General features: G+C 51.9%; 1 protein-coding gene across 3 annotated transcripts; it reads left to right on the top strand.

The window, feature by feature from the left end:
• The first annotated feature begins 7,383 nt into the window (after positions 1–7,383).
• NXNL2 (nucleoredoxin like 2) lies at positions 7,384–47,673 on the top strand. 3 transcript variants are annotated; one of them, XR_011531372.1, is made up of 4 exons: positions 7,478–7,612; positions 7,746–8,065; positions 44,421–46,655; positions 46,764–47,673. XR_011531372.1 is itself a non-coding variant. In XM_070589826.1 (3 exons), exons 2-3 carry the CDS (start codon positions 7,764–7,766, stop codon positions 14,889–14,891), a joined length of 471 nt encoding a protein of 156 aa, XP_070445927.1. In that variant the 5' UTR covers positions 7,384–7,508; positions 7,746–7,763; the 3' UTR covers positions 14,892–15,310. The 3 variants fall into 3 exon arrangements, 2 of the variants coding, with proteins under 2 accessions (XP_070445927.1, XP_070445926.1); XM_070589826.1 differs by lacking the exons at positions 44,421–46,655; positions 46,764–47,673 and adding an exon at positions 14,723–15,310 and having other exon boundaries at positions 7,384–7,508; XM_070589825.1 differs by lacking the exons at positions 44,421–46,655; positions 46,764–47,673 and adding an exon at positions 14,723–15,310 and having other exon boundaries at positions 7,402–7,612.
• The last annotated feature ends 13,275 nt before the right edge of the window (positions 47,674–60,948 follow it).

Genomic DNA, 60,948 nt, shown 5'->3' with positions numbered 1-60,948 from the left:
CAGGGGCTCTCTTAGGGACGTGGGGCACATGACACCCTCTGTTAACAGGCATATTTTGGGCAAAAGGAAAACTACTCACGTTCCTCACGTTCGTGACTGACGAGTTGACAGTTTCAGGTGGGCTGTGAGAGTGAGGGGTGGGGGAGAATGAGGCGGACGGGAGAGAGGAGGGCCTGGTGTGATAAACAGCCTGCAGGTCCCCGAGGTAAGAATAAACCACAGATCTCTGATAACAAATCGGAGTGAGCTCAGTGCCCCGAGAGTTAGAACACAAAATCCAGCTATTATCATAGGCCTTTGTCAAGAGCTTCAGTAAACACACCAAAACCAAGAGACAAAGTTTCAGAACGAAGGGGGCGGTTCCACTGGCACCCCACCCTCCCTCGTGGAGTAGAAAACGTGCAGAGATGCTGGATGAAACACGATAGTTAAGAGTACACAGCTGGGTTCGTGGGAAAGGCAGCGAGATGCCCGGGGGCCAGAACGACAGACTGGAAGCCGGGCACGAGCTCAGGGACTGGACCCGGGGCTGCACAGAGACAGGCTGGAGCCCCCAGGACGGGTCAGCATTCACGGGGCAGAGCGTGGGGCCTGGGTCTGTGCAGCCTGAGAACTGGGAGGAAGACGGCTTTGCAAAGCCAAGACACCGGCTGGGTTTTTCTCTCGGCAAAAGATGAATTGAAATAACCCCATCTGCCTGCCCAGGGGTGTGTCCCCGGCCAGGCCTCTGGTGGGCGGGGAGACAGCACAGCCACGTCTGGTGCCTCCCCTGACTTGGGAGTCTGAACCTACACCAGAAGTGGGGGGAGGGTTAAGGAGAGGCTGGCGTAGGACACTGCGCATTTGGTGCACCGAGCCCAAGAGAGAGAGAGCCAGCCTCGTCCTCAACACGACGTCCACAGGACTCCCAGTGCCAATGGCCTCACCCCAAACTCGCCAGGACGTGCTCTGCCGTGGAGGAGTGTCAGGAGGTGTGAGAAAGGAGAATTTAGAAGGGGAACAGTCTGAATGAGACCCTAAACCATCATCGTCGTCGTTGCTAATATTTACATAGGGCTGGGAGGTTCCAGGCAGCGCTCCGAGCACTTTATATAAAAGCATGTTTAAGACGATCAAACAGATGGGACAAGACACCATTAGGAAGAGTGCTCAGATTGGAAGGAAAAAATAGAACTTCTGGACGTGGAAATATAGTCATTGAAATAAAAAGTCAAATGAAAGTGTTCAGTAGCAGGTCAGACGTCTGAGGAGAGATTTAATGAACTGGAAGGCGGATCTGAGAAATTTCCCAAAATGCCCCAGGGGGAGATAAACAGATGGAAATAAGAAAATAAGAGGGAATGTGGAACAAGAAGATCCAACATACATCTCATGGTGGTTTTGAAAGAAGAGGTTAGAGAACATGGGTCTGAGGTGCTATTCTCCGAGTCAATGCTGGGAATCTTCTAGAACTGGTGACAGATTAATCCTTAGGTTGATGAAGCACGATTAGACCCAAACAGCTATCCCACTGGGGATCAAAATGTCGGTTTCAAGAGAGAAGACCTTTAAAAATCTTTACTTTTTAAAAAAACTTTCCCACCCAGCTGAAATGAAAACTGTAAAGTGCTCTCAGTCATCTCTTCCGCCCCCTCTCCTCCTTCCGCCAGCTCTGAGGTTGCAGCCCCTCGTTCTCGACGAGCAGAGCCACGGAAGCTCCTGTGGAAACCCTGTTCCCCTTGGAGCCGCTCCCACTGACCACCTTTCTCACCACATTGCGCGGGTTTGAGTGTGTGCGGGGGCGGGCTGGTCGGAAAAGGGAAAGTGGGGACCTCATGAGAGGAAGAATGTCCTGCGATGCTTTCTGACAGCGGGCAGTCTGAGGTCATCCTGCCCCTCCAAGGACCATGGGACTCCCTTTTCCCACCAGACTCCGAGAAGCGCTCTCTGTGCGTGTGCAGCGATGGCGTTGGCTGCAGGGGCCGCAGAGTCAGGCCTGTTCCAACAGTGGATGGCACCCTCCCTTCTCAGTGTGCCGGGAGGAGAAGGACGAGGATGCGGGACACCTCGAGGGGCCTGGACCGCACTGTGGGCATAGAGGAACTCCCCCTGCCCCTGCCAGGAGTCCCTGGGCCAGGAGGGCATCAGGAGGCCTCCCTCCTGGGGTGGGGGCGGCAGGAGGCCTGAGGCCGGCCTTGGGTGGGGTTACAGAGGTGTTTACCTTAAGATAGCTCGTTAAGCTGCATATTTGTTTTGTGTGGTTTCTGAATCAATCTCTCTTTTTTCTTTTTTTTAGTAAAAGCTTAAAGAAACACATGCATGAGACAGAAAAAAGCCATGGAGGGGCTGCAGAAGATACTGGAAGTGACATGTCTATCGTGGGCTGCCAGATGCTCTGCCCCACATGTCAGAGGTCTGGGGTCGGTTCAGGCTGAAAAGATTTTACAGGAAAAGCAGCTGCCTTTGTCTCTGACCTCGTTAATCAAGGCTTGAAGACGATTTTCCTTCCTGGCGGAGGCCGGCAGCTTCCGGCTGTAATTGCGGTGTGCCTCGTGGTGACGAGAAGCTGTGTGCGCCCAGTCACTTCACGGTGCCTTGTTCTCCGGGCGCGAGCCCCTCGAGGTCTCTGACGTCGGCCTCCGGGGAGGACTCGCTCGCTAATCCCCTCTCCTGGGAGCACACCTTCCAGCAGAGGGAGAAGCTGATGAGACAGGGCTGCTTCAAGAATGCTGAAAGCCAGGCCTGGGCTTACATCCTTCCAGCCCTGCCCCAGCTGGCCGACTCTTTGCTGAGTAACCAGCAAGCTTGCGGCCCAGCTGTCTCCCTCCCTCCCTGTCCCAGAAAGGAGTTACCGCAGCCAATGGAAGTAGACACGTCAAAGAAAGAGCCCAGGAAATTTGAAAGAGAGAATCAGAGTGGGGAGGCTGGGCTGGTGCGTAGGCTGACTCTGAGCCCCGGGCCCTGGGGAAGGGCCCTCCCTGGAGGGGCTCCTGAAGCCGTGGGGGCTCAGGCTCATTGGACTCTCCATCGTGCCGTGAATCAGTGTGGGGACCCTCAGTGCCAGGTCGCTCAGCTTGAGGCACCCTTGCCCCTGTGCAGTCACAGCAGCTTTCGCTTTGTCTTTCCTCTGCGCTGAGCCCTCCCCTAATCCTCTTTAGATTACAGGTATCTGGAAATAGAAAGACCAAGAATCCCGAGTCGTTGGGGGATGGGCAGCATCCTTGGTGAGCAGCACCGCCCGAGGGGACAGCAGAGGGAGGCACAGGTGTCTGGCAGGTGTGTGCTGGGGTTGGGCCCATGGGGTCTGACTCCTGGGCTCAGACCCTGGCTCCCCCTAGCCGGACCCAGGACTTTGGGGGGTTACTCAGCCTCCCTGTATCTCCGTTTTCCATTCTGAGAAATGGAGAAATCCACAGTTGCTCCAAAAGGGCCGCTTTGCAGAGCAGGAATCACGTCAGGTGGAGACGAGGGCCTCTGGCTTCAGCCGGGCCTGGGAAATGTGTCGGAAGCCCAGAGAGTCAGCCTCGTCATGATGACGTCTGAATGATGAAGTGGTCTTAAAGTGATCAATAGTGTCTGTTCCTGCTGTATGGTCTAACCTGGCATAATCATCTACAAGATAGTCCCCGATTCCTGAACAGCACGCACATAAGGGCCTAGGTGGGGTGGGCACAGCAGACACCCAGGGCCCTCCCTGCAGTGGCAGGTGAAGACGACACAGAGAATGGCGCGGCCTTGGAATAGGAGGCATGGTCAGCCTCACTCTTGCCCCTCTTTCTTCAGTTTCCTCAGTGGAACGTGTGGAGTCTGTGTGGTGCGTTTTGGTTGAAGGGTGTGGAGAAGTTCCGGCCTTAGGCAGATCTGCAGTTTGAAAAGGGAGGAGGGCTTTAACAGCCTGTTCAGATCCTTGTGGCTATTCCTCTCTGATACCATGCCAACACTTGACAAGTGGTGGTTTCTTCAAGGTTACTTGCAGTGTGGAATCTGAAATCCTAACAATGAACTTTTTGTCCTGTTACATTAAAATCAATCAGAACGTCTTGCACGTTCAGATTTTTTTTATCTGTGCATGGTTTTGTAACACTGTGCACTGGCCATTTGGAAAACATTAGTTCACTGAATTAAGCAGAACTTCCAAATGTCGACCCAGTTATTATACAACATGAAACATGTCACATTTGTTAATATCACCACCAAGCTCTCAAGAGAAGTCTTTAAGTATTGGGAAATTTTTGAGCTCATGGTCTGGGTATAAGCTTTTCAAATTTTTATTTTATTTTATTTTTTTTGGTGAGGGAGATTGGCCCTGAGCTAACATCCGTGCCCATCTTCCTCTATTTTATACATGGGACGCCTACCACAGCATGGCTTGGTAAGCAGTGTGTAGGTTCGCGCCCAAGAACCAAACCTGCAAATTCTGGGCCACCAAAGCAGAGGGTGAGAACTTAACCACTACGCCACCAGGCTGGCCCCTCAACATTTTAGTGTTTGCTTGAAAAATTGCATGGCTTCACAGGCAAGAAGTAATATCAGTGTTTTTCTCTTGAATTGACAGCCTTGATTTATTCATTTCTGAGAAAATGTCTGCCAGAGACCCACGTCTAAATGTTCATAATTTGTCTGCCAGTTGTTCTTTCAAGAAGAAATGATGTTCCATGAAAAAGTGGCTAGTTCAGCTTGCAACTCAAACAGTTGCACAAGTGCTTTTCCTCCAGAAAGCCCCCGCTTTTGGGTGCGCAGCAGAGGGCCTTATGCAAACTTCCGTTTTGTTGCACAGAAGATGGAGAAGCCTTGCAGCCAAGGTTTGAGAGTTAATAAAATTCATCACTCTGACAGCGCCGTCACAAACATTCCTAAATGGAATGGGCTTTGCTCCTGTGAATGCACGTAAGTGGAGCACACAGCCACTGCGAAGCATCATCTGGTGCCCCGGCTTGATTCAGGTCGTCCCTGTGGTTTTAGCCACAGCTGCTTTTGCACAGCAGGGAGAATGTCCACACAGTGAAGAAGGCAAATTCCATCATGGTGTTATTATGAAAACATAATACATAAAACATAATAATTTCGACCCTGCAAGCCATCTGAAAGGATCTTGGGTCACCCAGGGTTCTGCAGAATACTTTGAAAACTGCTGAAACAGGGGTTTCTTTTTCTTGTAAGCTCTCTGGAGACAGGTAATTGCTGATTTGGGTTCTGTGGCTCAGTGATGTGAGAGGTTGAGGCAGAGATCTCAGAAATTCTCTTGGCCTTTTCCTCAGTCTCAAGATGGTTGCAGAAGCGCCAGGCGTCACATCCTCACTTAGCATTCAAAGTCAGGAAGAGGGGCAGCACCAGGCAGGGGTTTTTCTTATTCCTTTTGTATCAGGGAGACAAAGATCATTCCAGAAAGAGTCGGAAAGGAAACGTGGAGGTGCGAGGCAGGGAGAATGGGGTTAGCAGCACGAAGCCACAGAACCTGAACAAGGAAAGCACTTCTGGGCTTCATCATTTCTCATTTTTAATAAAACCAAAGTCTACATTTCTGATTTCACCATTTCTTTGTTCAAAGAGAGGAGCTACACAACATATTATTCCGTTCCTACAATACTTTGTGGGCCTTTTTTGAGGACTAACAAGACATAAAATAGGTAACTCACCTAACATGACACCCTGCACATAGCACTGAATAAACACTGTCATCGTGACACAGACCAGGCGTCCAGGGCCCTCCACAAACTGGCACAGTCCCGCCTGCTCTGGGATCTGCATCCACGCTCCTGAGAAACGTCCACTGCAGCTGGACCGAGATGCCATCCCCTCTCCCCAGCCCAAGGAGCCCTCCCCCGCCCCCCCTCCTTGGCCGCTCTCCTGTGAGGTCTCCCAGCTCTGCTCCGTGAAGGAACTGTCCTCAGCCTTGAGTTAGGGGCTGAATTGTGTGCCCCCAGCAAAGATGTGCTGGCATCTTGACCCCAAAACCTCTGAAGGTGACCTTATTTGGAAATGGGGTCATTGCTGATGTAGTTAGCTAATGCGACTGGAAGGGCCCCGGGAAGCCCCTTGAAGACTGGCTGAGCACGCTGGTGAGTCGTGGAGCTAGTGAACAAGCTGATCTGTGCCAGTGTGCACGGCCGTGCACGCGCTCGAGGGCTCTTGAGGGCCAGGTCTCCTCCTTACACACACGTACTCCCTCCGAGCCCCGCAGGAGCAGGGTCTCTGGGTGGGAGGGGTGCCTGCCCGCTGCTCTCCCCAGGATCTCCCCCTAGAGGGCTGCCCGGTCCCCTGGGTGGGCTGCTCTCCCAGGAATGGGCGCCCCCTCCCCCCCGGAGTATTAAGGAATGTTCTCTCCTTGGCTTGCTGTTGTGATAAAAGAAAAAAGGCCAAAGGGATCAAAGTACAGTCTTGATGGTATTTAGAGTTTACCTACATTCCATTCGTCTTGTTTCCGAGATTTAACAAAAGCCAGGGACCGCCCCATGCAAGATTTATACTGCTCACAGCCCCTCTCAGCTTTGTTCTCAGGTCCTCCTATAAATTCCCCTAGTCTTCCTGGAGTCAGCGAGGCGCGGTCGGCAGGGCGCTTGGGCGCAGAGGGTGCGGTGCGCCCAGCCCGGCTCAGCCTGGCTCAGCCCGGCGCCGGGGCTGGCAGCGCGCATCCGCGCGTCCGCGTCTGTCCCGGCGAAGCTGAGAGCCACAGGGCGGCCGGGAAGGCTGCCTGTCCCCCGCCCGCGACCCCGCCTTCGCCGCCCACCCCACGGCGCTTCCCTCCCTTCTCTCCAGGGCGCCAACGCTGTGCTTTCCTCGTTTACCTCGAGTTTTCTGGTTCCAGTGGAACGTAAGACCCGCGAGGCAGGGAGCGGCCGGGACTCGGCGCGAGGGGAGTACGGGCAGCTCCCAGGGCCGGCGGGACCCCGTCCTCATTTACATGCCGGATATTTTGTTCATCATGAACTTTTGGGCATTAATTTTGAATTTTTAAAATATGGCATTAGAATACTATTTATCCTGATCCTTGAGTGTTTTGGCTCTCCCCTGAATTTTGCGCCCCAAGCGAGTGCCTTCCCCTCCCGGGTAGGGAGCTGGAACTATTTTTCTCGCTGCCGTATTCCCAGGGCCTCCGGCAGTGCCTAGCTCATTAACACCCTGGTTCTCCAGAAAAAAGTCTTTAAGAACCGCCTCCGGTTTCTTCCAGGAGTCCGGGACCCTCCCAGCCAGGGCGCAGGGGGTCAGAGCAAACCCCGGAAAGAATGCGGCCCAGGGCTCCCTACCAGCCGTCCCTGTCCCCTCCGGGCCCAACCGCCCTGACCCTCCCGGGGCCGCAGGACACCTGTGGCAGGCAGGGCGGGGCGGGGCGGGGCGGGGCGGGGCGGAGCGCGGGGCGGCGGAGAGCGCGGGCGGGGGCCCTGGCGAGGCGCGGTGGGCGGGGCGCAGAGAGCGCGGGGCGTGGGGAGGGCGCAGCCGGGAGAGCCCGGGGGAAGGGGCCGGGCTGGCTCCGCTCCCCGGCGGCGGGTGCTGCGCTGTCGTCGCCGCCGCATCTGAGGTCGCCTGAGCCTGTGAGTGTCTCCCCCGCAGTGCGGACGCCCCTGCCCCAGCCGCAGGCTGAGGCCCGCGCGCTCTGCGGTGCTAAGGGAGACCAGACACCGCCGCCCGCCTGCAGGTGACCATCCACCTGCGCTCGCCACCGCCCCCGTGTCCCTGCGCCTGCGCTCACCCCCTCCTTCCCTGCAGGTAACTGTCCTCCACAGGTGTCCCTGCGCGCCCGCGCTCACCGCTGCCGCCTTTCCCCGCAGGTGTCCTCGCGCCCGGCCATGGTGGACGTGCTGGGCGGGCGGCGCCTGGTGACCCGCGACGGCGCGTGGGTGGAGGCCGAGGCGGCGCTGCAGAACAAGGTGGTGGCGCTGTACTTCGCCGCGGGCCGGTGCGCGCCCAGCCGTGACTTCACGCCGCTGCTCTGCGACTTCTACGCGGAGCTGGTGGGCGCGGCGCGGCCGCCTGCGCCCTTCGAGGTGGTCTTCGTGTCGGCCGACGGCAGCGCGCGGGAGATGTGGGCCTTCATGCGCGAGCTGCACGGCGCCTGGCTGGCGCTGCCCTTCCACGACCCCTACCGGCAGTGAGTGGGCCGGGCTGGGGCTGCGGCGCGTCGCCGAGTCTCCGCGCCTCCCCCGCGGTCTCGAGCTCCTTGGTGCCCCCACCCCACCGTTCCGGCCTCTCTCGGGTACATCAGTCTCTGCCTCAGCTTCCCAGGGAGGCTCTGGCAGAGGGCACGGGGATCCGCATCCCCAGGGGGGCCTGGCGAGCCTGGATCCGGGTCCACCTTGTCTCTGCCGTCGTGCGTCTGGGGCCCCGGGAATCTGCATTCCTAAAGAGCGCCGGTGATGCTGATGCTGCGGTCTGCAGACGCTACTCTGGGAAACGCAGCCTGGTGCCCCCACCCACGCACAGGGAAGACCCGGCGGGTGTGCAGAGTGGAGAGGGAGACGCGGGAGGCCCCCGGCCGGTGACACAGCAGCAGTGCAGGGCTGGGGCGATGTGGGGGGCTGGGTGCCATGTGCTGGGCCGGCGATGCGCGGGGCTGGGGTCATGTACGGGGCGGTGGGCGATGTGCCGGGCTGGGGTCCTGTGCGGGGCTGGGGCCGTGTGCGGGGCTGGGCGAGATGCGGAGCTGGGGCGATGCGGGGGGCCGGGGTTGATGTGGGGGGCCGGGGGCCATGTGCGGGGCCGGGGCAGGATCTCCAGGCCGAGGAGCCCGTGCTGGCCGCGTCGCAGTCTCATTCTCCTCGCGGTGACCGGAGTCTCTGGACTGTGAAGGCGCCTGCTGCTCCTGTAGGAAGAAACAGGTTACTGGACTCATGGACGGCGTGTGTCGGGCGACCAAAACCCTTGCTCTCTAAAGAGATCTCGCCCGCCCTTGCTTTAGAAAAGATGTGAGGTGGGGGACCCTCAGCTCTGTTGGATTTCGGAGTTTGAGGAAGAACTAGAAAGTGACCCTAGCGCTTCACTGGCTGTGGCCAGGGGCCCGGGGAGGGGGGGAGGGAGGACGCGGAGGGGGAGGTAGGATATGGGGGCTGAGAGGAGAGGAGGGGGCAGGAGGGAAGATGTGCAGGTGGGAGAGGGAGAGCATCAGGGGGAAGAGAGAGAAGGGGGGGGGGGGGAGAAGACCGGGAAAGTCTTATTGGTGATAAATCTGAAGACTCTGATTTACTTGGCAAAAGGATTCTTTCTAGCCTCTTGTCTCCTGGTGGTTGTAACATGCATTTTGATTTGCTTAGCACTCACGTTATACACAGCTTTTGAAAGAATGCACTTAGCTCCGAAAGTGGCAGAGTGGCCGTGTTGGTAATTAGGCGAGAGCTCAGGCCCTGGGCAGAGCCGCCCCTGGGATTCACTGGTGGGGTGACCGCAGCCTTGTGTCTAATTGCCGAGAATCACGCGCATCACACCCGTGTGGGGACTGCGCTGATACGTGGACTGGAGCCACGTCCAAGGTTGTGTCCACCACTTGGTGTCTGTTGCCCCATTTCACAGATGTGCCACTGAGGCGCAGAGGCTGGGGCTCCTGGCTCAGAATCCATCTTTCTGTTCCGGCTGCTCCCTCTGGGGACCGTGGTGCAGCCTCGTCGGGGAGGGCCTTGCGGGGTGCCCTCTGCTCCCGGATTATCTGCTCAAAGCCCCTGAGTCCGCCGCAGCCACTGAGCTGCTCAGGGGCCCAGGCAGCCTGGTCTGGAAGGAATCCAGCGTGGTTTTCTCCTGGGAGAGTTAGCTCCTGTCCCTACCCCTGTCCGTACTGAACCTCGTTAGCCCTGTCATTGCTATTTGTGAGTTAGGAAAGGGGATTCTGTGGGACCACTTGGAGCTATGGCCTAATTCTGCTTCTCCCAGCCCGGATTTCTGGAACCAGATCTTGAAGCAGAACGGAACCGGCCTCCACCAAGGAAAGCTGAAGAGGGTAGGATGCATCTGGCGCCTTCTGGGAGATTCGGGATGCATGCAGGACACAGCACTCTGCCTGGGCCGGGGAGGGCGGGCCAGGACAGGAGCCCCGTGGGCCCCCTGGGGCTGTCGTGGTGAGGGGCCCCGGCTGTCTCCCCTCAGTGGCCAGAACGCGTCCTCCGCCATCCTCTGGGCCACGCTAATCCCCCCAAGGCTCTTGAGGAGGAGCGATGGCTGCAGAGCCCCCACGGGGTTGCCCCGGGCGTGGCTGGAGGCAGGACCGACCTGCAGCCCATGCACCTGTGGGAAGAACATGCCTAGAGCCGCCCATGTCCTCAGTGTCCCGCAGACGTGGCTTTCCAGTGCGGCCACACGGAACCCGGAGACAGTCCCCACTCCAGACAAAGAAGAAGTGATTCCTGCCATCCCCACAACTCGAGGCCATTGCACTGGGGACCGACCTTCTCGGCCTGAATGAGAGGCAGCACAGAGGAGGGGCCGTCCTGCCTGACTACCTTCCCCTGTTATGGCCCAGAACCAAGCAACAGCTCCTGGCTTTGCCAGTGGGACCCTGGGTGTGCGCGTGCATGAGAGACCTGCGGGGTGGTGATGTTACGTGTGACTTCAAAACACCAGCACCCACTCGGGCTCTGGAACCTGGGCAGACCCCAAGGAGACCTGGAGTGGACCCTGCCCATTCCTGCCTGCTCTGGCCCCACCACTGCCCCCGGCCATGGCCAGGCAGATGGAGCACCTTGATTTCCAGGCCAGCAGGGTTGGGTTGGATGGAAGAGACAACTCGCCTTGGCCTCATTTCTTGGGTCAGAGCGGCACCATCAGAGCCATGGACTCAGTGGGTGGAGTCGGTGCCTCCGCCAGGCCTCTGACTGCCCTCTCCAGCCTGTGGTCCAGCTCCTCCTGGGCCTGCTGACTCAGCACGCCCCCTAACCACGGAATCTGCTGAGTCTGCGGCTCTCCAGTCTTCTCTTTCTCTACTCATTGCTGCTCTGCTCCCTTCCTGGAGGTCCTGGACCATTAGAATATTCAAATGGGTCCCCTGGCGTTGGTGTTCCCATCTAATGTACTCTCCTTCTTGCACCAGCCTTGTCTTGGGTCCCGGTGAGCCTACCCCGGCTCTCCAGGGGCTCCTGGTTCCTGTTGCCCACAGGGCTCCATCCATGTCTTCTCCTGCCCTCAAGCATTTGACCTCACTCATCTCCCACCCCAGCCCTTTCCACCTGTGTTCTGGCCCAAGTGGACTACTGACCACTGAGTTCCAGAATACTCCACACACTTTCCCACCTCCAAAGGTCGTATACATGCTGCATCTCCTCAACCCTGGAGCCCCCACTTCTCTGCCTGGCAGCCCCTCCTTCTCTGTGCCCCTAGGAACTCTGGGAGCATGTCTGGCCGGGAGGGCCTGTCCCCTGCAAGCCCAACGTACCCCTGTGTTAGGAGTGTGTGTTTGGGGGTCTCTTCAGCCCCTAAGCTGAATTGTCCAGTGCTTGGTGCCTGCAGGGCACTTGTTTGATGGTCGGTTGGAGCAAGTAGAGAGATTTGCTTGGTAACAGTCTGCCCAGAGCCGAGGTGGAAAGAGACTGGAGCCAGAAGTTGCCGTGGCAACCCAGAAGCGGCTGTGCCAGGGACGAGAACGCGCTGCATTAGGCGAAGGGAGGGAGCGAACACTGCAACAACCCCCAGCACCGGGGACAGGGAGGAGCTGGGCCCTCCAGTTTCCCTGAAATGGTTAAGATGCTCAGTTATCACGACTTCCTTCTGCCCAGCAACGAGGCTCTCTCCTTTCCAAGGCCTGGTCTGCTCTCTCTGGACCCAGTGCCCAGAGGGATGGAGATGACTACAGGGGAGGGGGGTGGTTCTGTGCCTCTCCCATGTGGCTCCAAGGTTACGGCTGTCCCCAGGCAGAGGCTGCCATGGTGGCGATTTGCGGGCCCACAGCAGGTGACTCTTTGAAGCTGGAGCAACCCAGTGTCTATCCCACACTTCCTTGCTCCTCAGAGCCCACCTTGCCTCTCATCCCCCTAAGTGTGTCAGAGCTTGATTTAATGTTGCAAGCGATTAAAACCACAGCAACCAAAGCTTAAACAATAAAGGTTATTGATCAGCTTAACTGAAACACTCAGAGGTCAGGAGCTGGTCTCGAGGGAGGCAGGAAGCCCCTGAGGACACAGTTTCATGGCTGTGCCTTCTGCCATGTCTGCTTCATGCTCAGGCTGCAGCCAGTGGCCACTGGCAAATCCAGTCTCTCCTCATGGTGGCAGAGCAGCTGCTGTGTCTCAGGCTGCACATCCTCACACCTTCTTCTTTCCCAGCACACAGGCAAGCGCTCCATGGTTCTGAGTCTGCTAGTTTTCCATTCCTGTGCTGGTTAGTGTAGCCAAGGGCCAGGGGTTATGCTGACTGGGCACTTGGCCCAGCTGGAATTGGGGGTGGGTCTGCCCCACCAAGAAGAATAGCCAGCAATTACTCAGTACTTATTATGCGCCAAGCCCTTAGCTAAGCTGTACATGTATTAGTCATTTCATCCTCACAACAGGTCTGGGAGGTGGGGCCCTGGACCAGCATCAGCCACAGTGCCTGGGACTTATCAGGTTGTAGATGCTAAGTCAGGACCCGGGGGCTGGGGAAAGTGTGTGAGGGCCTCCAGGAGATCCCTCACCACTGTCCAAGCCCTCCAGGGCCTCCTCCTCCTGGGGGGTAAAGCCCCAGTGGACCACCCCTCCCTTTCTTACACACCCCCAACCTCCCCCCCCGCCCCCAGCCACAGTGAGGGCTCTGTGGTAGCCCAAGGCCACGCTGCCAGACAGGGGCGTCAGGCCCGGGCAGCGCAGGCTGTGTGGGTAGCTGTCAGGGTGGCTTCTCTTGTCTGCATGTCTTGTTTCATGCCTCTGGAGGAAGCTGGTTTCTTAGCTGTTTCAGGGGCTGTGCAGGATTCTTACAACACCAGGCAGGATGTCTCCTGACTCGTCTTTTTCCCCCCGCCTGGTTCCTAGACCTGCGTGGCCTCTTGGTGACAGTTTGTCCCCTTGGTCTGCAGTCGGCGTGGATTTGGGTCTCACTGCGGGACTGTCAGTCCTACAAATGCAGTGTCAGCAGAGCTGTCACTCTTGTGTCCTTTTCACTGTGGACGAGCATTTTCATGTACAAGTTGATCTATTTTTTCCTGCCCACGTGAGTAGGTGGTGGACACTGCGTGGACCGGCTTCCGTGAGCCGCAAGAGTGGCGGCCGTGTGCAGTGTTTCCTTAGGGGACGGGCCGTCCCTGTGGTTGTCGCAGGTTCTAGGAGTGATGGTGGCCGTCTGTCGTGTCCCTGGGTGCGGGTCGCGTCGGCGGTGGCCAGCATGTGGGCCGCCCGGCCCCTGAGCTGCCCGCTCTTCCCTCGTCGTCGCTCCGTCTCCCTGGAGCTCTGCTGTGTCCCTCTTTCCCAGGAACGGGTTTGGTTTTGTGGCTCACCCCGTGTTGCTTCATTTCCTGTCTCCGTGATTTCTGTCCTGAATCTTTTGCCTTCTTTCCGCTTGCCTCGTGTTTGCTGCATCACTGTTTCTCAGCTTCCTGGATTAGAGGCAGAGCTGGTCCACGGGGAGGCCTTTCAGGTTCCGATACGCGTGTTTGGACCACGACTTCCTGACGTGCCTCCCCGTAGCCACAGCCGGGTGCGTGGTGTGTGCCACGTTCCTCTGCTTTAATGAGTTTGTCATCTGCACCGTTACTTCACACCTAACATATGGCTCTTCGGTTTTTAAATTCATTCCAAAAGATTATTTCTTACTGGTTTCCAGCGCCATTGCCTTATGGTCGGATTGAGTGGCCTGTGTCCGAGCGGTGGTTTGAGATTTAGTAGGACCCCTTTGTGACCGAGCACACGGCTGGTGCTGTCCCTGTCTCATGGACGGGCCAACACGAGGCGGATTCTCTTTGTGGTGTAGGGGCCGCATGGCTCTCCTGAGCCAGGATTTGTCTTTGCCGCGAGGCCGGGAGACTGCGATGGCGGCGTCACGGGAGACTTGGTGACAGGAGGGTCTCGAGAGCATTTTCCTTCCACTCAGGTTCATGATCCAGAGGCTGACAGTGAGGACAGCAGGTCACTGATGCCCGAGGCCCTGGCGGGCTGGCCGCGGGCTCTCTTCAGCCGTGCTGTCGCGGGGAAGGTGGCAGGGACTGCACCCGAGAAGGTGGCGCTCCTCTCCCTAAGGGGACATGAGCCGTTTTGTGAAAGGTCACTCACGGGGTCACAAGTGACGGGGAAAGCAGCCATGAAACGTTTCATCCATAGCGTCAGTCAGCGTGTCCTTGAATCTGTGGTGCACAAAGTCTATAAGGCTTTGTGTTTATCTAGAAAGCACGGAATTTCAACTTCTCCCATTATACACACCCGCTATTTTTCAACATCTTGAAACATAGGAGGGGTAAATTTACTGGGTTGTCTGTGGGTTTAGAATTGCACCGTACGATACGATAGCCACCAGCCACCTGTGGCTACTTAGATTTAAATTAAAATTAACTGAAACAAAGACTCGGTTCCTCAGGCCCACCAGCCACGGTTCAAGCGCTCGGGGGTCACATGTGGCTGTGGCTGTGGCATCAGGCAGACGGGTGCAGAACAGTCCGTCCCTGCACACACTCTCTGGGGCGGCTCTGGCTTAGGACCGATGGCCGCGAGGAGAAAGGAGGCACAGAGGGGCCCCCAGGGAGGAGGGCGCCAAGGGCTGAGGTGCAGGCTCTGCAGGCGCAGCTGGCCCCGGGGGCCCTGGTCCCCTCCGATGAGTGGCAGCCCGCCTGTCCAGTGCTGACCCTTGGCCCGCCCTCTTCTCTCTGCAGCGAGCTGAGGACCAGGTACCACATCACGGTCACCCCCAGGCTCGTGGTCCTGAAACCGAGCGGTGAGATCATCACTGACAAAGGGCGCAAGCAGATCCGGGAGCAGGGGCTGGCCTGCTTCCAGAACTGGGTGGAGGCAGCTGACGTCTTTCAGAATTTCTCTGGCTGAACTGGGGGATCTCCAGGGACCTGGAAAGGTGTGCATCGCACTGGCAGCCACAGCAGGGTCTCAAGAGAAGAGGAGCGTGCCCAGGTTACCTCTCTGTTGGTGCTGGTTCAGTTTATTTCCGAGCAGAAGCCCTCAGCTCTGGCAGAAAGAAAATGCTGCCCAGGCAGTGGGGCCCTCCCCGTGGCCTTGTTGGTGGTCATTTTTGTTATTCTTGGCGTAGCTTTCTCCCCATGGACTTAAGTATGGTCACATTGAGCTGTTGAAAATCTATGCAAAACATGTATTTATACAGGCTCTTCAGGTAAAATAGTATAGTATTGATACATTTTTTGGAGATCTATTTATTTTAATGAGATGCTTTTATTACTGAAGCTTGCAGAATCTATATCTTTTAATAAACAGGCCTGTTTCCCTCTGGAGCCTGCTGAGGTCCTTCTTGCTCGTTGAAAACCAGGCACCCTTATAAGGAAGTGAAGCACTCGAGACGTACTGTCCTCAAACACCTTGTTCTTTTTTTCAAAGGGGCTAGTTTTTAATTGTGAGTCTTCTTGGGATTTTTTTCTTCTCTTTGTTTTCTTTTCTCACACTTCTTTTTTTTTTTTCTGCTGAGGAAGATTCCGTCTGAGCTAACATCTGTTGCTGATCTTCCTCTATTTTGTATGTGGGGCACTGGCACAGCCTGGCCACGGACGAGTGGTGTAGGTCTGTGCCTGGGAACTGAACCTAGGCTGCCAAAGCAGAGTGTGCCAGACTTAACCACTAGGTCATGGGGCCAGCCCTCACACTTATTTATTTATTTATTTGTGTTGAAGAAGATTGGCCCTGAGCTAACATCTGTGCCCATCTTCCTCTATTTTGTATGTGGGATGCTGCCACAGCATGGCTTGATGAGCAGTGTGTATGTCTGCACCTGGGATCCAAACCCGCAAACCCCTGGCTGCCCAAGTGGAGTGCATGAACTTAACCACTAGGCCATGGGGTCAGCCTGCCTCACGTTTATTTTTAATAGCATCATAATATCTTGGAAAGAAATGAAAATTCCAAGGCTATATATTTGTGTCTTCAATGTCAAACCTCCATATTTCCTAAAAGAAGCTGATCCATCGGGTAAACAGAAGCCCACACGTAATCTTTGCTAATAGCAAGAGGACTGTTTGCGCTTGCAGGTGCCAGCCTCAGGCCTCTTCCCTCGCTGGCCGGCCTGCCCCCCACGGCCAGTCTCCTCACTCCTTTCCGTCTTCATTCTGATCTGGACGATTGGCATCATGGAATACTGGACACCCACCTCCAGCCCAGTGCCCATCTACTGACTCGCCCGGCTCGCTGGGTCCGGCAGCTGGGAATCTGGAGCAACACTGTCGCTTGTAGGACCCAGGAATCCATGCATTCCGGTCTGCAGAGCCGTGCGGGCAGCATGCAAGGCCCCCGGGTTGCTCTGGGAAACCTGGGATGTGACAGTTGAGTCCTCCAGGGTGAGACCACGTTGTCGGCTTAATTAGAGCGGGACCGGGGCCTCTGCGGCTCAGTCACTCTGTCCGCCGCCGGCTCCTCTAGGAGTCGAGTTCTCTCCACGGGAGACTGAGACCCAGCATCATCGGAGGCCACGGTTGACTAAAGACGTGTTTGATGGAGCTGAACCGGTCATTATCTGCCCCAGAAATAAAGCATGTAGGAAGGCAGTTTTCTTCCCCAAAGCAGAGAGGGCATATTCATTTAATTATGGTATTTTCTTCCAGCTTTATTGAGGTACAACTGACACATAACCTTGTGTGAGTTTAAGGTGTGCGGCTCGATGATCTGACAGACTTAGAGATCGTGCACCCATCAGCACCGTAGCTTAGCTCCCGCCTCCATCCCGTCACATCATTACCGTTTCTTTTTTTGTGGTGAGAACATTTAAGATCTAATTATGGTATTTTAAATCACGCATTGTTGGCAGGGATGGGCATCTCTTGCAGGTGGAATGTCCACAAACCGTGTGTGTGTGTGTGTGTGTGACCCACAACCACAGACTTCTTAAAAAGTGGAGCTGTGTCCCTCCTGGTACACATGCCACATGGGAGCCCCGGACCGTGCTGACCCCATGGGCTGGGGCGCCCCACTGCAGGCTGGGGGCTGTGTGGGATCATGTGGCACTGCTACACCCCACCTGAAACCCACCTGACCCCACTGCCCTGGGGCACAGTCCCTCCTCCAAAACACAAGGCCCACGGGCAGTAGTTAAAAAGGAGCTCCCCCTGGCACCTGCATCCGTGAGAAATGACTGGGGAGGTCCGGGCCGCACGCCAGGGCTCCGCAGCCAGATCACCTGCCCTCCAGGGTCTCCCTCCGGCATCTGCCGTCCACTCCCCCAGGCAGCCCGCTCGGCTTTGTCCCTGTCCCCGCCCCTCGCTCTCGATTCCTCATCACAGAGCTGCTGTGGCTCCTTGTCCTGATGCTGCATCTCCTCCCGGGGAGCTGGGCTGGCCACAGGCTTCCTTGTGGCTGAGGAGGCGGCAGTTCACCGGGTAAAGAGGACATTCTTTATCTGCTCCGGGGCGACAGTGGGAAGGCTGGCTCGGGACCTCGCAGACCAGGTCTCCTTCCTCTGTCACATAGGAGATCTTTCGTTACTCCAGGCAAATAGGATCCCCGGGGTGAAGGCCTGTGGTTTGGGGTCAGCATTCTCAGTGATTGGGTGTAAATCATTTCTCTTCCCCATTTTCTTACTTTCCTATTTTCTTTCTGAAGCAGGAAGGTCATTATCTTTATCTTCCTTTCCTTACACACGTGTCTTGATGATTTTATTAGTTATGAATAACCATGTTTGGTTTAGGGGAGAAGTGCATCATATTAATGCAAGGTTGTGGATATTCATTCATTCATTCACTAGTCCAGTGTCTGGTGCCTTTCGAGCATCTGGGCTGGCAGACGTTAAACATGACAGCATCACGGTCTGTGAGGGGGCTGGGGAGGGAGCACGGGGACCTCAGGCAGGGTCGGGGCTCGGTGGTGAGGGCGGCGGATGGAGCTGGAGGACTTGCAAGGACACCTGCTCACCTGAGGCCTTTCTCAGATCTTAATCACCATCTCAGCAGCCCTTCCCCGGAGCGCGGGTCTGAGGCTGTCCCCAGGGGTGGCGTTATTTCTCCATGTTGATAACGACCGTCTGCTGGGAGTTGGACCACAGAATGTCTCTGCGTTGAGGGAAGACACTTAAGAGTGTCTCTGTGCTGCAGAGCCCCGGCTCTGATGGAGGGCGAGTCCGCCCAGTGCCCGGGCCCGGCCCCGCCAGCACACTTTGCTCTGCAATCTTTTCCTGGAACAGCTTCACGAGCCTCCTGCGCGTGGCCGGCCTGCCTCACGTGGGGCTCATGAGTGGCTTTCCTGGAAGGATCAATATAACCGACTGGCTCAAAGAAAGCCCCAGGTTGACAGGACAAAAGGGGATGGGGTGGGGATTTTCGTGTTCCATGGAGCAGGTTTTATGGGAAAGAGGTTTGTGAGGCTTCCAGATCACAGGAGGAGAGAGGCAGCATTTTTAGCTGCGGCCGACATCTTTGCTGACTTGTCTGGAAGTGTCCCTGACGAGGCCCCTCTTTTGTCCCTGGTCTCCTGGCTTTGGAAGAGAACCAGGAAACCGCAGACTCGGGTGGCTCCCTTCCGGGTAGGCATCAGAGCCACCTCCGGAGTTCCTTTGGGGACGTTCAGGCCCTGGAGGCCACGTGTCAGGATCTCCGGGCGCTTACGCCCTGAGGATGGTGTTAGGGTGACATTGATTAAACAGACACACACACGTAAACGAAGCACCTTTGCTGTCAGAGTTCATCCTGATTTGCAGAATCAACGGCCTTGAAACATTCTTCCTCCTTCCCCACCATCGGGGCAGTGGCGCCTGCCAGGATCCCGGAGGAGCGTCGGCCTTGTCCCCAAACAGCCCCCGACCGGCCACGGTCACGGATGCGCCCCCAACCCTCACCCTACCCAGGGGCCACGGCGAAAACCAGAAAACAAACTCAGCAGGGTCCCCTTGCGCTAAAGAACCCGAGTCAGGAGGAGAGCGCGATTTACGGGAGGGGCACTTCATCCTCCTGCTTCATGATCCCTCCCGGCCAGGACACCCTTCTGTGGCTTGTCCATCCTCGCCTCATCTGCAGACGCCGTCTGAGGACTTGGTCAGTGGGAAGACGCTTGTGCCTCCTCCTCCTGCCAGGGCCCCCAGGACTTCGGTCCACAGGGGAGGAGACAGGCCCCTCTGGCCCCAGGTGGCAGGTCACTCAGTGCTCACAGGGCCCCCGTCCCCACCTTCAGCCTCTTGGCACCTGCACCAGTCGGCTGAGACTGTGTGAGAAAGCAGCACACAGGGAGCAGGTTAGACGACACAAATCTATTCTCTCCCAGCCCTGGAGGCTGGACGTCTGAGCTGCGGGTGCAGGCAGAGCTGGTTCCCCGTGAGGCCTCCCTTCTTGGTGTGTAGATGCCGTCTCCTCCCTGTGTCCTTACACGGTCGTCCCTCTGTGCGTGTCTCTCTCCTGATCTCCTTTTCTTATGCCGACCCCAGTCCTGTTGGATTGGGGCCCCTATGTGTGACCTCATTTAACCCAATGCCCTCTGTAAAAGCCGCGTCTCCAAACACAGTCACATGCTGAGGTCCTGTGGCCAGGGCTTCAACATAGGGATTTCAGGGACAGGAGACCCGACTCAGCCCACAGCGCCCAACACTCACTCCCCAAAGGGCCCCACGCTGGGCAGACAGACGCCTGCTCACACATAACACACCCCGAGTTCCAGCAAACCCAGACACCCAGAAACGGCCCAGGAATGAGGAGGGGGCCAGCCAGCCTTTCAGAGGCCTCTTTCCCTTCCAGGCCACCCGCTCTCCTGCCCTGCCCGCTCGAGGGGGCCTCTGGGGTACGGGACAGGGAGCACAGGGCCTCTGCTCCAGGCTGGACTGGCAGACATTGCGGCCTGCAGGCAACACGGCGAGTGCGTGGACGCCACCAGGACCAACAGCCGCTCCCTGGAGGCGGGAGGCTAACTTTAGGCTAACCCAAGATGCTGGGCTCTGAGGAGACCCCAGAGAGGCGGCCGTCCGGGGGGTCCTGCCCTGAGACAGGGAGCTTCACCACCTCCCAGGCTCGGTCCTCTGGGACTAGCCGCCTCCACTGCTTGCCCCTCCAACAACAACGACAGCAATAGTAGTAACTGCAGAGGGCTCGCTGGTACCCAAGCCTGTTCACTGGGTGTCCCATCCCTCTTGGTGTGTGGCAGGCTGGGCGGGCAGTGCTGGCAGCAGTTCCTGGCCAACCTGAAGCAGCGGTCCACACTCTGCAAGGGGGGAGGCTCCCAGATGGCTCGCTGCCTCCTGGGCTCGCTGACCGGCCACTTCCACGCCCCAGGCTGAGCAAAGCCATCGGGTGGCAGGATGGGCCAGCCCTTGAGAAGGTGAGGGTTTGACTCAGATGGGACTCTGGGTGCAGTGTTTCAGGCTCAGGGGTCTCCAACACCTTCTCAGATTAACTCAGCGAAGCTGGGTGGCCCTCCCGGGGTGGCACAGCCCTTACCTTTCTGCAGGTCCTTAGAGGGAGGTGGGGACACCTGCCTTAGGGCCATCGTCCCCAGAAGAAGGCCGGGGCTGGCAGAAAGCCTGTGCAGAGAGGGAGCCTGCAGCTCGCTCAGCAGTCACTGCAGGGCTCCCTGTCTTTCGTCACCAGGACTCTGACTGCAGAGCTGCACACAGCAGTTTAAAGCATTTCCAGGGAATTCTGGCCTCAACGAGGATGTTTTTAAAAGGCCGCTCACCTTCTGCATGACAGCCCCCCCCTGGACCAGCCACACGCCTCCGTCTGCCAGCTCTGACGTGCTGCCCAGCGGCCTGTCTTCACCATGGAGATGAACCCTGGGTGCCATCCACACTCCACCTGCCACCGGCTCCTGCCGGCTGAGGGGCTGACTGCTGTGGCGTTGGCTGGAAAGGCCCTGAGGCTGTGGACGTGGGGCCCTGGGTCATGCAGAGCACTGGGGGCGGGAGCAGGGCTGTGGGCTGAGAGCACGATTTCCTTTCCAGGTTACAAAGTCTCAGGCTGCCTCCAGACTCAATCCCAAAGTACAGGTGATAAACAGCACTTTTATGACTCCGGTTTACATAAAAAGTGAATATTTCTGTGACGGGACTGATGGGCAAGTGACTAAGAGAGAAGACAGCTGCAGTGGCCAAAACCATCGCTGGGCTCCTCCCCACATTGTCCACGGAGCTCCCACAGGTGACAGGAATGGACAGTGGGGAATGTGCAAAAGGCATGAACAGGTGCGTTTCAGAACCGGGGACCCAGCGGGCTCACAGGCCGTGAGGAGACGTCCTCGCAGAGGAGATGTTGCTTATTGGCCAAATATTAAAATACACACAGACTGAGGTCTCCCCACGTGTGGGGCCTGGGTCAGAATACAGAGATAGACCGGCCTGCCCTGCTCGCGGCTCTGCACACCGATGTGCGCACGCACACACACAGGTGCACGGCAGCGCCCTGTCCTGACCTCTGTAGCCTATATTTCTCCCTTCACCGTGTCTATTACTGATTTCTTCCTGTTTGTACATTGAGAGCTTCTCCCGTCTTGCCACTGCTCAGGCCTGAAGACTAGGCGCCATCTCTAATTCCCGCTTTTCCCTGGCATCCCACACCTGGCTCCTCAGGGCTCCCATCTCCAACCGCCCACCCCTCCTGTGTCCACCACCAGCCCTTCCTCCAGACCCCTGCTTCTCATCAGACGGTCACTGTCGTTCCCTGGCCAGGCTCCTGGCATCCACTCCTGACCTCCTAGGATGTGTGGTCTACACAGCAACTGGAACGATCCTTTGGATGTTGAAATCTGATCGTGTTGTTTCCCTGCCTTTCAAGGCCTTGAACTAAAGTCCAAGCGCTCCCTGTGACCGCCCGCGGCTCTCCGTTTCTCTGCACTCGCTCGCTCCACCCTCCTGCCCCTCTCCCTGGAGGGGCCCTCTCCATCTCTCTGCAGCACTCACCCTTCAAACGACTCTTTTCTGCCCAAACGGCTCCCCAGAGACGTCTTCCCTGACCTGCTACACAAATGGTACCCGGCTCCTTATTGTGCTTGACTTTCATCAAAGCCTTTCTCTGAGGTCATCAATCCATCTTGTCTAGCTGTCTTTCTTTCTTTCTTCCTTTTTCTTTTGCTGAGGAAGACTGCCCCTGAGCTAACATCCGTGCCCATCTTCCTCTGCTTTCTATGTGGGACGCCTACCACAGCATGGCTTGCCAAGAGATGCCATGTCCACACCCGGGATCCGAACCGGCGAACCCCGGGCTGCCGAAGCCGAGCGTGCACAATTAACCACTGTGTCACCAGGCCGGCCCCTCTAGCTGTCTTTCTGTCTATTGTCTGTCTAGCTATTATCTAACTAGCTAGCTATCATCTCTCTCTCTCTCTCTCTGTCTATTATCTGTCTATCATCTAGCTATCTATCATCTATTGTATCTATCATTCTAGCTATAGATCATCTAATCTATCCATCTATCTGTCTATCTATCATCTTTCTCCCCAGCCAGAATGTAAGCTCCTTGAGAGCAGAAATTCCATTCGTCTGGTTTGTGGGACTGCTACATAGTGGATACTCCCTATCTGTTGATGTACTGATTTCTTGTTAGTGTCTACTGAGCACGCTCACGTGTGGGCACACTCTGTCTATCCAGTCCTGCGTCGATGGACTTCACGCTAGTCTTTCATTAGCTAGTAACACTAGCTTGTTTAACTTCACTGCTAACAGCCCTGCCGCGGGTGTCCTCGTACATGTGGCCTCCAGCACTTCTGTTGGAATGTAATGAACTTGTTATGAATTGGTAAAGAATAAAAAGGTAACCCGTGTTCATGTTTCTGACTGGCTATTGTCCCGTCACGATTTAGGAAATGACCCGTCTTTCGCCCGTGGTGTTAGTAAGGGGTTGGCCTGTGACTTAAAAACACAGGCTTCTCTTGTCCAGGTGACAGTCCAGGGGCGGTCCCAAGGCTGCGCACACTGCTCGCTCCACCCGGCGCTCTCCTCCCTCAGGCAGGGCGTGCGGCCCGCGAGGCACCACGCTCGGAGCTCCAGGTGGCCTGGCTCCTGGGACCCTGAGCACCTGTGTCTCCTGACATTGCCTCGCCTGGCCCAGCCCTGCCCCAGGTGTTGTCCCTTCCTGTGAGACCCCAGATCACTGCCATGCCTGTGCCAGGCCAGAGGAACCTGGAGAAATGACTTGTTGGTAAGTCAGAGATGACCCAGGGCCTGGAGATGCACACCAGGCACGTGTGGGTATTTGGGCACCTGAAATACGGCTAGTGCGACTCAGCAACTGAGTTTTTAGTGATGCTTAATTTTAATTAATTTACGTTTACGTTTAAGTGACTGCATGTGGGTCATGGCTACTGCATGGGACCACACAGGAGAATTCACACGCGGGATTCTGCCTCCGTCTCCCTGGCCCAGACTCAAGTCACGTGCTGCGCCTGAGTGTGAGAGCGCCCGGCTGTTGTCTCCACGGGGACAGCGGGCGCCAGATCTGCAAGCAGCCAGGAGGCTGCTGCTGGAAAGGGACGCCGGGCCCGGGGGTGGTCAGCAGTGGGGCCACGGCCGCGTGTTTCTGCCCACATTTCTATCTATTTGTGTCTCCTCCTGGTCTCTCCAGGTGGCACACTTGTCGGTTTGTCACATCGTACTGTTCTAATTTCTGCATCGTTATAATGTGTCTTAACTTCTGGTAGAGCCGCTTCTTCCCTTGTTTGCATTCCTAGTTTTCAGAATGTTTAAACTCATATTTTCAGAGTTTTCTTGGGTTTTCTCATTTATTTAGTTTTTCCACGACGAGCTAAGCATCAGTGTCTCGTTCAGAAGGGAAACCTGTTGCTTTCACGTGGCTCCACATTTTATTTAGAACAGGGTTGGCGAGAACCGACTCCTCCGTGTCAGAGCTTCTGTCCCGCCCTGGGGCCTGGTGGCCTTTACTCAAGTCCGCGTCGGCCTCTGGCGCGGTTTTAGTTTCTCCGCACAGCCCTGTGTGGTCTTGCTCCTTTGCGCATGTGCTTGTTGCTGTCACCTTTGTAAAGAGAACGCTCTTCCTTATTTGTTCCCCCTCAAGCTGGTTTTTATTTATATGTAGAAAGGAGGCTCCCTCAGCGCGTGGATTGTCACCAGCCACCTTACGTGTTACAGTGGCTCTTCCACGACGTTGCATTTCCTGGGCACGCGTGGCACCAGCTTCCCGCAGTGATGGCTGTGTGTGCTTCTCTTCACTGTTGTCCTCTCTGTGTTCTTCTCTCACCGTAAAGCAACGTTTAGTAATAGCAGAGAATAAGGAGAATGTTTCTGGTGTTTAACTATCAAGCTTGATACTTATTTTTGGTTTAAGATACGCTTTTTATCTTAAGAAAATATCCACTTACTAACTGTTCTTAAAATTTAATCAGGAATTGATCTGAATTTTTAAAAATGCCATTTTAGCTCCTCTGCAAATAATTATGTGGTTTTTCTTCTTTGACTTATTAATGTGGTGAATTATGTGAATAGATGCCCTAATTTGAAGTATTCTTGCATTCCTTAGGGATAAATCCTGCTTGGCCATGGTTCATTATTATTTCAATCAGCTTTAGAATTAAATTTGCTAATATTTTACTGAGGCTGTTTGCCACAAGTTTCATCTACAAGATTGCTCGTTTTGTGCTATTTTTTTCAGTCAGTCCTTTTGTGCACAGGTCTCACCGTGCACGGTGACGTGCCCCCGCGGGATGTCGACTTCTGCAGGGGCCAGGCCCTGGTGCCTGCTGGGACATCGTCCTCTCACCAGCCTCGTGTGCACTGGGTGGCTTTTCACTGGTTGGAACTCTTGGTTTTACGCTTTCAAAGCTGTGTGTTTTTCTTTTGGCGAACAGAGAGCGGGACGCGCTGCTGGGGGTTGGATGCTCCGTCTAGACGGAAGCTCTGCGGCGCCTTCCTTCACGGCCTGCCTCTCCTCTGCTCCTCCTTCTGTGAGATGGAGACGTCATCGCCTCCTCATGAGGCTGTGGGATTAAATGTATTACTCATATGCAGACTTCTAAGAACGGCGCCAGGCACACAGTAAACACTATTATGAGTGTTTGCTATTGTTAGGGTTAATGCTGTTATTCATTAGCGCCAGAGAATGCCAGGTTTAACTGGAGGAAGCCGTTCCTGGCTCGATGCCTCCCAACGTCAGAGCTGGAGCTGGAGCTTGTGGGAAGGAGGCCCCGCTGGAGACAGGAGCTCGGAGACCTGGCCTGGGGGTGGGAAAGTCTCAGGGGCCGCTGTGCTGGCCTGCAGGCTCGGAACCATGCTCGCTTTTTTTTTTTTTTTTGAGGAAGATTAGCCCTGAGCTAACTACTGCCAATCCTCCTCTTTTTGCTGAGGAAGACTGGCCCTGAGCTAACATCTGTGCCCATCTTCCTCTACTTTATACGTGGGTCGCCTACCACAGCATGGCTTTTGCCAAGTGGTGCCATGTCCTCACCCGGGATCCGAACTGGTGAACTCTGGGCCACTGAGAAGTGGAACCGTGTGCACTTAACTGCTGTGCCACCAGGCCGGCCTGGAGCCGTGCTCTCTTGCTGGCTGAAGCCCTCTCTCTTGTCCGCCGCCAGGGGCTGTCATCTGCCTCGCTAGCCTGGGTGCAAGTGCAGGTAAGCGGGCCCTGCTGCTCGATGCAGCGGTTGCCATGGCAGAGCTGCTGTTTCCAAGCAAGGGTAGGATTAACCTGGCATCTAACTCCTTGGTCAGTGGATTTAGTCCCGTCCTGTGTACTCATCAAGGGCTTTGCTCTGTCAGATGGAGTCTCGGAGCCTCGAGCATGAAGGGATGTCCCAACCAATAAACTGCTGCCCCTCCAAGAGTCGAGGTGCAGGCCACAGACGTCCCCCAGAATCGCCCCTGCACAGCCACACGAGGGAAGGTCAAATCTGTCCAGAGGGAAGCCTCCTCCCCATCACAGGACACTCGGCAGGAGTTGAAGCGGGTGGTGAGAGCTTGGTCACAGAGCACCTGGCTTGGAACCCTGGCCACGTGGCCCGTGTTCGACTCTGCCTTACAGACTCATATGGTCACCCGGTGGATGGATAAGGTGAGTAGATGTCTGGAGTCTGGGGGACGTGATGTGTGTGCCCAACGAGGGAGGGTCCTCCCATCTGAGTGGCCTGTAGAGACGGTTCCTGAAAAAGGAGTGGGTGAGACGTTCACAGAGGGGCCTGAGGGACAGAGACAGGACAGGGAGCAGACACCACCCTATTCGCTCCTGGAGCCAATGATGATAGGAATGTGGAGGCAAGAAATGACCCAAGGGGTCAGTGGAATCTCACCACGAGTGAAGTGGGTGTCAGGCCAGATGAGTGCGGCCAACGCCAGGCCGGGGTTCAGGTGGAGGGCGGGGCATGGGGCTGAGGCCCGAGGATCCTGAGTGGATCCGCGAGGAAAGGCAAACTAGTAAAAAAAGAGCAAAAGACACAGTCCTTGGCTATTGTTGTATATAATAGCTCAAATGAAAGTAAGAGATGGGCCAAGCTCCTCTGTGACCAGTGGGAACCACAGCCTCCCGTCTCACAGCCCCACTGAAGGATGTGTTGGGGATCCCGATTCTGGCCCGACCAAAATGGCAGCCTCGGGTCTCAGAGCCATTTCCAAAGGAAAACGGTGTGTCAGAGCAGCAGAGGACCACGAAGCCTGGACTGCGGGCCCAAGTAATGGGGACAGATGGAGGGCAGCATCCTGGGACTTGTGCCAGCCGAGTGGGAATCCTAACTAGTTACTAAGAAATGGGGCAATAATTGAGCATCAGAACAAAGGTCCTTGTGCAGCACTCCCAGAGGCTGAGGGGACCAAGGGCGTCCCTCCTGCCCCTCGACATCTGAGGCCCGCAGCCCCTCTGCTGGTGTCACTCTAGCTTGGGGGAATTTGGAAAGGTTTGAGCCAAAGTTGGCAACAGGACTTGCCCTGCATTCGCCGGGGTGATGGTCCCACAATCAAATCAAGAGAAAGATTGACGGGGGGGCCAGTGTCCCTTGGCTGGTCCCTGCTGGGGACACAAAGCTGTGCGCATGTGAGTATGAAATGTCAGAGGTGGGGGCCGGCCCGTGGCCAAGTGCTTAAGTCCATGTGCTCTTCTTGGGCGGCCCAGGGTTTTGCCAAGCTCTGATCCTGGGCACGGACATAGCACCACTCATCGTCAGGCCATGCTGGGGTGGCGTCCCACGTAGCAGAACCAGAAGGACCTACAACTAGAATATACAACCGTGTACTGGGGGGCTTTGGAGAAAAAGAAAATAAAAGAGGAAGGTTGGCCACGGCTGTTAGCTCAGGGCCCATCTCTTAAAAAAAAAAAAATAAATGTCAGGAGTGGAGAGTTTCTGGGACTCTGAGACACGGAGCCCTGTGACCTGTGGAACCAAACCTACTGGTGGGGTCCCAGCAGAGGCCACCATCACACGGAGAGGCCACAGGAACGCACGGGTCCTAAGGCGGAAGTCTGGATGAAAACTGGAACGTTTCACCAGGCTTTCTGTGAAGAAGTTGCGTCTCCCTCTCTGACTGTTTTCTGGGATGTTGTCTGTCTGGGGACACTGCCCCTGCCTGTTATTGTAAAACCAAAGCCTGAGGGTGAAGCCCTGAAGGGTGGGCCACAGGGGCCGCTGGGGGAAGGTGGAAGTTTGGACAAACCCGGCGTGTCTGCACGGGCTGCATGTGGAGTGGCTGGGTCGTTTTGGCTCGGTTGTGTGGTGGCCGGATATTTCCTCTCCTGAGCTTCGTGAAGCGGAAGGCAGCGGCATCTGTCCTTCAGGCCACATTGATTGGACACGTCGATGGGAACCGGTAAGACTGCCGGAGCCCTCGGAGCTGGAGCGTTGGTGTGGACGAATTCTGCACAGCCACAGCCTGTGTGGGGCGGAGCCGGGGCTTATGACAGAAGCCTGAGCGCCACCCAGCGACATCCAGTGGGACTTGGACTGAAGGCTTCCATGGGAGGGGCAACGACCAGCTTGCTATCTGACGTTAACTGAAACGGCCCTTATGACCGAAGGACGACATAAAATCATCCTGAAATGACACAGCCGTGACGTCTTGGGTCATGTCAGAGAAACGCTCCAGTAGAGGTCAGTGCCCAGGAGAGCTCCACACTAGAGCGGAAAGGGTGTGTAGAGGATGGCGCCCCGGTGGGCGGGTGGGGGATGCAGAGAGATACTTGGCACCTTCAGAAGCAGGTCGGGAAGCTCCCAGACTCGGAAAGTGGGGTGGTGGCTGCCAAGGCTGGGGAAGGAGAAACGGGGAGTTGTTGCTTCACGGGTGTGAAAAGGTTCTGGAGAGCTGTTTCATGACATAAACACAAGTATACTTACTACTGAAATGTTCACACAAAGTGGTGAAGATGGTAAATTTTGTGTTTGGAGTATTTTACCACAATGAAAAGAGCAAAAGATCTGTATAGACATTTCTCCAAGGAAGATACCCAAACGGTCAAGAAGCACACGAAAAGATGCTCAACGTGGTTAGTCATCAGGGAAATGCAGATCAGAACCACAGCGAGAGCCCTTCCCAGCCCCTGGGCGCGGTATAGAGAGGGCTGACAGCAAGCGATGGGAGGGGGCCCGAGCCTTCACACTGCTGCTGGAGCGTAAGATGGGGCAGCCGCCTTGTAAAGCCGGCTCAGAGTGTCTGTAGAAAGTTAGTGCAGACGCACCATGTGGTCCAGCAATTCCACTTACATATACGCCCAGGAGAACTGAAAACATACGTCTATGGAAAAACTTGTGCACGAATGTTCATGGCAGGATTATTCGTAAGAACCAGACAGTGGAAACAGCCCAGGTGCCCATCAGCCAGTGAACGGATAAGCAGAATGCGGTCTACACGTACCTTAGAATATTATTCCACTATGAAAAGGGTGGAAATTCAAGGTGGATGAACCTCAGCAAAAGGAGCTGGTCCCACAAGACCATGTATTGTATGATTCGGTTTATATGAAAATGTTTAGAACGGGACCTCTGCAGAGGCGGAGATAAAGTGGGTTGTTAGGACTTGGGGTGGGGGGGAAGACTATGGGAAACGGGGAGTGAGTGCCCGTGGATGCAAGCTTTCTTCTTGGGGTGACAAATGGTCTAAAATTAGATTGTGGGGCTCTGAGAATACACTAAAAACCAATGATTCGGACACTGGAATGGGTGAATCATATGGTATGTGAATTATATCTCAATAAAGCTGCTAAAAAATAAAACCAAACTAAAAAACACCCCAGAGACATCATTACCATACATCTGCTCTGCTGGAGATGGAGGGGATGAGACCGCTGAGCTCTCCATCTGCAAGACTGACGGCCCACGGGAGGCGGCGTCACCCAGGAAGAAGCAAGGGAGGCCGCCGGGGCTGCTGTGTTGAATGTCATAGAGGAAGGGCTCGGGTGTGAGGTGGAGGTCTGGGCGGTGGCTTCCTTACACAGTTATTCCGGGCGGGGTCCCCAGAAGAGCAGTTTTCAGCTGATCAGAATGGGGACAGGAGCCAGCCTGGCAGGAGTGTTTTCTGGGCTTCCAGGAGTTCCCGAAAGGCTGCGTGAGCTGCTCCGTGTTCTGGAAACAGGGGTGGGGGATCCTGGAGGGCCGGTGGTCTGACTCAGATGACTATCAAGGCCGTCCTGAGGACAAGACCCTGGGGACAGAGATCTATCTCATTGTCATGCTGATGCGGTATACATTGTTTATAATCATTCCTTCTTGATAATTCCTTAATTGATTTTTAAACCATGTTTTTGAGCTTAAAAAAGATTATCACAAGATGTGAAGTTCCCCCTTTATTCTCGTGAACTGGGTGAGAGAAGGTGCAGAAGAGCCTGGACAGTGGGGCGTGAGCCCCCGCAGGGCCTGCAGCAGCCGCCCCATCTCCTTGCCGTGGACTGGGCCCTCCTGAGCTCGGCCTGGAGGGGGTGGGGGCTGGAATGCACGGGGGTCTCTGCACTCTTTTACACCTGCTTCAACACCTGCTTTTCCTTTGCCATTTTGAGGCTCCTGTCAGATCTCACTGAAGCTCCAGGAGTGCCCCCGGTCCCCCTGGGAGGATGCTGTCCCACTCCGGTCTCCTTGGATGGGAGGGACCCCCCCAGCACTGGGAAAACAGGTGGAGCTCTAGTCTCCGTAGGACTGTGGGGCGGCCTCTGCTCCCTCCTTGACCTTGTGGGCACAGGAACCCGAGCCCCAGAGCCTCCTCAGGCCACCCTGCCACACCCCCGCCAGGATGTCTCCAGGGACCACCTGCTCTTGACTTGCAAGTGCTGCAGCAAAGAGGGATCAGCGGTGCTCCACGTGGTGGTAGGTAGGGGGTCCCAGCTTCTAGTGCTGGAATGTGTCCCGGTCTAGACCTGAGCCCCAGGCCAGGCTTGTGGCCGATGGTCATGGGCACTGGGTGAGGGAGGGGCCTCACGATGCTGGGGGAGGCCTGGGCGGCCTGGGCGGCCTGGGGCAGGGGGTGACAGAGACAAGGAGGACGGACCCAGAGGAGTGTGAGGGGAAGAACAGGGAGAGGAGAGGGGCGAGAGGAGAAAGGAAGGGGGGAGAGGAAGGGAGGGGAGGAGACAGGGGAGGAGAGGGGAGAGGGGCGGAAGGAAAAGGAGAGGAGGAGAGAGGGGAGTGGGGGGAAGGGGAGGGGAGGCGGGGATTCACGTGGAGGAACAGCTGCCCCAGGAGAGGCGTGCCTGTGCCTGTCGAGCGGGGACACAGTGTGAGGCTGAAGCGCATGGGCTTCTGAGCCGTTCCTGGCATCAGGACGAGGAGTCCACTCCCGGTTCTTTCCCTGTGTGCTTGTTTCTGCTGTTGATGGCTTTCCCTCACGCTTCGTGGCTTTCTGCAGCCTTGAGGCCTAAGCTTGGGTTTAAAATAAGATGCGGCCTGAACGCAGCCCTTGTAAGAACACTGTGTGCTTCTGCGGAGAAATGTGGGTTCCCGCTCTGAGAGTGTGGGGACCTGGGTGCTGGGGGAGCCTCTCATGTTCCGGCCTGGGGATGAAGCTGTCATCCTCGTGCACAGGGACAGGGGTGTGCAGGCGCCCGGTCGCTTCCTGTGGTGCAGGGGCTCCAGCCCAGGTGGGTGGGCAGAAGTTCTGCTTCTCCCACCCCGAAAGCCCAGAGGCCAGGATGGGGTGGGAGTGTTTGGGGCGCCTCCCTGGCAGGGGTGCAGATGGCCCCACACAGACCTGGGGTCATGGCAGCCTGCTGAATGTGAGCAGGACCTAGGGGAACCCTGGTGGCCCTGAGGGCAGTACTGGGCTCAGCAGCAAGAGCCCATGTCTGAGCCTCAGGCACCCCCACTTGACCACCACCGTGAATCCGGTCCTCACTGAGCCCCCATCCGGGTTCAGCCTGGTCTTCACAACCTGGGGGGAACGCGGAGAAATTGGTAAAGCCATAGGAAATGACTGAGAGTTTGGGACATGCTGGCCATGAAGAAAGTTAGGGGGCAGAATGGTGGAGCACACCAGAGAGGTCCCCCGGGAAGGCACGGGGCAGGTGCCTCATTTACAAGAGGAAGTGGGATTCAGCTATGACAAAAACAACGGACCTGGCAGCGGGGCAAGGAGCCAGCCCGGCTAGGGGAAGGGCTCCTGGACCCCAGGACCAGGAGGGCCTGGCGCCGCCGACTCAGGTGCCATCCCTCCCTGGGCGGGTCTGTAGGTCCACCGCCCCGCCCTGGATCTTCCTAGCTGGAGAATGTGTGAATGTGAAAAATGTGGCACACATGATGCAAAAAAATGGACCTTACAGACCTGGCCTCTTTCTTTTTATTAATACAATTGGTTTGGTCATAAAAGTCATTTATTAATTATAGGAAATTTGGAAAACAAAAACAGGACAGAAAGAATAAAAACGGCCTGCGGTCTCCCCACTCGGAGCCTGCGGGCCGGAATGCGCGTTTCCCCTCGGGCGGCTCCGAGGATGCTGCGGGCGGGCCTGCGGCGTGTCCACACCGCCCCCTCGCGGCCACCCGCGCCCGCCGCCCCGCCGCCAGAGCCGCCGCTTCGGGGCCGAACTTGAGATCCGCGGGGGAGCCGACTCGCGGGGCGAAGGAGCCCAGCCGAGCCGGGAGCTCCAGCGAGGGGCCGCCCAGCCGTCGGGGCGGCCGGGCCACAGCGGTGGGCGGGCGGAGGGGCCGCCGGCCAGAGCCGGCCCTGCAGGCGGCGGGTGGGCGGTCCGAGTCCCCGTCGTGGCGGTGACAGCCACCTCGCTCCTGCCCGGAACTCGGGAAGGATGATGGGACCCGGGGACCGAAGACGGGATTTCCTGCTAAGAGGGGGCGAGAGGGAACATCCAAGTTTGGGGCGTGTTGGCAAATGTGACATATTTGTCCCGACCAGAAGGCGAAGCCGGGGGAACAGACGGAGGGTCCCTCTCCTCCTTCCACCCCGCTGATGCTGCCTTTCCCTGGCCAGCACTCCAACGCCTCAGGGTGTCTCTGGCCTTTCCCGGCTCTTCCTCAGATGAGACAAGCTCGACGTGCCCCGTTCCCTCTCTCCCCCCTCCCCTTCCCTTCCTCCCCTTCCACTTCCCCTCCTCCGCCTCCTTGTCCTCGGCTTCTCCTCCTTTTTTCTTCTTGTTGAATTTTGAAGAGACTTTATTTTTATTTTATTTTATTTTTTTTTAAAGATTTTATTTTTTTCCTTTTTCTCCCCAAAGCTCCCCCGGTACATAGTTGTGTATTCGTTGTGGGTTCTTCTAGTTGTGGCATGTGGGACGCTGCCTCAGCGTGGTTTGATGAGCAGTGCCATGTCCGCGCCCAGGATTCGAACTAACGAAACACTGGGCCGCCTGCAGCGGAGCGCGCGAACTTAACCACTCGGCCACGGGGCCAGCCCCGAGAGACTTTATTTTTTACCTTTTTATTTTGGGACGACTTTGGACTTAAAGTTGCAAAATCAGTGCGGAGAATCCCCATCTGCTCCCCCAGTGTCCGTGTCTACACAGTGAGGATGGTCAGACCGGAACTGCCCCAGGCAGCGCTGTGGAGGACCCACCCACCTTACCCAGGTTCCCCCTGGCTCCGCTGAGGCTCCCTCGGGGCCAGGAGCCCGCCAGTCTCACAGGTTGCATTTAGCTGTCATGTGTCCTTGGTCTCTTTTAGTCTAGAATATTCCTCTGCCTTTCTTTGTCTTTCAAACCTTTAGACTTTTGAAAAGTAATGGCCAGGATTTGTCACATGTCCCTCAATTTGGGTTCCTCTGATGTTTTCTCACAATTAAATTTAGGTTATGGGGCCAGCTGGGTGGCACAGCAGTTAAGTGCGCACGTTCCACTTTGGTGGCTTGGGGTTCGCACGTTCAGATCCCAGGTGCGGACGTGGCACCACTTGGCAAAAGCCATGCTGTGGTAGGCGTCCCACATATAAAGTAGAGGAAGATGGGCATGGATGTTAGCTCAGGGCCAGTCTTCCTCAGCAAAAAGAGGAGGATTGGCAGTAGTTAGCTCAGGGCTAATCTTCCTCAAAAAAAAAAAAAAATTAGGTTATACATTTTTGGCGAGAATACCGTAAAAGCAATATGGTGTCTTCCTCAGTGTGTCATACCTCGAGTCCCCTAATGTCAGGATGTCACCTCACTGGTGTTGTTGTTGACTGGGTCGCCTGGTAAGGTGGGTCCGCCAGGCTTCTCCTCTGTAAGCTTGTTATCTTCCCCTCTTATGAGTGCATGTTAATGTAACCCTGCGAACCCAGTGAAACGGCCGGGCCTCATCCCGTCCAGGCTCACTATGTATGTCCCTCTCACATCCCGCCCTTCCCGAGTCACGGGGTAAGATGCTCATAAAGGCAGGCAGTGGACCCAGTGGTGTCTTGAGAAGGGCAGCCACACATGCTCGCCCTGGGATAGGTCAGGCTGTGGTCGCTGGAATGCCAATGTGAAGCTTGTCACTTCCACGATGTGCCCACGCCCCCCTGCCCAGCCCTAATCCAGTCACCATAAAAGGACAGACAGCTAATTTTCCCTGGCCTCATCCCAAGACCAGGGCACTGTGTTCCCAAAGGCTAACTTGGCTCAAATCTCTTTGCCTACTAGGGTGATTTTTCTGCTGCTCTGGTGGAATTGCCATTTTCAGTAGCTGAGAGAAATTCGGAATTTGTTTCCCTCAGTGGGAATTACCACAGTGAGGTGCATGGTTACTGGAAGCTGTTATTTTTCCATTGTGTGGATCCTTGAACAAATGACCGTAATTCATCTTTTAAAAGGATTAGTCTTTTTCTACAGGATGCGATCCATGGAGCAGCTAGATATCTAGATATAGATATCTCTTGTCCGTCTTAATTCTGTGTCTTTACAGCTTTGAGGCAGAACACAAATGCACAAGGAGCCGAGCCAGCAGCAAGCGACTGCAGCTCCAGCAGGGAGATTTATTACTGCTGGGCAAGTGAATCATAGCGGGCCTCCTGGGCCACGTGGACTCTGAGCCTGTGACCTCAGTCAATCAGATCAGGCTAAATATACACTCAGAGCATGGACAGAGGCCACCAGCTGCCACCTGGGTTTTTAGTGTCTTCTTCAGAAAGCGGTGAATTCTTCCTGGCATGCAGCTTCCTTCACACAAAGCTGAGGGGTCATCTTTGCTGATTCCTGGAGGGAAGCTCAAACTGCTGTGAAAATACATCCCCAGGTGTATTTGGATTGACAGAATTTTAGGAAAAAATTCTATTATCTTCTTAGAAAAAGCTCCCCCTCCCCCAAAACCCCATAACATGCCACCCTTCATAGGATTATCATCCATGATTATTCTGATGACCGGAGGCATGAACGGTGACTCATCTTACTGATATTTCTCTACGTTCCCAGGGGAGTTTGTGCAATCTTTCTGGAAAAAAAGACCCTCTCAGACCTGTGATGTTCATCAGAATATCAGAGAGGTTCAGGGTTGATAACCTGGCTGGAACTACCCCCCACCCCCCTCGCCTCCAGCCACCCCCAGCCCCACCTTGGAAGAAGGCCACATAAATCCCCAGGACGGCTGAAGACCCACCCAGCTAGTCAGGCCCTTCAGCCCTCTTGTGTCCCTCCGCTCTTGAACCGGCTCTGCTCCGGGGAAATGCTTTCTCACACCTAACAGAGTCGCTCGTGCTGACAGTTGCGTGTTGTTCTTTGCTCTGTTTAATGCGCAGCTTTAGAACCACAGGGCGCTAGTGGGGGAAGTTTGCTTTGCGCCCAGCCTGCTAATTTAACAGGGCAGAAGGGTGGGCGTCCCCAGGGAGACCAGAGGCCTGGGCTGCTGCCCCTGGGAGCATTTCTCTTCCACCCTATGGGCTTTGCGGAAGATATATTGAAATCTCTCCATAGCCTCCATGTTTCAAGTTGAGATGATCCTTTAGCCTTTCCCAATAAATATAATTTTCCAAACGCTAGGTATTTTCTTGATATTTTCTCCCAGCTCTGTGTACAGATAGAATCGTGGGGTACTGTGCTGGTCTCAGAGCAAGCAGCAGGCTCTGCTATTACTGTCTGGGAGAGTGTCCTCATCCTTAATAGTCCGTTAATCAAATGAAACATCGCCAACACAGTCCGTCTGTCAAGGACCTTGGAGCCGTGGAGGAGATAGTGATATGCTTAGCGGTGGACTGAAGCTGGGTGTGAGGTATGGGACGTGTGTGAGTGTTGGGGGAAGTTGTGGCACAAGGAAGGATGTCATTATGTCTGTGGGGTTTTAAGGGAAATTTTACAAAAAGTAGGGTGTTTTAGCTGGCTCTGGAAGTAGGGGCCATCTGGCAGAGAAGTGGAACAACTCACTTTTAGTCTTCAGTGTTCAGCAATGTTTAAGCACTGAAATAATGCTTTTGCTATTTTTTTTTTTGTGTGTGTGTGTCTGTGTGCACTTGTGTCCATGTGCATGTGCATGTCTTGAATGACATTATTTAGAGTAACAAGACCACATTAATTTCGGAAAGATCATGGTTGCAATGTGGAGAATGAATTGGAGGGCTTAGTAATTTGATAAGGGGTTAGTATGCAAAATGTATAAAGAACTTATACAACTCAATAGCGAAAAAGAAAACAATCTGAGGGCTAGCCCAGTGGCATAGCAGTTAGGTTCCCATGCTCCACTTCAGCGGCCTGGCATTTGCCAGTTTGGATCCCGGGTGTGGACCTATTCACCACTTGTCAAGCCATGCTGTGGCCAGCGTCCCACATATAAAGTAGAGGAAGATTGCATGGATGTTGGCTCAGGGCCAATCTTCCTCAGCAAAAAAAGCCCAAAACAAAAAAACCCAATCTGATTAAAAAATGGGCAGAGGATCTGAATAGACTTTTTTCCAAAGAAGACATACAGATGACCAACAGACACATGAAAAGATGCTCAATGTCACTAATCGTCTGGGGAATGCAAATCAAAATCGCAGTGTGTTGTGACCTCACATGCGTTAGGATGGCATTATCAAAAAGACAAGAAATAAGTGTTGGTGAGGGTGTAAACTATTTGTAGGAATGTAAATTGGTGCAGCCACTGTGGAAAATAGTGTGGAGGTTCCTTAAAAAATTAAAAATAGAATTACCATATGATCCAGCACTCCCGCTGCTGGGTATAGAGCCAAAGGAAATGAAATCAGAATCTTGAGGACATGACCTGCGCTCCCAGGCTCATCGAAGCTTTATTCACCGTAGCCAAGGTACGGGAACAACCTAAGTGTCCATCCATCGATGAATGGATGTAATATATATATATATACACACAAGGCAATATAATTTAACCATAAAAAGAAGGAAATTCCGCCATTTGTGAAAACGTGGATGAACCTGGAGGACGTTACGCTAAGTGAAGTTAGCCGGACAAATACAGAAAGATGGACGCTGTCTGATCTCACTTATAGGTGGAATCTAAAAAAGCCAAACACGTAGAATCGGAGAATAGCACCACGCTGTTCTGTGCCAGTCTCAGCCTATCGATAACTAATGTTGTGGCTGGACTGGCCTTGTGGTTCTTGCTATGAGTACAAGACTCTCTTCAGCAATAACCATCAGGAAACTTTGAAAGAGACAGGGTTTGTCACTCACCCGTCCTGGAAGTACATGGCGTGCCTGGGAACCACAGGGAGGTCGCAGAGGGGAGAGAGAGAGAACGCACGGGGGCCTGGGGCTCTGCTTTAAGTGGGGTCAGGGGTGGGCTCCTGGGTTTTCATGGGCTCACTCTTTATTGGTGAATTTAAAATATAACAGTGGGAATTTAAAGTTCAGAAAGAGAAAAAAAAGCAGTCCAAATGGTCAGCTATCAAAATCAACCAAGATCTCCGAAACAAAGGAGGCTTGGTGTTGGGGGAGGGGCTGGCTTTTTATCTAGTCGTGTGGCCAGCCATGTGTCTATTGAGGTAGCCATCTTGGAAGTGGATGTTTCTTTGAAGTGGACGCCTTGGCAATCAAAGCTTAAGTCAGGCACTTGCATGACAAAAAAGAAAAACCACTGTCAGGGCTTACACTACACAGGGTTATTAGGGATGGGGGCGCATATGGGGGTGGTGCGGGTGGGTGATAAGGGTTTGGTCAAAGAGCTTGGTCAAAGTTATAAGATGAATAGGTTTTAGGGATCTAATGTACAGCACGGTGACTATAGTTAATATTATTGTACTGTGTTCTTGAAATTTGCTAAGGAGATAGATCTTAAATTAAATCTGCTCACACCCCCCTCAGTGATAGCTAGGTAGAGATGATATATGTTACTGAGCTGGATGGTATTGGTCATTTCACAATGTACGTGTATATCAAAACATCAAGTTGTACATCCTAAAATATACAGTTGTCATGTGTCAATGATATCTCAATAAAGCTTTTAAAAATAAATAAATATAATTATAAAAAATTGAGTCTCTTTTAGACAGCGTACAGCTAGAACTTAAAAAAAAAATCCATTCTGCCAGTAAGCTCATGCGAGTGTGGGGATCTGCCTAAGACTAAGTCCCCCTGGAATTTTTAACTCTTAACATGTCCACGTGAGGCCTCCAGCAATTCATCAATTACACTTTGTTTTCTGATTCCGTTGCTGGTTCCTGGGGAGGTTTCTGCTCCTGGGCTTTTGCTCCTGGAAGTGGTGATCTCTGCATCTGCTGCCCATCTCCCCACATCTTTTGAGCAGTGATTTATCCTGAGACCTCCACTATCTGATGGATCTAAAAATACTTGTTGATTTTCGGTTTCTTCTTGTGAAGATAGGAGTGATGTCTTCTTTTTTATTTTATTTTTTTTTAAAGAGTTTATTTTTCCTTTTTCTCCCCAAAGCCCCTGGTGCATAGTTGTACATTTGTTTTAAGTTGTGGGCCCTTCCAATGGTGGCATGTGGGACGCCGCCTCAGCATGGCCTGATGAGTGGTGCCATGTCTTCGCTCAGGATGGGCCCCAGCGAAACCCTGGGCTGCCGGGGCAGAGTGTGCGAACTTAACCACTCGGCCACGGGGCCAGGCCCGAGTGATGGCTTATATGCAGGATCAGAAACTGGACATCTTCTCTCTACTTTTGAAAGATAGTGTTGCTGGGTATAGAATTCTTGCTTTTTAGTTTTTAAATTTCAGTACTTTGACTACGTCATCTCCCTGTCTTCTGGCCTCTACGATTTCTGATGATAAACCAGCTGTTAACCTTCTTGAGGATCCCTCGTACATGGTGAGTCGATTTTCTCTCGTTGCTTTCAAAATTCTCTCTCTTTGGCTTTCGAGAGTTGTGATTCCTCTCATGTGGCTCTCTTTGAGTTTATTCTCCTTGGATCTTTTTGAGCTCCTTGATTATGTAGAGTCACGTCTTTCCTCAAATTTGGGAAAATTTCAACCATTATTTCTCCCGGCAGTCTTTCTGCCTCTCTCTCTCCTCCGCCGGGGAATCTCGATGTGCATATGTTGGTATGCCTGATGGTGTCCCAAAGGTATCTGAGGTTTTGTTAGTTTTTCTTCATTCCTTTTTCTGTCTCTTCCTCAGGCTGGATATCCTTAATTGTCTTATCTTCAAGGTCACTGATTCTTCTGACTGCTCAAGTCTGTTACTGAACTCCTCTCCTGAATTTCCCACTTCAGTTATGCTTTTCAGCTCCAGAATCTCTAGTTGGTTTCTTTCGATAATTTCCATCTCTTTATTGATGTTCTCTATTGGATGAGCTATCATTCCTACACTTTCCTTTAGATTTTTACACAGTGCTTGCTTTATTGCTTTGAGCAAATTTAAAATAGCTGATCTAAAGCTTTTGTCTGGTAAGCCCAACATCTGGGCTTTTTCAGGCAGTTCCTATTGATCACTTTTACTCTCTGTGTATGTGCTGTACTTGCTTGTTTCTTTGCGTGCCTCATAGCTTTTTTGTTGAAAACTTGGCATTTTGTATGTAACAGTGTGACAGTTCTTAGTTCTCCCTTTTCTGTGGGGCTTGCTGTTGTTGCTTCTTGTTGTAGTAGCAGCTATTTGTTTGCCCAGTGATTTTTCTGAACTAATTTTGTAAAGTCTGTGTTTTTGTCATTTATGGCCACTCAAGTCTCTGTTCCATTAGCTTAGTGGTCAGCTAATGATTCAGCAGAAATTATTATTATTTTTTTGAGGAAGATTAGCCCTGAGCTAACTATTGCTAATCCTCCTCTTTTTGCTGAGGAAGACTGGCCCTGAGCTAACATCCGTGCCCATCTTCCTGTACTTTATACATGGATGCCTACCACAGCATGGCTTTTTGCCAGGCTGTGCCATGTCTGCACCCGGGATCCAAACTGGTGAACCCTGGGCCACCCAGAAGCGGACCATGAGAACTTAACCGCTGCTGCCACCGGGCCGGCCCCCAGCAGAGATTCTTTATATGACTGGGACCAAAAAATCTCCCAGTCTTTGCTGAGGAGCCCTGTGTGTGTGTTGGGACACACCTTCAAGTCTCAACCAGGCAGTCTGCAACTCTGCCTTAGCCTTAACTTCCTGCTTTCACAGAGACCTTTCTGGCTCAAGGTCAGCCAGAGGTGAGAGCTGATGGCCTTCTCAGGTCTTTCCTGAGCATGTGCACAGCCCTGGGCATGCATGTGGCCTTCTAGATTCCCAGAAATATGTGGGAGCTTTTCAATGCCCTTATTTCCCAAAGCTCCTTATTCCCTGCTCTTGCCTCTACACCTTTTCAACCAGTCCATCGTGTACTGTTATCCATTGCCTCATGCATCAGTGAATATAATATTTGCCTGTAAAGGTTTTTGACAAATGGTCCTCGGGTAGCAGCTTTATCACTAAGCCAGAAATCAAAGCCTTTTGAATGTATCTTCTAGGGAACCACAAGACAGATCAAATAATGGCAATTCTTTGCCAATAAAGTCCATTCTTCTCCCTTTGGTACCTGTACGAGGGATGTAGGTTGTTATTTTCAAGGCTGACATTCAGCTGGGTCATGGGTGATGGAATAGGGTAAGTTAAGATGCTGAATATTTACGTAGATTCAGGTATTTTTCTGAAATAAGTGGTCCCCCAGTTACTACAAGGCTTTGGGTAGTTTCCAGAGTGCCAAAAAAGTTGATTCTGCTTGTTTTATAAGAATTGCTTCTCTGGAACAACAAAAGACCCCGAATAGCCAAAGGATTCCTGAGAAAAAAGAACAAAGTCGGAGGTATCACACTCCCCGATTTCAAATTATACTACAAAGCCATAGTAACCAAACCAGCATGGTACTGGCAGAAAAACAGACACACAGATCAATGGAACAAAATTGAGAGCCCAGAAGTAAACCCACACTTATGGACAGCTAGTATTCGACAAGGGAGCCAAGAGCATATGATGGAGAAAGGATGATCAATAAATGGTGTTGGGAAAACTGGACAGCCACGGGCAAAAGAATGAAAGTAGACCATTCCCTTACACCACGCACAAAAATCAACTCAAAATGGATTAAAGGCTTGAATGTAAGACCCGAAACCATGAGACTTCTAGAAGAAAACACAGGCAGTACGCTCTATGACATTGTTCTGAGCAGCATATTTTCAAGTCCCATGTCTGACCGGGCAAGGGAAACAAAAGAAAAAATGAACAAATGGGACTACATCAAACTAAAAAGTTCCTGCACAGCAAAGGAAACCATCAACAAAACGAAAAGACAACCTAACAATTGGGAGAAGATATTTGCAAACCACATGTCAGATAAGGGGTTAATATCCAAAATATGCAAAGAACTCATACAGCTCAACAACAAAAAAACCAACAATCCAATTAGAAAATGGGCAAAAGATCTGAACAGAGATTTCTCCAAAGAAGAAATACAGATGGCCAACAGGCATATGAAAAGATGCTCAACGTCATTAGCTATCAGGGAAATGCACACCAAAACTACAATGAGGTATCACCTCACTCCAGTCAGAAGGGCTATAATTAACAAGACAGGAAGCAGCAAATGTTGGAGAGGGTGTGGAGAGAAGGGAACCCTCGTTCATTGCTGGTGGCAGTGCAAACTGGTGCAGCCACTATGGAAAGCAGTTTGGAGCATCCTCAGAAAATTAAGGATAGATCTACCATATGATCCAGCTATTCCACTGCTGGGTATTTATCCAAAGAACTTGAAAACACAAAGGCATAAAGATACTTGCACCCCTATCTTCATTGCAGCATTATACACAATAGCCAAGACTTGGAAGCAACCTAGGTGCCTATCAAGGGACGAATGGATAAAGAAGATGTGGTATTTATACACGATGGGCTACTACTCAGCCATAAGAAATGGTGAAATCCAGCCATTTGTGACAACATGGATGGACCTTGAGGGTATTATGCTGAGTGAAATAAGTCAGAGGGAGAAAGTCAAATACCATATGATCTCACTCATAAGTAGAAGATAAAAACGACGAAAGAAAAAAACACATAGCATTGGAGAGTGGACTGGTGGTTACCATTGGGGAAGGGGGGAGGGGGGAGGGCAAAAGGGGTGATTAGGGTCACATGTGAGGGGATGCACTATAATTAGTGTTCGGGTGGTGAACATGATGTAATGTATCCAGAATTTGAAATATGATATACATCCGAAAAAAAGAAAAATTAAAAAAAGTATTGCTTCTCTGGATATGTGGAATTTTGGGGTCTCTTACTCTGCCATTTTTGCTGTTATTACTCAAGAGTGAGTTTCTTAAGAGTAAATAGGTCCTGTATTTTATTTATTTATGTGTCAAGCAAACTGTTGGTCACATGATAGATGTTTGTTACATATTTATTGCATAAATAAATGCATAAATCAGTAGGAGACAGCTGAGAAGCTTGGCTGTGACTGCAAGTAGATATGGTAGCTGGAGTGTGTATAGTTTTGAGGGAGGTTTTTTTTTAATTGAACATGTTTATAGGGTGTGGGAAAGAAACCACTAGAAGGGAAAGTTTAAGAACCTTCATTTACCACATGGCCATGTCCGCCATCTTTATTCTTAGCAGCAGTGGACACTGACTTAGGGCCACCTCATGTAAGGACTTTTCTTTTATGCCTGTTCCCTTACTTGTTCCTATAGTAGATGTTTATGGGTAAATAGGTTATTTTTTAAAGTGGCTGTCTTGAGGTAGAATTTGCATACCATAAAATTCACTTGTTTTAAGTGTATAATTCAATGATTTTTGGTATATTTATAGAGTTGTGCCACCATCACCACAATCCAACTTTAGAACATTTCCTGTCTCAGAAAGACCCCTCAGGGCCCTTTCCATCACCCTCGTCCTCTTTTTCCCCTAGTTTCCAGCAACCAGAAAGCTGCTGTCTGTGCCCCTGGAGTTCAGGGTCTGTACTCGTTGAGGGAGCTCGAATGCAGCCAGATAGTTCCTCTCGGGCAGAGCGCAGAGCCCACATGCACCTTTTGTACTCCCACCATAAGCCACGTTATCTTGGAAGCCTCAGCTGACCCTTTTCAACAAGGATTCCCGGTAGAATAAACCCCCAGTGCCCCAAGACAACCAACATATGTCATAAATTAGCTCATCTCCTCTCCATTTACAAGGGCACCAGCCTTGTAGCATTCTTGGGAAAACTGAGAAAGTAGTCACTCAGATGGCTAATTGTCTTGTGGGATCCTGACTGAGAATGGCTGTAATCAGGACCAAGCCTTCCCGGACTTCTGAAGCCGTCATCACGTCCACAGATGATTACGTACCACCGCTCTACGCCTGGGAACCCTGTGTCACGCACTGTGGGAAGCCGAGGGCGCAGGATTCCCACCCTGGAGGGGCTAATGTCCTCTCAGGGGCTGCTAGTGACACGTTTGCACATGTTATCGTCAGAGAGGAAGATAAAAGATTTCCAGGTGGCAAGAGGATCCTTTTTTTGCCCCCCAGAAGTCCCACTAAGTGAACGTAGTGTCCTAGAGAGTTAAGCTGGCTGGGCGCGACCAGACAGACATTTCCCCGATCTGTATTCTTCTGGGGCAGAGCATTTTAAATTTCTTTCAATGTAATTTTTTATGGAAGCCAAAGATCAGCATTTGACCGGCCAGGAGAGGTGGTGAGTCAGAGCAATCTCCTCTGTAGCGGCATTGATCTGTCCGGGAAGCTGACCTCCAGATTGTCTCATCCTCCTGGGTGGACCCCCGGAAACGCCAATTCATTTCATGGAACGCACGAGTTAGGAACAATTAGGAAAATATATTTGCATAACGGGAAATAATCTCAAGCACATGTGAAAATACATTAAAAATACCATCAGGCATTGAGCTAAACATCCTGCTGCGTCCGGTTTTTCCAAGAGTCATTTGCTCCTCATTCATTTTGTTTTCCACCAGCTCCTGCTGGATAATTGGTACCAGGTTTTGAATTAAAAAAAAAATTTAGAGGATAAAAACTCAATATTGAGAAAATTCTACCCAATATTTGTGTATGCAGGTGAGTTAGTAGAATGATTGGCATCAGTTCACTGTAGCAGCAAGCACCTCCTTCAAGGCAGGGCGAGGGGGCAACACTAGAAAATCACTAACCTTGCAAGTCAGTGGGCAGGATAGTGCAGGAAGTTCTCCTCTTGTGGCGGAAACCTCTCTTCACCCATTGCCTGCTGGCCATTCTATATTCTAGCCCGTGGGGAGCTATATTCTGGCCTCTCGTGGCCTCACTCTGTAATGGGGAAATGGGGAAACTCAGTCAACTAAGAGTTCTCAATCCAGTCTCAGCTGCACCATTACCTGGGGATTTTGGGCAAGTCAAAGATCTCTTTCGCTGCCTTTTTCTCATCTGCAAAATAGGGATGATAATATTTCTCCTACTCGTGTCACAATTCTATTCCATGAAAAGCAACTGAGTGAATAAATATAAAAGATAATTCATTGTTTTGCTTGAGGATTGTGTATTCATTATGCAGTCTCTCAGTGGGCTATAAGATGATGGTTTCCTTATGACAGCCAGCCTCCGGGATGGTCCCCAGTGATGCCACCTTCTGGGATTCATGCCCTTGCAGGGTCAACCTCCCACAGTTGTACCAGGATTGTTCTGCGTGACCAGCAGAATATGGCAGGAGTGATGTTATATCACCTCTGAGGTCAGGCTGTAAGAGACACTAGTGTGGTTCTGCTCAGTCTCTTTCTCTCTCTTTTTCTGATCACTCTCTTCAGGGGAAGCCAGCTGCCATGTCATCAGCCACCCTGTGGAGAAGGCTACATGATGAGGCCTCTGGTCAAGAGCCATGAGAATGAGCTTGGAAGTGGCTAGTCCTTAGAACTAGATCTTCCAGCCTCGGTCCAGCTTCAGACGACTGCAGCCCTGGCTGACTGCTTGACTGAAAGCTCGTGAGAGATCCTGAGCCAGAAAGACCCAGCTGAGTCGCTCCAAGATTTCTGACTTTCAGAAGCTTTGTGAGTTAATAAACGTTTGCTGCTTTCAGCTGCGAAGTTTTGGGGAATTTCTCCTGCAGTGATAGATGACTGACACATTCCTCGAGTAGAGGAGCACGTGAGTGTGTTCACAGGATCAACCCAGAGCTGTTCACACGGAGGACGCTCAATTCAACCAAGACGTGAAAAACAGAAGTCAATGTGAAGGAAGGAACGGCTGGAAAGCAGAATGGGCACACGCACACTAACGATTCATTCCCGGCTGAGGCTGCCGGTCCTGCACAAACGCCCAGAATGACACCAGAAGTGACATTTCACCAACTTTCATGCCCACTAGCAAATGTGCTTCCAGGTGTGACAAGCCGAGCTGTTTCCCGTGGGCTCCGCCTGGCACCTCTCCTTATGCATGCAGTTCCGAGAGGGACCCTCTGGCTGTCACAGCCTTTCAGAACAAAAGATGACCTCGGAAGCCCAAGAGTGAAAAGGCATCATCTCACCACTAAGAGGAGATTCATTATATCTTTCAGTGTAACCGCCGTCCACGACTTCCTGTCTCCGTGCCTGGTTTTCTTGTCCCATCTTTCGTCACATCCTAGTCACTGCCCTGGTGTATTATGGGAGATTATATGTAGATGTGTGTTACAGGGTCTTGACCCTGTGCAGTTGTAGGAGCTGGCTAAGCAATTGTCTTTAGGATGATGCTGGAGCCCGTGGTCCACAGGGAGGCAGCTGGAAGGGACGGCGGATTGATGTGGAGGGCAGCTGGCAGGAGCTGGAACCTGCAGGCACAGCTGGAGCCCATGAGAGCAGCCTGAAACGCACGCCCATTCTTGTTGCCTCAGACCTAGGGGTGTGCCAGTCCTGCAGAAGCCAGAGCCTGTCTTTCATCAGCGAGCTAAACACGCACCTCAGGCCCAGAAGTCAGGGAAACTGGAGGGAGTCAGGGGAATGTGTGCAATAGCCGGCCTGGAACAGCCTCCCCGCAGTGAGGTGAGTCAACAGAGAAGACACGTGAGGGAGCCTCCAACGCCTGCGGCTTCGCTTCCGTCCCCAGAGAACCTGTCTTGTGGCCTGCCCTGACCAGAAACCCAGGGGAAGGGCCTTCTGGGAAATGTGGTCCTGAAAGACTTCGGCCTCAGACCTCTTTTACATTCTTAACAATTATCGAGGATCCCACAGATCTTTTGTTCACGTAGATTATAGCTATCAATATTTATCATTTTAGAAATGAAAACAAAGAGATTGAAAAATATTAGTTAGAAATAAGAATAATAAACCATTAGACGTTAATATAAATAACATCTTCTTATCAAAATAACTATATTATCCAAGATAAAAAAGATTAAGGAGAAGAGGAACATTGTTTTATGTTTTTCAAGTATCTTTTTTTTTTTTTTAAAGATTTTACTTTTTTCCTTTTTCTCCCCAAAGCCCCCCAGTACATAGTTGTATATTCTTCGTTGTGGGTCCTTCTAGTTGTGGCATGTGGGACGCTGCCTCAGCGTGGCCTGATGAGCAGTGCCATGTCCGCGCCCAGGATTCGAACCAACGAAACACTGGGCCGCCTGCAGCGGAGTGCGCGAACTTAACCACTCGGCCACGGGGCCAGCCCCCTGTTTTTCAAGTATCTTTAATGCCTATCTTAACAGAAAACAGCTGGATTCTCGTATCACTGCATTCAATCTGTCGTGATGCCACTCTTTGTGTAACCTCTGGAAAATTCCGTCGTAGACTCAAGAGAGAGTGAGAGTGAAGAAGACAACAGCGTCTTAGTGTTTTCATGAAAATCGCTTTGACTTCACGACCCCCTTGAAAGGACGTTGGAGACCCCCAGGGGTGGCTGGACCACACATTGAGTACTTCGAATACTGGAGAAAAATGCTTAGTCTTCTAATTTTGATGAAGTACTGGGGAAAAACACATAAATTGGAAGTTGTAGTTCTTAGCCTCTGAGAGAAGCTCTACAGAGCCTGTGGTTATCCACGTGGGAAGCCCCAGGGCGATTCTCTGAATGGTGTAAGTCCGACTAACATGCCTGTGGCTCAGTTATTTGGGTTATTTAGGTATTTCTCCCTATGATTCCAAAAATTCACGACCATATTCTCCTTCACCTTGTCTCTGCAGATGCCAACGAGAAAAGAGAAAAGAAGTGGAAAGAGAGAGGAGAACGGGGCAGGAGGAAAGGACAGAGCGACGGCTCCCGGAGTTTGTCTTCGCAGACACTCACTGTCACTTTGCCGAGACAGAAACAGGCTCTGGAGCCATTTGTGTGTCCTCAGAAGAGGCCGCCTTCCTAGCCGGCTCACTGGGCTCTGGGACCAGTTTCCACACATTCCCGGAGGTCACACATGGTGGTCGCAGAAGTCCCTGATGGGGGAAGTGGCCTCGCTGTGGATATTTACACATTTTCAACGCTCCTGGCCCATCCCTGCTGTGTTTTCCAAGAGGGTGTAAAACCAAATTATTGCGCCATTTGCCTGTTTGTCACTGAGGTTTTCATGCTCAAAATATTTTTCCAGTCTTTTTCAAGTGCTATTTCTTTTTATATTATAAGGCAAAACTCTTCTCCCAGAAAATATGAACATATTTATCAAGAAGCTAACTACTGCTCAAAATGATAATGTAAATTCTTGTAATACCCTTTTTATAAATCAAAACTTTTATTTGGAGTAAAAATCCTTTAAAACATCAACATCTTTTCACCAAGCCCTGGTCGCTAGCCCAGTTTTCAGAAGTATTTTGGAAAAGTACCAGCTTGTGATACCAACCATGCAGACAGTGTTTGCACACGGCCACATTTTTAGAGTCATTACCCTGTCACTGAACCTTTATGGAATGAAGATAATGTCATGGTCAACGTTTTCCTTAAAGGAAACTTTTTAAATGCAACATGATTCTCTTATAAATTATTATTAAAATTATAAACACTTTCTATATCAAGTCTTTTTCTGATTCTAAAACGGTTGCATATTTTTTGTACCAAAGTTGGATAATATAGGACATTAAAAAATCACCTGCAAACTTACCACCCAAACATAACGTTTTAGCATGTGTCCTTCCATTCGTTTTTCTAGGTCTGTATATGTATACGGTGTACACAAGCGTGCATTTACATTTGTATGACTTTTAAACAAAATTGAGTCCAAGTCTTGATAAACCTCGGGCGTCCATTCTGAGTGCCTCAGTGAGCTGAGACCGTCCTTGCTGGAGAGGAGGAGCTGGCGGGTGCCACTGTGGCTTGATGGTTGAGGAGTGACTCTAGCATTGCTCCTTGAGCCCCAGCCCATGAGACTCTCTTGTCTGCATGTGCTTCCCTGGAGGGAGGAGAAGCTGCCTGGAGAGGAAATGGCTTTGAGTCCCAACGAATCAGGGGGTGAGGTGGGGTTTGGGGTGTTGGGCGTTGTCCATTCTCAGCAGGAGGAGGAGAGACCTGTACCCACCTGAGATGTTTGCTTGCGGTGTGGCTGGGCTGGACGCTCAGCCTCAGAAAGGTGGTGGTGGGGCTCTGAGGGCATGAGTGGCCAAGAAGGACGGCCAGACAGAGGTGGCCCAGCCCTGTATACCCCTCTGTAAGTTCTCCCGTTTATAAGGCTGAAGAGACTAGTAGGGAGAGGGGAAGAGAAGGAGCGAGTGAGCACCCGAGAATGTGTGTGTGTGTGTGTGTGTGTGTGTCATAAGGGATCGGCTCACGTGATTACGGAGGCCGAGGAGCTGCACAATCTGCAGTCGGCAGGCTGGAGACCCCGGAGCACTAGTGATGGAAGTTCTAGTCCAGGTCCAAGGGCCTGAGAACCAGGGGGCCTGAAGGTGTGAGTCCTAGTCCGAGGGCAGGAGAAGACCATGTCCCAGCTCAGGCAGTCAGGCAGAGAGAGAGAAGGAGAGAGAATTCTCCCTCCTCCACCTTCTTGTTCTATTCAGGCCCTCAGTGGACTGGAAGATGCCCACCCACACTGGGGAGGGCCATCTGCTCTTCTCAGTCTGCAGATTCAAATGTTAATCTCATCCGAAAGCATCCTCGTAGGCACACCCAGAATACGCTGAACCACACACCTGGGCACCTGTGGTCCAGTCAAGCTGACACATAGAATGAGTGCTCACACCCCAGAGTGAGACAGACCCCCCAGGCCCAGGGCCCAGAGCTTGTCCAGTCTGCTGCTCCTGCTGACCTCCTGTCCTGGTCTAGAATTGGGGTCACGAGAGTCTGAGGGGAGGAGGAGCACTGACTTTGAATGAGTCCTTTTGCTTGAGTGAGCTTCCAGCTTCTCTCTCCGGGAAAGAGAGAGCTGGACCATGTGACATGATGGCCTCTTGTTTGAGAACTATGTGATTCTCCAAATCCTTTGATTACTTATTGAACCAGCTTGTCACTTCTTTTCCTCTCAGAAGTCCACGGAGAGAGGAAGTGACCTGCCAATTCGCCTTTGCAAACTCTTTCCAGCTCTTTACCCAAAGAACGGAGTGTGGTTTCTGGACTGTCCTGGTCATGGTCACATGACTGGGAGCCCCTCAGGTTGGACCTGCAGGACTGTGGATGACCAGGAAACATGTCATCTTACCTGGTGGTCCAAGTGCTCATCTCCATGCTCAGAGGGGCATGTGGTGGAGATCAACCACCTAGAAACCAAAACTTCTTGTTTTCAGGCTCCCCAGGCCAGGGGTATCAGGCTCCAGAGATTTCTGCTTCTGGCTCTCCTTCAGCCCAGAGAGGAGTGGTTTGGGCTTTTGAATAATATTCCAGGAAGGAGAGAGACCATGGAAAGCTTGCCATTGAATAACTAAAACCACGTCGTTCAAATTCATTGTTTCATTTTAACTTCATCCACATGATAAACTGTCCCGGGTTGAAAACTGGAGCGATGGAGGAGACCCGGCTACTTCCAACCACGTCAGGAGGGCAAGTGTGACTTTTTTTGGTGACTTCTTCCCAAACAGCACAACTGTCCTGGGACACGACCCCCAGAGAGTGCGTGGCGCCGGCTGGTGTTGAACTTCCGAGGGGCTGGTTTGGGGCCCCCTTTGCAGCACCTCCTCCACCCACTGTTATGTTGTTTCTCTTCTCTTGAAAAATGTTCTGCTTTGAAATAATTTCAGATGTATGAAAGTTTTCAAAAATTAGTAGAGTTACAGTATCTGCTTCTCCCTTCGCCTCTCCTCTGTCTGTGTGTGTGCGTGTGTGCGTGTAGCCGTTTTCTGAAGTGTTTGGGAATAAGCTGCAGACAGGATGCCTCTTTCATCCAGACCCTTCACTCTGCGCCTCCGGACGTCGGGGCCAGCTCTTTCGTAACTATAGTGCGGTTATCAAAACTAGGAAATTAACCCGAATACAATTCTATTAGCTAATCTACAGACCTTATTCAAATGTTGCCAATTGTCCCACTAATGTCCTTTTTCTGAGCCAGGACCCCATCCAGGATCCCACCTTGTGTCACATCTCTTAGCCTTTCCTCTAATCTGGGATACTTCCTCTGTTTTTTCTTTTAATCTTTCATAACCTTGACATGTTTGAAGAGTAGTGTTCAGTTATTCTGTTGAATATCCCACAAATTGGATTTGTCTGACTTTTCCTCGTGCTTAGACAGTTTGTGCATTTTGGCAGGAATACAACAGATGCGAGGCTGTGTTAGCTCGGGAGGCACGTGGTGTTGGTTCGCCCCTTCGTGGTGAGGATGACTTTGGTCCCTCAGTTAGGGCGGTGTCTGCAGGCTTCTCCACAGTCAAGCTCCTATTTCTCCCTTTGTCATTCATAAGAACCTTCTGAGGCAAAACTTGGAGACAGGCAATATCCTGCTGGTCATATTTTGCCCATGAATTTTAGCATTTATTGATATTCTTGCCTCAAACAATCGTAACGATGGTGGGTGCCCAGTGGTGATTTTCTGATCTATCTTTCCCTCTGTGCATGTGAGCTTCTCCCCATTCATTTACTTACATCCACGTGGACGTGTAGATTCCTACTGTATGCAATGGCTCATAATCCTTTACTATCACTACTTAATTGCTCACAATATTCCAGATTTGACCAGTGGGAGCTTTTCAAGCTAGCTCCTGGGTCCTTCTGACGTGTTCCCATCCTTTTTTGAGTGCTTCCTTACTTTCCTGCACTATGTGACACTCCAGCCTCATCCTACACTTTTCCTGCCCCCGCCATTTCTCCAAGGAGCCCTCACTCCTCTCACTGGCGAATGGTTTTGAGAAGCCAGGATCTGGATGTTCTGGCCCCCTCGTTTATTACGGGTTGGGGTTTCCCACAGCCATCTGCACCTCTGACTCGACGGTCCCTGTCAGGCTGTCTATCCACTCCCAGCCCAGCCCTCTCTTCTGAGCTCCGGATTGAAAAACCGCCTGCTCATCATTTCCACTCAGATCTCACAGGCATCTCAAAGGAGTAAGTCCTTGTTATGGGACTTAATCCTGAACTGTGTCCCCCCCAAATTCATATATTGAAGCCCCGATATCTCAGAATGTATATTTGGAGATACGGTCTTTAAAGAGGTGATTAGGGTAAAACGAGGTCATTAGGATGGGTTCTAATCCCACATGACTGGTGTTCTTACAAGAAGAGGAGATGGGGACACAGACAGGCACAGAGGGGCGACCATGTGAGGACACAGGGAGGAGACGGAGTCTACACGTCCAGGAGAGAGGCCTCAGGAGGAACCCACCAGCTGGCACCCCGATCTTGGACTTCTGGCCCCCAGAACTATGAGACGATAACTGCCTGTTGTTTAAGCTGCCCCGTCTGTGGCACTTTGTTATGGCGGCTTGAGCAAACTGACACACTCCTTCACAGAACTCATGGCTTCGCTCCACTCTGCTTTTCCTCTGGTTTTCCCACCTCAGGATTAGTGCCGCCATCCACCCGGTTGTTGGTGTCCGAACCGTGGGAATCCTGCCTAAACGACTTCCCAGCGCCCTCCACTGCCACGGGAGCACCATGTTCTACTGACTCAACCTCCAGGTTAGGTTTCAAGTGCATCCGTTTCTCTCTGTCTCTAGGTCATCATCCTGGCTCAAGCCACCAGCAGCTTTCACTGGGATAACTGCGATGCCCTCTGCCCGGTGCTCCTGTGGCGACGCCTCGTCTCAAACTTTCCTCAACCTCCTTCTTCACCCTCAACCGTGAGGCCGCCTCTCTATTCTGTCTTCTGAAATGCCGTTTCCTCAGGGAAGCCTTTCTACCAGTGATGAGGTCAGACTCCCCTGATATTTGTCCTCGCAACAGACAATAATTGTGATTTAACGACCAGTTGTTCAATTCTGCAAAGTATCGCACACCACTCACTGGACTGACAGCCGCATGAGCGCCTGGGCTGTGTTGGTCTCGTTCACGGCTGGACCCGCAGGATGCGGCACTCTGTGCGTTTAAACGTGTGTTCTGAATTGACGATGACGTCCCCAAACCCCGGGCTGTAACAGGGATGGAGAGGCCCCAGCGCATCTGCCTCTTTGACGCGGCCGAGGTGAGGCTGTAACCATCCTGAGGGCAGGCCCGTCTCTGGGGTTCCCTTGTCTACTTCTTCCAGGCCCTAATTCCCAAAGACTGCCAGGCACATGCCGATGGTTCTGGTATAACACCTTTGTGTGTTCCCCCCAAAACCTCGATTTCTTTTGAAATCATACATTAAAAATAGCAGGGATTGTAGGAAAACTCAGGTTGGGAGCAGACTACCCCAAACCTATGCAGCTATGGAAGCAAGCGCCAGCCAAGCAACGCTTCTGCGTCAGAGAGAAGTTCGGGCCCCTGGGCAGGTCACACAATCAGTGTGGCTGGAGGCTGCCTGGGCACACCGAAAATGCACACAACCAGGGGACGAAAGTGCTGGCTTGCTGCCTTGAGACAGGGCTGTGAAGGAGGTGCAGGGAGGAAGGGACAAGCTGCCCCAAGCTGAGCGCCCTGGGGGCTGCACGGGGGGTGTGTGTGTGTGTGTGTTTGCACACGTATGTTCTCTTCTGGGGAGGGAGACCTGAGTAGAAGCACTGACTTTCCTTTTTTTAAAAAACATTTTATTATGGAAAAATTTTTAGATGCACACACAAGTAGAGTGAATTGCAAGATAAACTTCCACACAATCATCACCCAGCTTCCACCATTACCAGCGTGTGGCCCATCTTATTTTATCTGTAGCCCGCCCGCTCTCTCTTCGTGCCTGTCCCGAATCGGGGGTTACTGTGGAAGCAAATCTCAGAGGTCACATCACAGCTTTTGTACATGTTTCAGTAAGTATTTGTAAAAGATAAGGAACACTTTTATTTATGAACCACTTCCTTAATACCTTTATTATACTAAGTAATTATAATTCCTTAATATCATCAAATTCAAATGTTCATATTTCCCTGATTATCTAATTTAAAAAAATAGCTTATATGTGGTTGAATCAGAATCCCGTGAAGTTTCAGTTGGTTCATATGTCTCAGAAGTAACTTTTAATCTAGATTTCCTTTACATTTCTTTTTTTTTTCTTCCTATTTACTTGTTGAAGAAATTGGGTTATCTGTCAACAGTCTTGATTTTGCTGACTGTGTCCCAATGGTGGCATTTAACATGTCATCTCAGTCTCCAATATTTCCTATGAGTTGGTCATTAGATCTGGGACGGATTCGGGGTCAATGTTGTGGTAAGGATATTGCAAAGCGGTTATTGTCCTTCCGCCAGGCGGCAGCTAATATCTGGCTGTGCCTCTGCTTTGGGATGTCAGCAGCCCTTGCTGGTCATTGCCTGGATCCCTCAAATCATCTGGTACTGTAACACGGTCACATCCATCCTACCGTTTCTTCCTGTTCTTGTTTTTTAAAACTGTCACAATTCTGTAAAGAGAAACTTCCCTCACCAACTTTTTCTTATTTTGAGGTGTCATTTGTATTGGAAAGGCAGGATAAAAACGCTTGATTCTTTCTATTGGCTAGTTTTCAAAATAATGAGTTGGTTTCTCAGCATCCTCTAAAAGTGACAAAGGAGTTTTAAAAAATATGTTACTATGAACTCATGGGATAAACCTTTACGTACTTCAACTGATTTTAGTTTTTATTCTTATCAATGTTCGGATTGTCCCCGTTTTGGGGAATGAGAGATGAAGCTGTCCCCTGGGATCATGGGGCGATTCTGGCAGACCTGACGAGAGGTTTGCAGCCTTCTTTGACAAGAAGTTCTGGACTACTCCTGTACGTTGCCTGCTCCAGATCTCAAACAGGCCGTTTCTCCAAGGGTTCCTGGTTCCCTTCCCGGGTAGATGGTATTTAGAGACAATTTAGGTGCTAAGGGTGCTCATAGCTGTTGGTTGATTTTTGTTATTCAGTCTTTTCAGTAGACAGAGCCAGGAAATATAAGGATAAAATGTAAAGATTAGTGCATTGTGAATCCGTATGGCTACTTAAAAATCAAATCTAGAGACTCCTCCCCCTACTTTTTCTAGACTGGTAAAATATATATAACATAAAATTTGCCACTTTAGCCATTTTTTTTAATTTTATTTTTTCCTTTTTCTCCCCAAAGCCCCCAGGTGCATAGTTGTATATTCTTCGTTGTGGGTCCTTCTAGTTGTGGCATGTGGGATGCTGCCTCAGCATGGTTTGATGAGCAGTGCCATGTCCGCACCCAGGATTCGAACTGACGAAACACTGGGCCGCCTGCAGCGGAGCGCACAAACTTAACCACTCGGCCACGGGGCCAGCCCCCACTTTAGCCATTTTAAGTGACAATTTGCGGCATTAACTACATTCACAATGTTGTACCACCATCACCACTGTTTATTTCCCAAATTTTTCATCACCCCAAACAAAAACTGCACCCATTAAGCAATAACTTCCCATTCTCCCCTCCCCAGCCCCTGGTAACTTCTGACTCTCCGTCTCTATGAATTCCCCTATTCTAGATACTTCATACAAGTGGAGTCGTACAGTGCTTGTCTTTTCGTGTCTGGCTTATTTCACTGAGGAAAACGTTTTCAAGGTTCATCCATGTTGCAACATCGATCAGAATTTCCTTCCTTTTAATGGCTGAATACTGTTGCATTGTCTGTATAGACAACGTTTTGTTTATCCGTTCATCTGCTGACGGGCACTGGAGTTGTTTTGACCTTCTGGTTCCTGTCAATGGTGCTGCTATGAACATCAGCGTACAAGTATCCACGTGAGCCCCTGCTTTCGCATCTTTCGGGTACGTACTTAGGAAGTGCCGGGTCATATGGTAATTCTGCTTGGCTTTTTGAAGAACCACCAAACTGTTTCCCGCAGCCCTGTACCATCTTACATTCCTGCCAGCAGTATATGGGGTTCTGATTTCTCCTCATCCTCAGCACTCGTTATTTTCCATTTTTGTTTTTGTTTTTAATAGCCATCCTGGTAGGTGTGAAGTGGTATCTGTCTGTGGTCTTGATATGCATGATTAATGATGTCGAGAGTCCTTTCATTGACCTTGATCCTCATTGACCTTATTGATCCTTATTAACCAATATTAATAAGGACCTCATTGATCCTTATTGACCACTTGCACATCTTCTTTGGAATGTTGTCTATTCAAGCCTTTTGACCATTTTTTAATTGGGTGGCTTGTCTTTTTGTTGTTGAGTTATAGGAGTTCTTTATATATTCCCAAATCCCAGTTGGGTCTCAAATGACTGAATTTCTTCAATAAATAAATAGCGAGGAAAAAAAAAGTGACATCTAAATAGTAAACCCTTATTAGATATATGATTTGTAAATATTTTCTTCTATTCTTTATGTTTTCTTCTCACTTTCTTGATGTATTTTGATGCATGAAAGTTTTTACTTTTGGTGAAATCCAATGTATATATTCCTTTTTTTGTTGCTCATGCTTTTGGTGTCATATCGGAGAATCCAATGCCAAGTCCAAGGTCGTGAAGATTTACCCTGATGTTTTCTTTTAAGAGCTTCATTTAATTTATTAGCTGCTCAGATTGTAGTTTTCCATTGTAAGAGTCAGGATGGTTTAGACTGTTTCGCAATAACAAACCCTGAAATCTTGGTAACTTGAAACAATAGAAATTGCAGATCCTTTACCACACAGTACAATGTGGATTGGACCATCCTCCTACACTCTTGTAGCTAAGTTGAGTAAGAAAAGCCGGTGAGAGAGGTGTTTAAACACCACATCCGGGAGTACACGATTTTCGCCACCTCCCATCGGCGGCAGCTCAGGCACGGTCTCAGGCAAGCGCGGCCGAGGCTGGGAGCTGGCGTCTGCCGTCCGCCCGGAGCCAAGACTGCGCTCCCCGCTCCCCTTCGTCTGCTGGTTACGTTGACTCGATTACTGGCTTTGTGAGTTGAACAAAATGAGAAATGAGCAAAACTGACTATTTTAAATTAAGAAGTTATTAGAAAACATCTTAAAACGTCATCAGATATTTTGCGTTTTGCTCTCTGTCTCCTTGGAGGTCATAAGCCGATAGGTCGTTCATCTGTGTTGCAAACACGAGACGGTTGGTGTTAACTTTAATATTATATAATTTCTATGAGTTGCTGTTTTCTTGGGGGAAACACACACTCATTAGGGCTAATGATCTTCTAGAATTGAGAATCAGGCGGGCACCTTAGGAAGGGGCATCTGTGAAGTAAGTGTCTGTCACACCCATGGGACATCGCTACAGCATGGCTTGATGAGCAGTGCGTAGGTCTGCACCCGAGATCTGAACCTGCGAATCCCTGGCTGCTGAAACAGAGTGTGCGAACTTAACCACTACGCCACTGGGCCAGCCCCTCACTTGTTGATTTTTGCTCTTGTTGCCTTCGTTTCGGTGTCAAATCTAAAAAGTCATCGTCAAGACTGACATCTAGAAGCTTACTCCCTATGTTTTCTTCTAGGAGTTTTATGGTTTTGGGTGTTACGTTCAAGTCTTTAATCCACTGTGAGTTGATATTGTGTAGAGTGCAGGGCAGTGGTCCAGTTTCATCATTTGCATGTGGATGTCCAGTTTCCCCAATATCGTTTATTGAAGAGACTGTCTTCTCTCTATTGTATGTTCTTGGCTCCTTTATCATAAATTAGTTGGCCACATATGCAAGGGTTTGTTTCTGGGCTCTCAGTTCTGTTCCGTCGATCTATGTGCAGTTTTCATGCCAGCACCATACCGTTTAGATTACTTTGCTTTGTTGTATAGTTTGAAATCAGGAAGTGTAGTGCGTCCAGCTTTGTTCTCTTTTCTCAAGATTGCTTTGGCTATTCAGTGTGTTTTGTAGTTCCATACAATTATTAGGCATTTTAATCCTTATCTTGTGAGGAATATAATCCCTTGGGAGTTTTAAGCAAGCTCAGAATTTCAGGAAAATCACTCTGGCTTCACTGTGGCAAACAGCCTGAGTGGGGTTTCAGGATGGGAGGGCTGGGTGAGTTAGGGAGCCAGGGTGCATTTCCAGGTGAGAGATGAGCTTGGTCTGTTCCGGGGCGGGAGCAGGATGGAAAGAGGTGAGCTGACCTGAGACTAAACAAGATGCATGGGGATTCGTGACCCTTCCTGCCTGCCGCCTCTCAGGTCAGTCACCAAGTTCACGTAAACTCCTGTCTAAGGGGAATGTTATTTTCACAGAGTGAACACATTTCTTACTGATGTGTTCACAATCATATTTTCTTTTAGAGATTTGAGCATCGTGCACAGCACCCTGGACAGGGAAGCTGTTTATTAACTTGTTCCTGCAAACCCTCAAGCGACTGTCTTCTGATATTTGTCCAAGAATTCCCCGGAAACTCTCAGTAATGAAAACTTCGTTCCAAAGGCTTAGTTCACCAGCTCTCGAGCCTGGCGAGCATCGGAATCACTCAAGGGGCTCGTTCAAACTCAGGTTCCCGGGCCCAGCCCCCAGAGTTTCTGATTCAGGAAGCGGAGGCCGAGATGGTTCCTCTCTGGCAAGTTCCCAGCGAGGCTGACGTTGCAGCCTGCGGACGAGTGTGAGAACCATGAGTTACTTAGAGGCGTGTGGCCAAGAGGCGACCTTCCGGATTTGACACAAAACTCTGCCCTCTCCAGTGAGGTGACAGTTCACTCACCTGTGTGCGCCTTTGTTCCCTCATCCGGGTCTTGATGAGGATCAGAATGAGGAATGTTTATAAGGGCACACAATGAATGTAGATAAGTTCTTATGAAAAAGAATTTGAGTTTTATGTGCCTACAATATGCTACAATTCTCAGTGTAAAGTGGGACAGAGAACGCTTTCCGTTCCTTCTTGGAAAGTTCTAGTCCAAGTACCACGTGGTGTCACAACAGAAGTCTTCAGTCAACAGCTTGGAGGGAACCGCAGGTCTGCACCATCTCCATCTCCACGGTTCTGGTAAATTCCTGGGAGGGCTTTGTGTTAGCTGATTGTCTGCCTCTCGCCTACCCTCTGATCCCCACGACCTTGGCACGGTGCTTGCCCCTGGACAGGGTGCCACATCTGGGAACAGGCGGTCGATGAGGGAGGCAGCGAGCTGACTCACCCATGCTCTTGGAAGGCAGCTGGGGGCAAGTTTTCCCAGGTTGCACAAGCCATGGATTCCTGAAATGGGTGGAAGACCGTCCCTGCCGGTCATTGGCTGACCTCAAGGAGGCAGTCATGGTGTGTCAAGAGGAGGTGTGGGGAGGAGGTAACCCAAGGGAGACCCTGTCATCCCAGCATTCGGTCACCCCAGATTCTTTAGCAATAAGCAATGAGTGGCTCACCTACACAGTTCATCTTTGAAATTTCCATGGAGAGAGGCTCGAATGCTCTTTATCCGGAGCTTCCATATGGGAATCTAGTAGATTTCCAGAGTAACCCAAGGGTTGAGGGTGGAGAGAAAGTGGAGCCAGAAGACAAGTCAACTTGTGCCGAGCCCACCTTCCAGTCAGCCTGCAGGTGCGGAATGGGGCTGGGGAGACAGGGCCAAGTCAGTGCAGGCTCATTTTGAAGAATGTGTGAAGTCCCAGCGGTGGGCCACAGGAGAGAAAGCTGGGTTCAATAATTAGGGGGGCTCCTTGACCCCAGGCCCGGGGCAGGGCAGACATGTACCTTTATCTGGCTTCTGCGCACTGTGCTGTCTTTGGGTGACGTCCGAATATCAGGAGGGCCTCTGGAGTGACCCTTCACCAGGCTGTTACTGTTCAGCATTTGTTGAGTTCCTGCGGTGGGAGTATCTTCCAAGCTTGGCTTGGCTCCGGCCTCGAGGAGCTGTGCGTCTTGGCTTTGGGGACGTGTGCTCACTGAATTTTGAGTCCTTTGGGTCCTTGCTTCCATGTGGGGAAACAGAGGCAGCAGCAGGGCCTGGAGAATCTGAGGACTTGCTGGTGAGGCCCAAGCCAGAGAAATCCTGCACTCACTCCACGTGACCTCACTTTCACCCGGTGTTGGTGCGGCCCAGGCTAACGCAAGGTGCATCTGGGGACGTGTCAGTTATCTGAATGGTCAGCAAAAATGGGTATTTTCCTATATGGCAAAAATATAGCCAAAGTACCCAATGGTTTGAGCCAAGGCAAAGATCTGAGAGCATCTCACCTGTCGTCTGATGTCTAAGACGATGCCCGTCTAACCGCAGTTCATTGAAAGCCTGGGGGAGAAACCCTTGGGACTTCACATCATTGTTTATTCACGCCTCTATTTAGTGAGACGCCTGGATGATACCCCCCAGGATATAAATGCTTTGTGTGTCTTGAGTGCATGGATGTTGGGGGCTCACAGTCGCTGATGGACGGACAGGCTGAACCTTCAGGGGAGGACTGACCCAGCATTCCCCTGGAAGCACAGGGCAGCAGAGGCCCCCCGCCCGCCCCCCCCCCCCCCCGTGGTGCTGCAGATGGTTACGGGGCATCTTGGGCAGCCATGCCTGGCCCTGGGGCAGGGAGAGTCCCTCTGCTGGTCATCTCTGGCTGCGGTTCGAGTGTGTTGCAATGGGCCGTTCATCCAGCAAACATTTACTGAGCACCAGGGGAGCCAGAAGCGTCTAGGTGCGCAGGACGCCTCAGTGAACAAGACGGGCACAGGTGCCGCCCTCTCACGGGGCCATGGGTGGTTAGGATAAACGCAAGAACACGCATCAGCTCAGGTCCTCACTGTTCTCTGTGTGCCGAGAGGCGAGAGCTGGGAAGGACTGGTTTGACTGACCACCAGGGGGCAGCCCACCCCACGGGCTCTGCCCCCCAGGTCATCCCCTGGTTCACGGTCCGATTCCTGGCAGCCAGGGCCACCTGCTTTCTCCTGTGTACTTAAGGCACTGCCTCTCCGGCCCTCGGGGATTCTGCCAGGAGTGGAGCCCACAGGTGGGTGTCTGTCCTGATACAAGGGGACACCAGAGGGCCCTAGAAAGGGGGGCCGTGTTTAGGGTGTGAGAAGGCAGGTCGCGGCTTCCCTCCCTGCCCCAGCCTGTCCTCTCCACAGAGGGGAGCACTAGTCAGGGGCCAAGGGGGCCGTTTCTTCAACGACTCAATCCCAAGCCTGAACTCTGGATCTGGGGGTGTGGGGCTCTAGGTGGGGCAGGCAGACCATCGTTCAAAGGCTCCCTGTTCTCTTTGGGAAATAAGAGCCAGAGATAAGCAATGACTCCCTTGCAGTGTTTCTAAACCGTATTATCAGCTGCTATTTTAAACATCCTTCAGTTTGGATGGTTAATAACAGAAACTGTAACATATTTAACGCTTCAAGATATGATTGAAGACCTTGAATCAAGCTGTAAAACTAAAGGAACTTTGAAATGAGGTCACAGTCAGAACCTTCAGTGAGGATCTTAATTCGAAAGAAGTGCCCCCAGGCTGGGATGGTCCGACCAACTTGCCAACAAGAACGGTAAACTCAAAGGGGCCAGTTAGCAGTGAGCTGGCCGCTGGCTGAGGGCCGCTTCAGTAAGGCGCGGGCCAGTTCGTTTTTCTCATTCGCCCAATCGCATTTCCCGTGCAAGGCTGCCAAACGCTCTCTCTTGTAATTTTCTTTTTATGATACTGGTTTTTTCTGTTTTGCATTGCCTGGACATCTCCATATGGACAAAGCCACTTTTCCACCCTATTTGAGTTCTCAAAAGGTATTGATTTTCAATTTCCTGGAGTCAATTTTCTATGCAACCATATTTTATTCAGCATAAAAAGCAGCGCCGATTTTAAAGATTTATGGGGTTGTTCCTCCAAGGAAAAGCAAGAGCCGGAAATAAAAATGAAAATTTCATTTGATGAGCTTCAAATGGCAATGGGCCTTCGACTAGAAGCTCTGCTTTCTCCTCCGGAACAGTCGCTGCAGTGCACTGAGGAGGGGCGGTCCGGCCACTTTCTGTCCATTTGTGGAGAGAGGACATTTTCTGAGGAATCAAAACAAGTGGGAATTTGCCAGCGTCCTGTAAGCCTGATGTGAGAGACGAGG

This window comes from Equus przewalskii, chromosome 22, assembly GCF_037783145.1.
Source record: "Equus przewalskii isolate Varuska chromosome 22, EquPr2, whole genome shotgun sequence".
Taxonomy (NCBI): domain Eukaryota; kingdom Metazoa; phylum Chordata; class Mammalia; order Perissodactyla; family Equidae; genus Equus; species Equus przewalskii.
Note: the sequence above shows the minus strand (reverse complement) of the source record. Positions and strands in the feature narration are given on the sequence as shown.

Coding starts and splice junctions, on each gene's coding strand:
- NXNL2 (XM_070589826.1), top strand. CDS start 7,764: ATGGTGGACGTGCTGGGCGGGCGGCGCCTGGTGACCCGCGACGGCGCG. Junction 8,066..14,722: donor TTCCACGACCCCTACCGGCA/GTGAGTGGGCCG, acceptor TTCTCTCTGCAG/CGAGCTGAGGACCAGGTACC.